General features: G+C 36.7%; 1 protein-coding gene, 2 long non-coding RNA genes and 1 pseudogene across 13 annotated transcripts; all 4 read left to right on the forward strand.

Moving 5' to 3' along the window:
* Window positions 1–11981: 11981 nt before the first annotated feature.
* LOC140956755 (uncharacterized) lies at window positions 11982–12973 on the forward strand. The gene is made up of 3 exons (XR_012171528.1): window positions 11982–12024; window positions 12137–12499; window positions 12728–12973. It is a non-coding gene; the product is annotated as an uncharacterized lncRNA (long non-coding RNA).
* Window positions 12974–17548: 4575 nt separating this feature from the next.
* LOC140956756 (uncharacterized) lies at window positions 17549–18538 on the forward strand. Its single transcript, XR_012171529.1, has 3 exons — window positions 17549–17591; window positions 17704–18066; window positions 18295–18538. It is a non-coding gene; the product is annotated as an uncharacterized lncRNA (long non-coding RNA).
* Window positions 18539–20896: 2358 nt separating this feature from the next.
* Window positions 20897–48431, forward strand: LOC140957973 (pumilio homolog 23-like; annotated as a pseudogene).
* On the forward strand, window positions 24350–27365 carry LOC140956729 (probable LRR receptor-like serine/threonine-protein kinase RFK1). Of its 11 annotated transcripts, XM_073413591.1 has the most exons (7): window positions 24353–24675; window positions 24777–24830; window positions 25767–25832; window positions 26043–26177; window positions 26312–26355; window positions 26816–26942; window positions 27208–27365. In XM_073413591.1, coding segments are annotated over exons 2-7 (378 nt in total). In that variant the 5' UTR covers window positions 24353–24675; window positions 24777–24828; the 3' UTR covers window positions 27212–27365. The 11 variants fall into 11 exon arrangements, 6 of the variants coding, with proteins under 6 accessions (XP_073269690.1, XP_073269692.1, XP_073269689.1 ...); XM_073413589.1 differs by lacking the exon at window positions 27208–27365 and having other exon boundaries at window positions 24350–24675; window positions 24787–24830; window positions 26816–27164; XM_073413588.1 differs by lacking the exon at window positions 27208–27365 and having other exon boundaries at window positions 26816–27164.
* Window positions 48432–72089: the final 23658 nt, after the last annotated feature.

Raw genomic sequence — 72089 nt, forward strand, 5'->3', positions numbered from 1 at the left:
CCAATTGCTCCATCCTTACTTATCAACTCCTTGATAACAAGAACGTCAGAACTCAAGTCTGATAGCACCCAACCAATCATGTTAAACGCCTAGCAGCATCGCTTACATGATTCCCTAGGTATCAAATGATAGTGCCTGCAAGAACCATTTTATTATGGTTAGCGTACAGTACGGTCCTTTCATCTCATATATCCCGATCGATTCGACAACCATTGGTATATCGAGAGTTTTCAATGAATCGATACTATGTGTCATGTCGTAGTTGCATCGATGGTGTAATCTATGAAACCCCTTTCATAATTACCACCATACTCTGATCAGAGATTTCATACTACATACACATAAGATATCCATACCCGAAGGTAAGCGGTGAATCCCCGACTACAATGCATCGACTCCTATATGTTTCGCCAAAACACCCAACCTTGCCACCTGATGACCCCTTGAGAGTCGGTAAACAAGTCAAAGTGCAATGCTAGCACATAGAGTCTCACTGTTGTCCCGGGTCGTAAGGACTAATGGTGTACAACCATAAACTAGGACATTTCCACTCGATAAGTGAGAACCACTTGGAAAGTCCTTTATGGAGGGTTGTTCAGTGCACTCTACCAGGATCATCTATCTGCATGCTCGGACATCACAATGTCCCCTACCAATGAAACATGGTACTCACATCGCAGATACTAGTCTCGAACTCGAGCGGCCTATATCCTTCTTAGCGGCGGCTGAATCGACTAGGAACTGTTTAGAATATACAGTATTCCAAATATGAGTTTCATGATACTCATCATATTGATTTCCTATCTCCGGTCCGGTCTCGCGTATATATCTAAAAAGCTAAAATTTGAAATACACGATTTAAAAATCCTTAAAAATTACGTAAATGATTTAAATTCAATTAAATCAACAATTTCTTAAAATAATAACCATTTAAAATTAAATAATAGAAATTATGCACATATCTACGCATATTGGTTTTTCGGGTACTACACAAAGTTTAGCCCAACTTTGTGGCTCACAATTTGAACTAATGTCCTTGCATGAGGCATGGATTCCAATATATTTATTAAGGTTTCGTGTAAACACCTCATGGGAAGGAGCATATGTATATTTCTTGAACACAAAAGACCGATGTTTTTGTTGTGTAGCCGATAACTTCATATTACCTGTAATGACAACAAAATTAACACATTTCAAATTAAAAACATTGGTTTATATAAAAATCAAAGAATAATACTATTTTAAATTTCAATTAAAATTAATTAGTTACCAACCTACTTCACAAAATTATGCACCAAGTGCCTCAAACAATAAGCACAGTGGCTACCTGAAAATAACAGTTTAACAACCTTCATAATACCAAGATGTCTATTAGAGAAAAACATGAAATTTTTTAACCCTGTGATATGATGTGAAAGTAGGACACCTAAACATAAGCAATCTCAATTACAACCATTCTCAGCATTCACTATAAAATATGAAATATAAAAAGATCATCATCGACATCTTTTCCCACAACAAGTATGATATTACCTTTGTACTTATTTTTTATGTGAATGCCATCCAGAAAAATCATCGGTCTACAAAACCAGTAGCAAAACAAACTGCACATACATTGATCGGTAACTGACGACCGGATGAAATAATAATCCCATGATAGTGAAATGGCCACAAGCAATATCGCGTAAATCTCAAAAATGAATATTTTATATTTTTATGCACGTAATATAATTAACTGGCATAATGAAATATCCTGTATTTTTTTACCACATGGCTTGGATCGTTCCCAGGCTCGCTGCGACCTAAATTTAACATGAAAAATATGCAAATGATTTTCTTGACAAAATTTTGTAATTGAATAAAAAACGAGACAATTACGCCCAACGACTTCGTATTTAATCATGACTCCGTGCCAACCCGAACCAACACCGAACCATTATTTAGTCATGATTAAAATACACTTAAAATGATGAAATAATGCTCCTAAAACGACAAGGGCCGAAATTTTGGTGAATGGAGGCCAAAACATGAAACGCTCTTTCGAGAGTCAATTTGGCACACCGCACCGTAATTTCTCGTACGACCTCTAAAATGATCCGAATCACAAACAGTCAAAAACATGACCTTCCTAACTTGATGATGCACTGTCCAGTCAAATGCCATAGGCTAGAAGCCAACCAAGAACACGAACGAGCCACTGAACCACAGCAGCAAGTTGCTGTCCACAAAATACAGCCGCTGTGCTTTGGTTTCCTTGCGTCGTTTGCGAGGCTAATGGCCATTGGAGCTTGAACCACTGACCAAAACCTCTTACCAACATCCTAAGGAATGATTTGAACCATAGCTAAGGGCCCTAGGCCAGCCACAATTCGCATCACACCCTAACTCAAACCCGAGAGCACCCTTGCATGCGTGTGGTGTTTTGCTACGTTTGCTATCATGGATCGTCCCAGTTGCTATTTGATTGACCATGGCACGATTTAGACTTCATGGGGCATGGTGTGAACCGTGGCTAATGGCTAAAGAGCCAACCAAGATCCACACTAACACCATACAACTCAACTACACTTGCTGGAAAATAAAAGGGACCGAGAAAGGGGAGGGGCTGTTCTAGTGTTTTGATTTTAAAACCGATGCAACCATGGACTAAACCTGGAAAGGCCAACTTGGTCACATCTTAGACATCACAAGGAGAGGTTCTAACCATGGCTATAGCCCTTAGGGCAGCCAAGATCAGATCCATTTCCCTTTTTGACAGCAACAAAAAAATTCGAAACTCAATGGCAAAAATGAAGAGCTGCTGTCATTTTCGGTTTCTAGCATGCATGGGGCTTGTTTGAATGGGCCAACATGGTCTTGACACACCCTAGTACGTGTCTAGATGCAGCCTAGTGAGCCTGGACACGAGCCATCCACCTGAAACACCAAAAACAAGTGAACCCGTGAAGCGTGAAATGGAAGAGTCGAAATCTGCATATTTTATTTTTGAAAGGTTCTTGATATATTTCGGTTATACCATGGAAATGAGGATCATAGAATATTTAAAAGTATTATTATGACTTGATTGAAGAGCAAGGAAGAAAATAAACATGCCTTGGTTTTTGTTTTGAAGAAAATAAAAGAAAACACGACGCGGCGTGGCGGAGACGGAGTTGTTTCTTTCTACAAATTTTCTCTCTTGTTTTTCTCTCAACCTCACACGATTTTCTCTCTTAAACCTACTGAATTTTGGTGGAATGGTGGGGAGAAAAATGGTTAGGGAGAAATGAGGGAAGGTGCTAGATAAAAGGGAGGAATGAATCTTGTTATCTTTTGAGTTTGGGAGATAAGGAAATGAGACGATATGATTTGATTTGAAGGAGATTTTAAATGGGGTGATGGCCGATTATTTGCTAGTTAATGAGTAGGAAAACTGCTTAAATGTTAATTATTGGTGAATAAAAGTTTAGGGGATTATCTAAAAAGAAAAGGATTAGGAAAGAATCAAAGGAATGGGTTGTCAAATATTTTTAAATCTTAAACAAGGGTGGCCTATTTCTCTACTAAATAAATGGGGTAGGAAAATTGCTTAATTATCAATTAATGAGGATTAAAAGTGTAGGAATTATCAAACAAAGAAATGATTAAGGAAATGATATCAATGGAGAGTTGCCAAAATAATCAAGGTTGGGTTGGATAATGAGGGGACCGAAATTTTGAATGCTAAATTAGGTAGAAATATTGCTTAATTCATCTATTTTAAATATTTAAAGTTTTATCTACTCATTAAGTATTTTAGTGAATTAATTAATTAGTTAAGGAATAACATTATCTCGCATGCATGGCTAAATCTTTAATTACTTAAATAATTCCTTAAACATTCTTTTATATTAAATTAACTTATTAATTATCTTAAATAAATTCTAGGAATGTTTTCTTGATATTAAATTTTATCTCAAAACTCCAACTTCAGTCCGGCCTCACTTATTTAACTTAAAAGATAACAATTAAACTACTGCATAAAATAATTAAATTTAAAGAAAAAAATTTAAATTCTCATGCAATAAAAATCATTTTAATTTAAAAACTAGGAATTATGCATGATTTATACGTAGTCTAATTAAGGGTTCTACAATCCTTATTCCCTTAAAAGAAATTTCGTCCTCGAAATTAAAACTCACCGAATAGTTCCGGATACCGACTCCTCATCTCTGGCTCAGACTCCCACGTAGCTTCCTCTTCTGAATGGTTAAGCCACTTGACTTTAACTCGCTTAACCAGCTTGTTCCGAAGCTTCTTTTCCTGTCTGTCTAGTATCTGCACTGGTCTCTCCTCATAAGACAGGTTCGGAGTAAGCTGCAACGGCTCAAAGTTCAGGACATGCGAAGGATTTGCCATATACTTTCTCAGCATAAAGACGTGGAACACATTGTGTACTCCGGCCAGATTCGACGGAAGAGCAACACGATAAGCTAGCGTCCCAACTCTGTCAAGGATCTCGAATGGTCCAATGAATCTCGGACTGAGCTTCTCTTTCTTCCCACATCGCATGACACCCTCCATAGGTGCCACTTTCACAAAGACATGGTCGCCCACGGCGAACTCTAAATCTCTCCTCCGCTGGTCCGCATAACTCGTCTGTCGACTCTGAGCAGTCCTCATCCTGTCACGGATCTGGGCTACTATATCGACAATCTGCTGAATAATCTCTGGACCCAACTGGGCTCTCTCTCCTACCTCATCCCAATGAACAGGAGATCTACACTTGCGACCATATAATGCTTCATACGGAGCCATTCCTATAGACGACTGAAAGCTATTTTTATAGGTGAACTCCACTAATGGCAAGTTCGACTCCCAACCCCCAGAGAAATAGATAACACAAGCACGGAGAAGATCCTCAAAAATCTGAATGACTCGCTCTGATTGCCCATCTGTCTGAGGGTGGAAAGCTGTGCTGAACAGCAACTTCGTACCCATCGTCGAATGCAAACTCTTCCAAAATGAGGAAGTGAATCTGGGGTCTCTGTCAGATACGATAGAAACTGGAATACCATGAAGTCGGACTCTCTCCCGGATATACAACTCAGCATACTGAACCATGGTGAAAGTCGTCTTGATAGGCAAAAAGTGGGCTGATTTGGTAAGACGATCGACAATCACCCAGATAGCATTAGATCCTCTGACTGACTTCGGTAAACCGGTCAAAAAGTCCATGGTAACATTCTCCCACTTCCACTCGGGAATAGGGAGAGGCTTGAGCAAACCCGCTGGTCTCTGATGCTCTGCCTTCACTAACTGACAAGTCAGACACTCGGATACAAAGCGTCTGATATCCTTCTTCATTCCTGGCCACCAGTACAATAACTGCAGGTCTTTGTACATCTTCGTGCTCCCTGGATAAATAGAGTATGGTGACATATGGGCCTCTGATAGGATATCTGCTCGGATAGAATCACTGCTGGGAACCCATATCTTGTCTCGGTATCTGACAATACCGTCACTAACTGAATACAGGACACTGCCCTTGGCCTCATCTCGCTGCTTGCACTTTGCCAACTGCTCATCTGCTGGCTGACTACTGCGAATACGGTCAATGAGAGAAGACTGGATAGTCAAGGTAGATAGACGGGGAACTCTACCTTGAGGATATGCTTCAAGATCAAACCTCTGCATCTCAGACTGAAGAGGTCTCTGGATCGTCAAATGGGCCATCACTGCAACTTTCCTGCTCAATGCATCCGCAACCACAATAGCCTTACCCGGGTGGTAGCTCATGTCACAATCATAATCTTTCACGAGCTCCAACCAACGCCTCTGGCGTATGTTCAGCTCCTTCTGCGTAAAAAAATACTTGAGGCTCTTGTGGTCGGTAAAGATCTGGCACTTCTCCCCGTATAAATAATGCCTCCAGATCTTCAAAGCAAAAACAACGGCTGCCAACTCTAGATCATGGGTAGGGTAATTCTTTTCATGAGTCTCCAACTGACGAGAAGCATATGCTATCACCTTCCCATGCTGCATCAATACTGCGCCAAAACCGAGCTTTGAAGCATCGGTATATAAAACAAACTCATCGGGCCCTGATGGCATGGCCAAAACTGATGCTGAGGTAAGAGCTTGCTTCAAAGTATCAAAACTCTTCTGACACTCCTCGCTCCACACAAATTTAGCATTCTTCTTGGTCAATGATGTGAGTGGAACGGCAATAGAGGAGAATCCCTTAATGAACTTCCGATAATATCCTGCAAGCCCAAGAAAAATGCGGATCTCTGATGCATTCTACGACACAACCCAATCTCTGACTGCGGCAACTTTCACTGTGTCTACCTCAATACCACTGCTAGAAACAATGTGGCCTAAGAACGCCACCTTCTCCAACCAGAATTCGTATTTACTTAACTTTGCGAATAATTTGTGCTTCTGCAAGGTCTGCAACATTGTGGTCAGATGTCTGCCGTGATCCTCCTGATTCTTCGAGTAGACGAGAATGTCATCTATGAATACTATCACAAACTAATCAAGGTACGGCTGAAATACGTGATTCATGAGGTCCATGAAGATCGCTGGCACATTCGTCAAACCGAACGGCATCACAAGGAACTCGTAGTGGCCATGACGAGTCCTGAAATCAGTCTTGGAAACATCAGCATCTCTCACCCTCAACTGGTGATAACCAGACCGCAGATCAATCTTGGAGAATACCGAAGCTCCCTGAAACTGATCGAATAGGCCTTCGATCCTCGGAAGTGGGTATTTATTCTTCACTGTAACCCTGTTCAACTCCCGGTAATCGATGCAAAGTCTCATAGAACCATCCTTCTTCTTCACAAACAAGACAGGCGCGCCCCATGGTGAAAAGCTCGGGCGAATGAACTCCTTGTCAAGAAGTTCCTGAATCTGCTTCTTAAGTTCTGCCATCTCTGTCGGCGCTAGTCGGTTCGGTGCTTTGGAGATTGGAGTCGTACCTGGCATAAGCTCGATATCAAACTCCACCTCTCTCTCGGGTGGCATACCAGAGACATCCTCAGGAAAAACGTCTAAGAAGTCTCTAACGATCGGAATATCTGCGGCTGACTGACTGGGTACCTCGGGGACAGATATAAAAGTTGCTAAAAATGCCCGACACCCTCTATGCATGAGCTTCCTAGCCTTGACATAAGGAATAATGCGTGGTAAGGGAAAGTACCTGTCCGGCTAAAATAAGAACTGTGTCATCCCAGGCGGTCGGACTAGAACAAATCTCCGCTGGAAGTCTATCAACACTCTGATCCGCAATAGCCAATCCATGCCTAATATGATGTCGAACTCTGGCATCGGCAAAACAATCAGATCCGCATAAACAAGGTTGCCATGGAGCTCAAGATCTATGTCTCGGATCACATTGGTAGCTGCCATCTCCTCACCAGAAGGCAATACTACTGATAGGCTACATCTAGCCCAATGGTCTGGACCATGAGGAAATTAGCAAAGACCTCCGAAATAAATGAGTGGGTGGCCCCTGAATCTATCAAGGACTTCGTAGCGGAACCAGATATAAAAATTCTCCCTGAAATATCGGAACTCTAAGTTGAACCCAATAGTTATAAGAACTAAACTTATAGACATGCAAAGGCCAGAGTTCTTCTATCCTAATTCCCGAAAATAATACTGAGTAGAGCATGCAATCCTATCGCAATTCTACGTTCAAAAATATTAAACTAGATTCCCAACACATCGAATTTCAAATATAACTCAAAGCGTTAAGATACCTGTCATCAGCATGGTTTCTGGGTTCGACAGATTCCTCTGAGGGCACTGTAGAAGTAAGTGGTCTGGACTACCACACTTATAACACTTCCCCGAACAAAACATACATGCTCCAGAATGGCGGCGTGAGCATTTAGGGCAAACTGGGTGCTCAACAGTCCTCGGGGCTGGGCGTCCCCGCTGCTGCTGCTGCTACTGGCCTCTGTTTCTAGGCGGCCCATGAAAAGCCTCTTGTTCTGCTGCTGATCCTGCTGAGGAAGAGGGTGGTGTGGTACCTGGGCTGGGCGCTTGCCCTGGCGGTCTCTCTCGATATCACGCTGATCCTACTCTGCGGCTAGAGCTTTGGAGACAGCGACCTCATAAGTAGCAGGGTCAGACACCCTAACATCACGGCGCAAGATCGGCCGTAAACCCACCAAGAAATGCATCAACTTGGCCTTGGCATCATTCGCGATCAGGGGTACAAAATGACAACCACTCTCAAACTTACGGATGAACTCCGTAACAGTCAGATCTCCCTGTCTCATGCTCATGAACTCCGTGGTCAACCTGGTGCGCACTTCCTCAGTAAAATATTTGGAGTAGAATACCTCCGTGAAGCGCGCCCAACTCAGCGTAGCCAAGTTCAGGGCTACTGATGCTCCTTCCCACCATAAGCGGGCATCTCCTCCAAATAAGTAGCTGGCACATTGGACTCTGTCTGCATCTCCAAGCTCCATGAACTCGAAGATAACCTCGAGGGACTTGATCCAGCCCTCGGCAATCATGGGGTCTGTCGTCCCTGAAAACTCCTTAGGACGCATCTTCATGAATCTCTCGTATACAGCCTCAGGCCCTGTCGGCCTGGTCGCCACAGCATTGTTCCCCGCAAACTGTGCGAAGAACTGAGTCATCCCAGCTAGCATCTGGGCATTCATATTTTGTGGAGGGGGTAGAGGTCCGTTCCCCTCCTGTCTCTGCTCCTCCATGTCCTCATGACGAGGCTCATCATCAACTCTCGGGCGTCCAACTTGGCGTCTAGGAGGCATACTGTTCCATATATAACCCATACGTAACCAACATGCATAATTCCATAATTTATTTAAATGTAAATAAATACAAAATAACAAGTTAAAGTATCCAACAACTGATAAAATTGTTTGAACATAAACATGGCAAGTGCTGTAAATGAGGTCCTCGGGCTCCACTACTGCCGACCCAAGCTAGCTCACTGGTCCCCGCCCTCGGTCCCGACCTCATAATCACCTACAACAATCAAGGCTCGTGAGTCTAAAAACTCAGCATGCATATATCGTAAATAACGAGTAAATAATATAATAAAGATGCATGGGAATAAAAATATCATGTCATGAGGCATAATGTGAAAATAACTTGTCATGTGCAATTATAATACGTGCATAACTGACTAAAAATCATAAATTTTCTGTTGAGATTATGGTCTACGCAAGTTGCCCCTGCACTGAACTGAACTGACCGGTAACTGGCGACCGGACAGGTAACTAGCGACCGGGTGAAGTAATGTACGTCTGTTCAGACTAATGCCACAGTATACTGGGTGGTGCAAACTGAACTGACCGGTAACTGGCGACCGGATGAAATAATAATCCCATGATAGTGAAATGGCCACAAGCAATATCGCATAAATCTCAAAAATGAATATTTTATATTTTTATGCACGTAATATAATTAACTGGCATATTGAAATATCCTGTATTATTTTACCACATGGATTGGATCGTTCCCAGGCACGCTGCGACCTAAATTTAACATGAAAAATATGCAAATGATTTTCTTGACAAAACTTTGTAATTGAATCCAAAAACGAGACAATTACGCCCAACGACTTCGTATTTAATCATGACTCCGTGCAAACCCAAACCAACACCAAACCATTATTTAGTCATGATTAAAATACACTTAAAATGATGAAATAATGATCCTAAAATGACAAGGGCCGAAATTTTGGTAAATGGAGGCCAAAACATGAAACGCTCTTTCGAGAGTCAATTCGGCACACCGCACCGTAATTTCTCGTACGACCTAAAAAATTATCCAAATCATAAACGGTCAAAAACATGACCTTCCTAACTTGATGAACCACTGTCCAGTCCAAGGACATAGGCTATAAGCCAACGAAGAACTCGAACGAGCCACTGAACCGCAGCAGCATGTTGCTGTCCACAAAATACAGCCGCTGTGCTTTGGTTTCCTTGCGTCGTTTGCGAGGCTAATGGCCATTGGAGCTTGAACCACCAACCAAAACCTCTTACCAACATCCTAAGGAATGATTTGAACCATAGCTAAGGGCCCTAGGCCAGCCACAATTCGCATCACACCCAAACTCAACCGAAAGTCACACCCGAGAGCACCCTTGCATGCGTGTGGTGTTTTGCTACGTTTGCTGTCATGGAGCGTCCCAGTGGCTATTTGATTGACCATGGCACGATTTCGACTTCATGGGGCATGGTGTGAACCGTGGCTAATGGCTAAAGAGCCAACCAAGATCCACACTAACACCATACAATTCAACTACACTTGCTGGAAAATAAAAGGGGCCGAGAAAGGGGATGGGCTGTTCTAGTGTTTTGATTTTAAAACCGATGCAACCATGGACCAAGCCTGGAATGGCCGACTTGGTCATGTCTTAGACATCACAAGGAGAGGTTCTAACCATGGCTATAGCCCTTAGGGAAGCCAAGATCAGATCCATTTCCCTTTTTGACAACAACACAAAAATTCGAAACTCAATGGCAAGAATGAAGAGCTGCTGTCATTTTCGGTTTCTAGCATGCATGGGGCTTGTTTGAATGGGCCAACATGGTCTTGACACACCCTAGTACGTGTCTAGATGCAGCCTAGTGAGCCTGGACACGAGCCATCCACCTGAAACACCAAAAACAAGTGAACCCGTGAAACGTGAAATGGAAGAGCCGAAATCTGCAGCTTTTATTTTTGAAAGGTTCTTGATATATTTCGGTTATACCATGGAAATGAAAATCATAGAATGTTTAAAAGTATTAATATGACTTGATAGAAGAGCAAGGAAGAATATAAACATGCCTTGGTTTTTGTTTTGAAGAAAATAAAAGAAAACACGACGCGGCGCGGCGGAGACGGAGTTGCTTCTTTCTAAAAATTTTCTCTCTTGTTTTTCTCTCAACCTCACACGATTTTCTCTCTGAAACCTACTGAATTTTGGTGGAATGGTGGGGAGAAAAATGGTTAGGGAGAAATGAGGGAAGGTGCTAGATAAAAGGGAGGAATGAATCTTGTTATCTTTTTAGTTTGGGAGATAAGGAAATGAGATGATATGATTTGACTTGAAGGAGATTTTAAATGGGGTGATGGCCGATTATTTGCTAGTTAATGAGTATGAAAATTGCTTAAATGTTAATTATTGGTGAATAAAAGTTTAGGGGATTATCTAAAAAGAAAAGGATTAGGAAAGAATCAAAGGAATGGGTTGTCAAATATTTTTAAATCTTAAACAAGGGTGGCCGATTTTTCTACTAAATAAATGGGGTAGGAAAATTGCTTAATTATCAATTAATGAGGATTAAAATTGTAGGAATTATCAAACCAAGAAATGATTAAGGAAATGATATCAATGGAGAGTTGCCAAAATAATCAAGATTGGGTTGGATAATGAGGGGGCCGAAATTTTGAATGCTAAATTAGGTAGAAATATTGCTTAATTCATGTATTTTAAATATTTAAAGTTTTATCTACCCATTAAGTATTTTAGAGAATTAATTAATTAGTTAAGGAATGACATTATCTTGCATGCATGGCTAAATCTTTAAATTACTTAAATAATTTCTTAAACATTCTTTTATATTAATTTAACTTATTAATTATCTTAAATAAATTCTAGGAATGTTTTCTTGATATTAAATTTTATCTCAAAACTCCAACTCCAGTCCTGCCTCTCTTATTTAACTGAAAAGATAACAATTAAACTACTGCAAAAAATAATTAAATTTAAAGAAAAGAATTTAAATTCTCATGCAATAAAAATCATTTTAATTTAAAAACTAGGAATTATGCATGACTTATACGTAGTCTAATTTACGGGTTCTACATGTGATCTGTCTGGATGTGGAACTGAGGGAAGCTTATTGGCTGGTGAAGTTATAGTTACTCAAGATACGGTCGGAAGGATGGAGAAAATGGGCAGAAAAGGAAAGAACATAAATTTTGGTTCTCATGGTGATTCAGCTAAAAATAAACCAGCTGGATTGCATAGTGCAACCTTCAAGACAAAACAGCCAATAGACCCCAGGCATCATTTATCAGGTTTTGAATGCAATTATATTCTGTGCTTAAGTTTTTAGTTTTTTGAAATGGATTGTTGTGCATGTTTCCTACGTGAATAATTTCTCATATATTGGAAATGCTTTTATTGTAGAAAGTTGGTTGACCCAGAGACTGCTAAATACTTTACCGAGATAGCAAATGTGATAGAAGGGACTGAGATTGACCTAGAGCAGTGGCCAGTTATTTGTGGTAATGCTTTGGAAGAAGCTAGAGGAAAAGAGCTGGAACTTGCAACTGATTATAGCATGAGCCATACCATGCAACTCTTCTGGAAGGCTGTTCTGTTGACCACCTTTGTTCTTTTCTTTAAAGCAGTGCAAAGAAATTCTCTCATATTGCCATGGATAGGTCTGGCTCACATGTCGCTGAAACAGCCCTGAAGTCTTTGGCCATGCACCTTCAGGATGACGACACTTATTCTCTGGTTGGGAAGACACTAACTGCATTATGCCAGGTATTTACATAGGTTATGATAATAATGAAACTATTTTTTGTTTGGAAATAATGTGAATTTGGATGAATGTTAGAATAAAATAGCTGGCTCTTTTACTTGATTTTTTTCGTCAGTCCATCAAAAAGTTATAGCTTACAGATGATAATTTGCCAACAATTGAGTGGAATATATGGTTTTGTGTGGTGAAAACATTGAATTTATTCTCCACTTCTCCTTCCTCTGTTCCAGGAAATTGTGGTGATATAATGTGCAATTCTTATGGATCTCATGTCCTCCGGAGACTGCTTTGTTTTTGTAAAGAAGTTTCTGTAGACGCCCTGGAGTTTCATGGCACAAGGCCGTCAGTTGTTCTGGCAGAATGTTTGAATCCGACATCCTCCAAGTTGGAGGGTAATGATTTACAACAGCACCTGTCATTTCCTGATCAGCTGATATTTCTCATATCAGAAATGTTGAATCCTTTGAGAGTGGACATTGATGTTGGATCTAGGTTTTCTACACGCCCAAACGCAGCGGAAGTTTTAAAATATTTTATTTTATTTTAACAATCAAAATATATTTGATTGGGTGTTCGTACGGTTTTCATAAACATACATAGAATGTTAGAATATTTATAGCTTTGGTGATTAAATCACGTGGCACCAACTGATCCGATATGACGGATCTAGCTCTTGATAAATCCCTAGGAACTTTCTTCAAGAGACTCATTTTCTTCAATCTCTTAATCCGGTCCACGACTGGATTTGTTTGTTCCTCTTCTAACTTGCACTAGAAAGTATAGAAATATTTTTCGTTGAGATTAATTAAACGAGAGGCGGCTCAACCTTGGAAAGAAAAATTGCAGCTGTTTGAAGCGCAAAATTGCAGCTGTTTGAAGCGCAAAGCCCCAAAAACGATGTAGGCAGTTCAGTGAATCCCATCATGGATCGAACCATGTCCATCAGGGTTCGATTTCGATGTTCAGAAACACCATTCAATTGTGATGTTGCTAGTGGAGTCCACTGTGAGAGAATCCCATTCTCTTTTAGATAACCCAAAAATTCAGCACTCAAGTATTTTCCACCTCGATCAGATCGAAGTGCTTTAATACTTCTTTGTAGCGGATTTTCTACTTCAGATCTGAATTCTTTGAACTTTTCAAATGCTTCAAATTTGTGTTTCATCAAATAAACGTACTCATACCTTGAATGGTCATCAATAAAGGTAATGAAGTAGTAATGCCCAAATTTTGTGCTAACACTTAGCGGGCCACAAACGTCCGTGTCGATCAAATCCAGTAGGCCATGTGAACGTTCCACGTTTCCACTGAATGGAGTTTTAGTCCATTTTCCTTTTAGACAGGACTCACAAGTTGGTAGAGAATTTATGTCTGACAGGTCAAACATGCCTTCTCCCACTAGCTTGTGCATCCTTCTTTGGGAAATGTTACCTAGTCTAGCGTGCCATATTTATGCGGGATTTGGATCTTCTATTTTTCTTATATTTGTTGTTTTCGTACGCGCTTAGATATTGCTCAACGTAATATCTTTTAATTTTAAGTTATAGAGATCGTTTGTTAATTCTCCAGTTCCAATCAAACATTATTCTTGTATAAATTTCAAACCCCTTTAGAGAAAACACAAGAATAACCATCCCTATCAAGCATAGAAATAGAAATAATGTTTTTAACCAATTCAGGAACAAATAAAACATCTCTAAAAAACAACTTAAAATTATTGTCCAAAATTAAAGTAACGTCTACAATGGCAGTGGCAGCAACTCTTGCTCCATTTTCCAGTCTTAGCAAGGTCTCACCATCTCTAAGCCTCTTGCTTCTTCCCATCACCTACAAATCATTGCATAGATGAGAACCACATCCGGTATTCACTACCCAAGAAGAGGAATTAATAGAAACATTAACTTCAATATAAAACATATCATGGCCAGAACGCTTCTGGGCTAGATACTCCTCGCAATTACGCCTCCAATGTCCATGCTTGTTCTGACTTGTTAGGCTTTGTGGGCTCCGGATTTGGTTTCTTCTATGGCTTCTTGTTGGGCTTGTTCTTCTTTGGAGGGGAAGAACACTTCTTGCCTTTATTTGGGGCTCTCTTTTTCGTACCATACGAAGAACCCACCAGAAGAACAGGCTTTTCCTTTTTAATTGTGGCCTCATAATTAGTGAGCATATTGACTAACTTTTCAAGGCTGGCCTCAAGCTTGTTCTTATTAAAATTAACCACAAATCCATCGAAAGAGGCAGGTAAAGACAGCAATAGAATATAAGTCGAGAGCTCACTAGGCATAACCAAGTCGAGTCCCACCAACTTCTCGATGAGCTCAATCATCCTAACACCATGCTCATGGACCGAAGCCCCCTCTCGCAAGCGTGTAGTCATGAGTTCTTTAACAAAAGCATGTCTCTCTGAACGAGTTTGTACAGCATACAATTCTTTCAGATGAAGGTGAATGTTAGCAGCATTCACCGCCTCCTCGAACCTCCTCTGAAGTTCATTCGACATAGAAGCCAACATGTAGCTCTTAGCATGAAGATCATGGTCCCACCATTTCTCAAGCTTAGCTAACTAAGTCCTACTGATATCAGGAGATGCCTCCTTGGTGGCTTCTTATCAAGAACATACACAATCCTCTCGGAGTTCAGAACAATCTTTAAATTTCGAAACCAGACATGATAGTTAGGGCCAGTCAGTTTGTTTTGATCGAGAATGATTGAAAGCGGGTTACGAGTAGACATCGTAAATATACTGAAAATGAAACCAGATAATAGCTACTGATAATTTTAAAATAATTCTAAGATATAAAATATGGATTTCGATTTTATAAATTTCTTTCCCACTGTTTAGACATTTCCACCACCCTCTGATGAAAAAGGGAAATCGTATTTCCTTAGTAGGCACGTAGAGTCCAATTAGCCAATCATAATCCCGAATAATATCAGTCAATTATAATTTCTAAAAGGTAGAATCCAATTGCATCCCTATGCAACCTCTGCGTGTTTTGCCTCACGTTTAATAAGGGCCCAATAATATGATGCCGTTTATTTTTACGTGTCAAACTAACCCATCAATATTGAATTCTAGTGGACGGTCGCCATGAGTTCCCCCAATAATATGAGCCGAAGTCATGGGAGTTCCACTCAATTCACATCATATGTCCAGTGGAAGTCACAGCTTTCCAGCGTCCAGGCCTCCCCAATAATCACTGTCAGCGGGTAGCGATCAACATGCAACCACGGTTGATGGAAGGCAAGAAAAAATTAAACTCTTTTAATTTTTACTTTTTCGGTTTGATATAAATTTTGAATCTTATTCTAAATGAGGGATTTTAATTTTAAAATTGTCTCATTATTTTAATTTAGAAATCGCGTGCCACGAGTTTGTATGTTTGTCGGATTCATGCAACTATATTATTTAATAATATACATACATGCATACTACTATATATCGCATATATCATAATATGACATTCAACAGTAAATAAGGATGATTGATCGCCAACACTATTAGATCCATGTGAGCCATACATGGATCTAGGTCCAAAACCTAGGTGAATGCAGGGATGCAATTGCAATTATTACAAGAGCTTCCAATATTTTACGTGTCTTCATCTTGTGCATCGGGTCCACCATCTTCCAGTCTTGATCTCCCACTATTTCTAATAATTACATTTAAATAGTCATGGCACAGAAGGGATACATCTCATGGGGGTGGGAACGAGCCATAAACCAGGCCCACTTTAATAATATCAAATATTAATAAAACGAATAATATTAGTAAAATATCCTAACATACACCTAACACATTGGTCAAGACTCTCGATCATCCTTTATGCATTTAATATCAAATATTAACATCAATTAATTAAACAAATTTAATTAACTGATAAATCATATATCTAATAATTTTATCACTAACCACCACAATTATTAAAGAATTTAATAAATTAAATAAACATCATTATTTAATTTCCAATTAAATCAACAATAATTGATTTCTTGTAAAAACTCATTTTTACCATAAATAATTAAAATCATATTCTAATTATTTATTTTTCAAGAAAATTATTAATTTTAAAAATTAAATTTCAAAATAAAAATTGAATCAATTTTAAAAAATATCAATTTTGCCCAAAAATTTAAAAAATCATAAAATTGCACCCTAGGCCCAAACAGTTCAAGCCATCATCCAGCACGCTTCCCGAGACAATCCCAGGAAGCCGCCTTCGTTGCCCGCCCGCTGCCCAAACGTTTCGGGCAGTGGCGGCACCCCTGTGCGCGCAGGGCGCGCAGCGTGCGGACGCCTCGTACGCTGCGCGGCGATGCGCGCTGAGCACGCTGCCTTGCGCGCGCTGGATGCTGTGTGCTGAGCGCGCTGCCCTGGGCGGACTGCCATGCGCGCGGGTCTGCCCGGAACAGTTCCGGGAAGATACGAAATTTTTTTTTTTCTGAAAAAAATAATTTTGATGGTGAAACGATTTTCTGAAAATTTTCTTGTGTGGTTAGAGACAAATTATTCAATATCAAACCATACGTTTTTAGAAAAACCTGGCTCTGATACCACAATATGAATGTACAAGTTTTACTGTTCGGAATAAGTTTGTTGATACGTTGAAGTAGACAAGATTTTGGACAGGTTTTGGTGAATTACTTCATAGTACTGTTTGATGGGAGTTGTGCAAATAATTTTGTAGTTGATATCAGGATATGTATGATAAGAAAAGGGTTGGAAATTATTGGCGTGGCTTTGCATTTACGGAAGTAATTTTTTTTGTTTTCAGTTTCTTGAAGTTTCAACCTCAGATAATCGCACTTTTAAAGTGGGGATATAGGAAACTCACATGGTTTCTGGTGGATCAAGAGCATCGGGTTCACGAAGGCATCTGTGATCTGTCCGGTTGCGGAACTGAAGGAAGCTTATTGGCTGGTGAAGTTATAGTTACTCAAGATACGATCGGAAGGATGGGGAAAAGGGCAGAAAATGAAAGAACAGAAATTTTGGTTCTCATGGTGATTCAGCTAAAAATAAACCAGCTGGCTTGCATAGTGCAACCTTCAAGACAAAACAGCGAATAGACCCCAGGCATCATTTATCAGGTTTTGAATGTAATTATATTTTGTGCTTAAGTTTTTAGTTTTCTGAAATGGATTGTTGTGCATGTTTCCTACGTGAATAATTTCTCATATATTGGAAATGCTTTTATTGTAGAAAGTTGGTTGACCCAGAGACTGCTAAATACTTTACCGAGATAGCAAATGTGATAGAAGGGACTAAGATTGACCTAGAGCAGCGGTCAGTTATTTGTGGTAATGCTTTGGAAGAAGCTAGAGGAAAAGAGCTGGAACTTGCAACTGATTATAGCATGAGCCATACCATGCAACTTTTCTGGAAGGCTGTTTTGTTGACCAGCTTTGTTCTTTTCTTTAAAGCAGTGCAAAGAAATTCTCACATATTGCCATGGATAGGTCTAGCTCACATGTCGCTGAAACAGCCCTGAAGTCTTTGGCCATGCACCTTCAGGATGACGACACTTATTCTCTGGTTGGGAAGACACTAACTGCATTATGCCAGGTATTTACATAGGTTATGATAATAATGAAACGATTTTTTGTTGGGAAATAATGTGAATTTGGATGAATGTTAGAAGAAAATAGCTGGCTCTTTTACTTGATTTTTTTCGTCAGTCCATCAAAAAGTTATAGCTTACAGATGATAATTTGCCAACAATTGAGTGGAATATATGGTTTTGTGTGGTGAAAACATTGAATTTATTCTCCACTTCTCCTTCCTCTGTTCCAGGAAATTGTGGTGATAAAATGTGCAATTCTTATGGATCTCATGTCCTTCGGAGACTGCTTTGTTTTTGTAAAGAAGTTTCTGTAGATGCCCTGGAGTTTCATGGCACAAGGCCGTCAGTTGTTCTGGCAGAATGTTTGAATCCGACATCCTCCAAGTTGGAGGGTAATGATTTACAACAGCACCTGTCATTTCCTGATCAGCTGATATTTCTCATATCAGAAATGTTGAATCCTTTGAGAGTGGACATTGCTGTATGATCTAGGTTTTCTACACGCCCAAGCGCAGCGGAAGTTTTAAAATTTTTTATTTTATTTTAACAATCAAAATATATTTGATTGGGTGTTCGTACGGTTTTCATAAACATACATAGGATGTTAGAATATTTATACCTTTGGTGATTAAATCACGTGGCACCAACTGATCCGGTATGACGGATCTAGCTCTTGATAAATCCCTACGAACTTTCTTCAAGAGACTCATTTTCTTCAATCTCCTAATCCGGTCCACGACTGGATTTGTTTGTTCCTCTTCTAACTTGCACTAGAAAGTATAGAAATATTTTTCGTTGAGATTAATTAAACGAGAGGCGGCTCAACCTTGGAAAGAAAAACATGGAGGCCAAAATTTTCTTTTCTTTGGAAGTGGGAGTCTCGAAACTTTTGTGGTGGTGGGGAAAGGGTTTTGACTTGAATACATTATTTATAATTAAGTCATAGCCTAATTACATAATTAACATTGATGGACTTGATTTAATTAATTGGGCTAGTCCAACTAGTTCAATTAATTTAATCAAAGTCCATTAAAACTTTAATTATATGGTATGTTGGACTTGTACTCCTACAAGCCCATTAAACATACTTACCACATATTTTAATTTAAATTTAATCAACTCAACTTTTGAGCTTAATTAATTAAATATATTATAAATTCAACATTTGAATTTATTATTTAAATTATAAATTCAACTCCTTGAATTTTTATCACCCCCAAAATTTAATATTTAATAAACCCAACATTTGAGTTTAATAAATTAAATTCTCAAATTTTATAAATTCAACTCCTCGAATTTATTCTCTCAAAAATTAATTATCATAAATTCAACTCTTTGAATTTACTATATTATAATATAAATTCAACAACTTGAATTTATTTTCTCAACGGGAACAAACAATCAAGTGCTTGTGTGACTCTCCATGGTTCAAGGATACAGCCAGCCGTGGGTTCACAACTCTTTGTGATTCAGAATAACATTTATTCTTATTCGGACTTACCCTAATTAGCCCCATTCTTTCATCAACACCTTGATCAAGAATGTCAGAACTCATTTCTGATTGCACTATCGGATCATGGTAAGAGCGTCTAGTAGCATCGCCCCATGATCCCTTAGGTATCACTGATAGTGCCTACAAGAACCAGTCGATTATGATTAAAGTACAGTATGGTCCCGTCACCATATATCACGATTGAATCTGCAACCATTGTGTAGAACCCGTAAATCAGATTACGTATAAGCCATGCATAATTCCAATATTTAAATATATAATGATTTTATTTCATGAGTATTTAAATTCTTTTCTTTAAATTATTTATTTCATGCAGTAGTTTAATTACTACCTTTTCAGTTAAATAAGTGAGGCCGGACTGGAGTTGGAGTATTGAGATAAAATTTGATATTAAGAAAACATTCTTAGAATTTATTTAAGATAAATAATAAGTCATTTTAAAATAAAAGAAGGTTTAGGGATTTATTTAATTAACTTGAGATAAGTAGTAAATAAATTCTTTATGTCCAATAATTTAATTAAAAGCCTAAAATAAAATATGTGACCAATTGAGATAAGTTAATCTAGACTTATTTTAATTAAGAAATTATAATTTAACATGATAGTAAATTTACCTTTAAGATTTAAATATTTAGCCATGCATACAAAATAATTACTAAACTAAACCAATTAATTAATTCACTAAAATACTTAATCGGTAGATAAAACTTTAAAATATTTAAAAATACAAGATTTAAGCAATTTTCCCTCCATTTAATAAAAAGAAAATCGGCCACCTCATTGAAGATTTGATATGGATTGATAACTCACCACCTTGATTCAATTCCTTAATCTTTTTCTTGATATGATAATCCCTTCTTTTAAGCACCAAATAAATAAATAAATAAGCAATATCCTTGCCTTGTTTTTGATTGAAAATCTCGGCCATCACTCCCCCTAAATCACCCCTCAATCCAATAATATCATACCCCATTCCATATCTCACTAGCACCTAGGATGGAATGAATTGCATTGCCATTCTACAACCCCATTTAATTAGTAAACTTCTCATTCATTTCCTAGACACCTTCTCCCTCACTATTCTCAAAATTTCAGAGCATTTTCAGACAAGAAAATTGTGTGAGGCTTGAGAGAAAACAAGAGAGAAAAACAAGAAGCAAAGCACTCCATCTCCTCCGCGCCGCGTCGTCGTAATCGTTTGTTTTCTTTCAAAACAAAAATCCAAGGCATGTCTATATTTCTTTCACTCTTCAATCAAACCATATGGATATTTTTAAACATAGAACATACATGAATTTATTGTAAGAAAACCGAAATACATGAAGGACATTTTCGAAAATGCATGTGCAGAATTTTCTGTTTTCCTTCATGATTCACGTTTCTGTTTGTTTGATGGTTTCAGGTGGTTGGCTCGACCATAGGATCCCAGGGCTGCATCAAGACATGTACTAGGATATATTAGGATCATATTGATCCATTCGTTCAAGCCCCATACCCGCTGGAAATTCAGAAATGACAGCAACTCCCCATTATGCCATTTGTGTGTCCCGATGTGCATGCTTCTTGTCCAAGGGTGATGTTTCTGATCTTGGCTGCCCTAGGGGCTGTAGCCATGGTTAGAACATCTCCTTGTTATGTCTAATTCATGATCAAGTCGGCCTTTCAAGGCATAGTCCATGGTTGCATCAGTTTTTAAAACAAAAACAAGAACAGCCCCTCGATCCCTTTATTTTCTGCATGAGTTGAGTTTCGGTTTTGAGGGTTTGGATGGGTTGTGGTTGGCTTCTAGACCTTAGCCATGACTCATACAACACCTTAGCATGTCTAGCACGGACCGTGGTTAACCTCATAGCCATTGGATCCGGCATGTGACAGCAAACAAGCGAGGTGCCCCTATGCATGCAGCTTGGCCCTCGGGTGGCAGCAGGGTAACGTTTATAGTGTTGCTTGGATTGTGGCTGGCCTAGGGCCCTTAGCCATGGTCCAAACAACACTTTGGGATGTTGGGAAGAGGCTCTGGTCGGTGGTTCAAGCCCCAATGGCCATTAGCCTCGCCAACGACGCAAGGAAACGCTAACACAGCTGCTGTATTTTTGTGACAGCAAGTTGTGCTGCGGTTCAGAGGTGTGTTTCGAGTTCTTGGTTGGCTTTTAGCCTATGGCCTTGGACTGGACAGTGCCTCACCAAGTTAGGAAGGTCATGTTTTTGGCCGTTTGTGATTCGGAGCATTTTAGAGGTCGTACGAGAATTTACGGTGCAGTGTGCCAAAGTGACTCTCGAAAGAGCGTTTCACGTTTTTGGCCTCCATTTACTAAATTTCGAGTACTGTAAATTTAGGAGAATTATTTCATCATTTTTAAGAGTATTTTAATCATGACTAAACGTTGGTTTGGTGTTGGTTCGGGTTGGCTCGGAGTCATGATTAAATACTAAGACAGTGGGCGTAATTGTCTCGTTTTTGGATTCAATTACAAAGTTTGGTCAAGAAAAATCAATTGCATATTTTTCATGTTAGATTTAAGTCGCAGCGAGCCTGGGAACGATCCAACCCATTTTGTAAAATTAGTACAGGACATTTAATTAAGTTATTTAATTATATTACGTGCATAAAAATAGAAATTTTCATTTTTGAGATTTATGTGATATTGCTTGTGGCCATTGTGCTATTGTGGGATTATTACTTCACTCGGTCGCAAGTTACCGGTCTGTTCAGTTTTGTACCACCCAATATACTGTGGCATTAGTCTGATCAGACGATTTGTATTTCACCCGGTCGTCAGTTACCGGTCAGTTCAATTCAGTTCAGTGCAGTTCATGGGACCACTTGCGTAGAACATAGTCTCAACAAAATTATCATCCAGACTATTTTATTACAGAGCTCTATTGGGCTAACAGTCCACTTATGATTTTCAGCTCAGTTATGCACGTATTTATAATTATCCATGATAAGATATTTACAGTTCAGTTATGCAAATACTATAATTCCTCATGACATGATATTTTCACTTCGCATGAAATTTTATTATTATATATTACTTGTTATTTACGATATATGCATGCTGAGTCTTTAGACTCACTAGACTTGATTGTTGTAGGTACCGATGATGTCGGGGCCGAGGGCGGAGATCAGTGAGCTAGCTTGGGTCGGCAGTAGTGGAACCCGAGGACCTCAATTTTAGTATTTACTATTTTGGCTCAAACATTTGCATCGTTGTTGAATTATTTTTTAATTATTATTCAGCAAACAAACAATTACTTCCGCTGTTATTTTAAATGATTAAACTTTTATCAGTTATTTATTTATGAATGAGGCATTGTAATCTATTAAGAAGAAAATTTTTGAATTTTCCACAAATTTTCAAGTACGTATTTAGAGGCCTCTACACATTGGTTCATCGAGGGTTGCATATTAATTCGATAACTATGTGACACATATAATAGTGGCATCGCGTGTACTATTGGAGAACTCCTTATCCAACGTACATCTCATACTCTGGCCAGAGATTCCATGCACTATTATTATATTAGATCACATAGGATATCCGCACCTGTAGGTGAGCGGTGAATCCCCGACTACAATGCACTAGCTCCTATATGTTTCTTAACTGTACCCAACCTCGCCACCTGATGACTCTCCTGGAGCCAGTTAACGAGTCAAAGCACAGCCCTAGCATATAGAGCCTTAGTGTTGTCCCGGGTCGTAAGGACTAATGGTGTACAATGATAACCACGGACTTATCCTCTCGATGAATGATAACCACTTAGAAAGTTCGATGGAGGGTTGTTCGGTATAATCATCATATGGGTACCCATCTGCATGTTTGGACATCTTTATGACCTTACCAAGAAACGCAGTACACAACATCACAGATGCTATTCTGGAGCTCAAGCGACCTTTATCCATGTTTTAGGCGGCTGAATCGACTAGGAACGAATTTAGATCATACAGTGTTTACAAACGAGTTTCAACATCGAATTACGATTCATTTGTATTAAAGTATAGACAATGTCTTTATCTATGTTTGATAACATGGGTATACAGATAAAGAAATAACAAACCATGAAATAATGAATTATATTAAAATAAAGATTGTTAATTACAACTGAGTCAATAAAATCCCTAGCCAACAGTTGGATTACAGGGCATCTACTCTAACAATTGCAACCATACAATTGAATCAGTACAGTAGTTTGGTCCTACAGGTATGTTTGAGCTAAAGTTATAACTTTTTCCACCTCTTCATACTGAAATTAAAGATTTTTGTTAATTTTTAATTTTAATACCCGCCTGTTCATTTCAATCTGCTCCATTGTTGGTGAAAATTATGGGGATGAGGGTTGATCTATCCTACACAAGGAGAATATTTTTGTCTAGCATACACTGTTGGATGCATTACTACATGTGGAAGTCCTACATAAAATACATATGAGACTCATACATTCATCGTACTATGGTACACAGGAAGATCTTTTCTTGTTGTTGCACAGGGTAAACTGGGGATGGGTATTTTATTTTTTTTATCTTTACTGTGTATGAGCATGAGATCTCGTAGTGTAACTAATAATACGTCCATCCATAAGATATTATATCTGAGAACTTCTTTGTACTACAAGAAAAAATGGTTATATTGACATTTTCTTAGTGACATTTTTAAAATAATGTCGTTATTACATACATATCATGACATTGGTTAAACTTAAAATTTTTAATAAAAAAAATATCAAATTAGATATGTTATAATGACGTTTTTAATGAATACAACTAAAAATTCTTATTTTTCCCACTCATTTCCAATTTTTTAATCTCTCCTTCCATCATCTCTCACTCTCACCCCCATACGTATCTAAAAAAATTTCTCTCTCCAACAATCTCATTATCTCACCCCAAATCGGCTTCCTTCCAATCCCTTACATCATTGCACAACACCACCTTCTGCCACCAGAGCCACCGTGAATCATGGCTCATGACATGTAGCATCGGTCTAAGCCATGAATCGAAGGATTTTAGCATCGATTCGGGCGATTCAAAGCCCTAGAGCGAGTCTTGTTTCTGCTATTTCTTGTGCCATCTTGTTCGAGATTTCCAGCCTAGTTCTTGGTGAGTTTTCTTCAGTTTTGACAGTATTTTCACCTGTTGTTGAGCATTAATCTAATTCATGATCGAGCTCAACTTTTCCCTGTTTTTTCTCACGGTTTCAGTGGTGAACAGTGACTTTCGGCAAGTTCAGCCGATGCTCCGCTTTCTACTCGAATGTATAGGCCTACGACCAACAATTTCATTATTTAAGGCTATTGATCGAATCGCAAGATCTTGTCCTCCCAACAAATTAACATAGCAGTTGCCAATGTCTTTTGCTGGATTAACTAACATAAAAGATTTTTAAATACATTGTATTATCACCTTTAATCTAATTTAATTTTTTGAAATTCTCTAGTTTATTGAATGGTATTGCTACTGCGTTGCATTAGGATAAATGATCTCAGCATAAGTGGGAGAATTCCTTCATTCACAACTGGAAAAAACAATAGAACTTTCTCTTTTTCAGAAGATTTGAATTTCTAGTATTTTTTCTTGGGACTTGCATTTTTTTCCTCCTTTATTTTACTCTCTTATTCAGCTACTTGGTGCAGATACACCATCTATCCACTGGTGACCATCAAACCTCAACCGATTGAGTTCGATGGATTTTCCTTAAATCAATATGATAAACTAAGTAAAACACATGTTCCTTAATGAAAATAAATGCTTCTTTCACAACAATTTGATTTGTAAATGTTTCTAATTCTATGAACTGTGTATGCTGAGTTGGATAAAATGAGGACCTTAACCTCTTGAGGAAAAATGACAATTGACAATGTTGGAATTTACTGGTGTTGTACATTGAATGCTTATTTGATGGAGATTGGAGGTATTATAACCTACATTGTTTTGGCTATTCAGTCCATTTTGATTCTTGAGCACTCCTTAGAACTATTAAAATTCGTCTCATTTTGTTACACTCTTGCTATTGTATCATTCAGATATTAAACTGACTGTTGTGATCATGTTACTATTTCAATTGTGTTTTCTCCTACCAGAGTGCACTCCTTTTTTTCTTGAAAAAATTAAAAACTATTTATCTGAAAATTAATGAAAAATGACATTCTAAATCTGTATCGACTATATTTTTCTTTCATTCTCATTGACAGGGATGTCAGTTTCAATAAATTCATGGGAGGGATTCAAAATAACATTTCCAGAAATCTGAAATTTGTGTGAGTGTTACTATAATGTTCTGCCATTTTTTTTAATGAAGTATCATCTGTAGAGAAAGAATCTATCCTGATGGAAGTATAATAATATGCAATAAATCAGGCTTTTCTCTTCTTACTTAACCTGGTTCACTTCGTTTCTGGTGCATTTTCTCAACCAATAATTTTATTCCCGGCCAACACGTTTCTAACAAAATGATCTTACGGTTGTAGTTTTTTGACTTGCAACATGCTGAGTGGAAATATACCTGGAACAATCCTGAAGGATGGAGGCTACATGTATGTTTTGTATTTTAATAATCATGAGAAAATGTTCTTGTTCAAAGGGTCATCAAAAGTGAATACACAGTAAGATGCATTTCGGCTACTTATTGTTTTTTGCCTCATTAACGGTCAATAATATGGACTAGTCTGAAATATAACAAGTTGGTAAACTTGAGTTCTCTCTGATGGTTACTCTTCCCATGCTTGACCTTTAACAGAGGCCGAATCCTTCCATGTACTAAGGATTTATTCTGTCCTAGATGTAAGTATGCTATCCTTTTCTTCCTTCGAAAAAGTAGTATGTTTTTTAAGTGAACAAAATGTGATTATATCATTTTCGTAATTTGGATTTTGATTATCCTTCATTATTTTTGGTTGGTTTCAGTGTATAGAGCCTCTCTTCTCAATAACTTTCTTTCGTTTGTAACCTGAGAATTATTAAAATTATGGTGGATTTCTCAGTGTGCTGTTTTTGGTTAAATAGTTTCTACCATGTCTTTTAGCATGATGTTGCGTGTCGTGTTATTGCAAGATTGAAGAAGGAAGGAGATGAGGCTAGGTCATTATTGGCACATACTGAAAGAAAGATTCTCTTGTATTTTGCTGCTCCAAATGTTGCTGCATTAAGCAATGGGAAAAGAGTTTTTTGACTCGTTCAGTTAGCTTCGTTCTTTTCTAAATTCTTACTCTAGATATCTAATTTTGCATGCTTTCCTTTGCAGCTGAGGATGATGAGATGAGACCAGATGGGAAAAGAATCCGTTCAGGAATCTCGAGTAGTATTATTTACGATCTTACAGACTGTAATGCTTTTCTTCGCAACAAAGGAAAAAGCCCCATGAATTTGAGGTTTTGGAAACATTGTTCATATATTATTGTCAATTGCCCTTTGTAACTTTGTTTTTTATGCCTGATGCGTGATTCAAGATATCACAATATTTCTTTCGAAAGTAGTTGATGTTAGATATGTTGCGCATACATATCTAAGAGTTGTGTGTGAGAACCTGTTTTTTTGTCGTTTGATATTATGTTTGATCTTTTGAAATGATTATTATTTACTTTATATTTTTATATTTTTATTTTATTTCTAAACATATATAAATTGTACTCACAGGTAACAAGAAGACCAAATTTTGTCTAAAATATGATGTTCCAAGATGTTGCTAAGCAAATTTAGTTGTTTTTTGTAATGTAGCAACTTTGTATTTATTGATCGACTTAAATATATCGCAATGAACAGTTTCAGCAATTATATATTATTACCTTGATTTATATTATTTTGATTCATTTTACGTTCTTTAAAAGTTTTAATATTATTTTATGTTAAAATATCATATGTATGAATTGATTGTGAAAAAAAGAATTAGAATATTGTTTAAAAATCTTGAAGTTGAGGTATTATAAAGTGTCCTTATAAACTGATATATGGACATTTTCAGTGTCTTTGTAAATAGATTAAGGAGGCATCTATCATTGTCATTATATATAGTAATAGAAGACGATCAATTGTGTCCATATTAATATAAAACAAAGGCACTTATAAATGTCCTCATTAACACAAAAGGAGGCATTTGTAAGTTTCTTTATTACATGTCTTTAGTGACACTTTGCAATATCTTCGTATCTTTAAATCGAGGCATTTATGATGTCGGTTTTAGTATTATATACTGACACTACAAAATGTCACTAACCTTTAGCCGACACGAGAATAGACAACATTGTTTTCGGGTGTCACTAGAAAATAAATGTCACTATATTCTTAATATAAGGACATTTTTGAATGCCACTAAAAGGCTATATTCTTGTTGTTGGATCTCGGTTTTCTACACGCCCAAACGCAGCGGAAGTTTTAAATTTTTTTTATTTTATTTTGACAATCAAAATATATTTGATTTGGACGCTCGTATGATTTTACGATTAAACATTCATAGGGTGTTAGAATATTATACCTTTGTGAATTAAATCACTTGGCTCCAACTAATCCGGTATAAACCGATTAGCTCTTGATGAATCCTCACGAACTTTCTTCAAAAGCTCCTTTGTTAATTCTTCTAATCAGGTGCACGACTAGATGATTTATTCCTCTTCCAATTTGCACTAGAAAATTGGAAGAAGTTTTGTGTTATCGAATAATGAGAGACGGCTCAAACTTTTCTTCAAAAAGAAGTGGCCGAAATTTTTGAGAGAAAAACTTGTGATTTTCGAAAATTGTGAAGGTGGAGGCTAGGGTTATGGCTTGATCACTCCTATTTATAATTAAGCCAAAACCTAATACACTTAATTAACATTAATAGGCTTGATTAATTAATTGAGCTAGTCCAACTAGTTTAATTAATTAATCAAAGTCCATTAAGAACTTTAATTATTTAGAATGTTGGACTTGTACTCCTACAAGCCCATTAAACATACTTTCCACTATATATTATTTAATATTTAATAAACTCAACATTTGAGTTTAATAAATTAAATTCTCAAATTTTATAAATTCAACTCCTTGAATTTACTATATCGTAATATAAATTCAGCTTCTTGAATTTATTCTCTCAACGGGAACAAACGATCCAGTACTTGTGTGACCCTCAATGGTTCAGGGATACAGCTAGCTGTGGGTTCACAACTCCTTGTGATTAAGAATAACATTTATTCTTATTCGGGCTTACCCTAGTTAGCCCCATTCTTTTCATCAACACCTAGATCAAGAATGTCAGAACTCATTTCTGATTGCACCCATCGGATCATGGTAAGAGCGTCTAGTAGCATAGCCCCATGATCCCCTAGGTATCACTGATTAACGTACAGTACGGTCCTTTCATCTCATATATCCCGATCGAATCTGCAACCATTGGTTCATCGAGGGCTGCATATTAATTCGATAACTATGTGATAACTATAATAGTGGCATCGCGTGTACTATTGGAGAACACTTTCTCTAACGTACATATCATACTCTGGCCAGAGATTCCATGCACTATTATTACATTAAATCACATAGGATAACCACACCCGCAGGTGAGCGGTGAATCCCCGACTACAATGCACTGGCTCCTATATGTGTCGCAACTGTACCCAACCTCGCCACCTGATGACTCTTCTGGAGCCGGTAAACGAGTCAAAGAACAGCCCTAGCATATAGAGCCTCAGTGTTGTCCCGGGTTGTAAGGACTAATGGTGTACAATCATAACCACGAACTTATCCTCTCGATGAATGATAACCACTTGGAAAGTCCGAGGGAGGGTTGTTCGATATAATCATCATATGACTACCCAACTGCATGTTTGGACATCTCTATGCCCTTACCAATAAACGCATTACACAACATCACAGATGCTAATCTCGAGCTCAAGCGACCTTTATCCGTGTTTTAGGCGGCTAAATCGACTAGGAACGAATTTAGAATATGCAGTGTTTACAAATGAGTTTCAACATCGAATTACGATTCATTTGTATTAAAGCATAATCAAGGACTTTATCTATGCTGCTTGCATGGGTATACAGATAAAGTATAACGAAACCATTAAAAAGTAAATAATATTAAAATAAAGATTGTTTATTACACTTGAGTCAATAAATTTCCCAGTCAACAGTTGGCTTACAGGGAATCTACTCTAACACTTGTAGTGATTTATTTTAATAACGTAAGCTTTGAATTCTATTGAGGTAAGATTGCTTTGAAATTATTAGCTGGAAACGAGCCAGAGTTGTTGCGAATGATTCCCATTCTCCTTGGCTGCAGTGTGGATAAAGACTTGGAAGCAAATTTAATAGAAGCAGGAAAAAAGTTCTATATTTAGTGGAAGAAAATGCTTACATCCAATTAATGGAGGTGGGAGCCTATAAAAATCATTTCTATTTTGGTTCTTGATATGATTTTGAATGCGATGTTTCATCATCGGTACAAGTTCTGATATTCAGATATTATGTTTTTTTTATTTGATACTGCAAATATCTGTAATATCCAAGCCTGGTGAACGGTACAGTTTAAGATTTCGTATGTTTATGGATTATTTGGTTAAGATTAAGTTTGATTTAGATGTTAAGAGTTGTGATTATGGGTCATAGTATTGTTGGTTATTATTGTTTTGTGGTATTGTTTATATTAGTTGATGGGTAGTTTTGTTGTATCAGCGTTGCGATTCGATTTTGTTGCATAGAGTTGTTTTGGCCGAGAGCAGATCGCACCCGCGGTGATTTGTGCAGCGCACCCGCGGTCTTTATTGCAGAATTTGTGGAATTGCCGAAGAGACACCGCACCCGCGGTGGGATAGGTACCGCACCTGCGGTCGTCGATTTCAAAAATTTGGTTTAGGTGCCGAAGGCACACCGCACCCGCGGTGAGGTAGGTAGCGCACCCGCGGTGCATGAATAGTAGAAACGTGTTTTCGAGATTTAAGTGATATAATGCAAGAGTTGGTTCATTTTTTCTCATTTCTTCTTCCATTTTCTCGGTTCTTTCTCTCAAGGAGAGGTTAGGGTTTCATTTCCTTTCTTTGATTCAAGCTACTTGTGGGAGTTTTGAAGTGTGAGCAAGGTTCTTATGGGTTCAAGGAGCTAAGGAAAGCTTGTGGTATAGTTTATTCTTGGTTTTGGTGTTGGGAGACATCTTGGGTTTGTTGTTGTGTTGGTTTAATGGATTTAATGTTATAGGTTGGTGATTATTGAGTTGTTAATGGTGCAATACTTGGTTTATTATTGTAGGAATCCAACCAAGGGTATAGATTCAAGTTTCCAAGTGTAGTAAGTGGAATTCATTTCCTTGTGCTCACATGATTATATATGTATTGTGTTTCAATGGTTTTAAAGTGTTATTCCCTTCCATTTGATTCAGGCTATGTATTAATACACCTTGTTGTATATTAGAGACATTCTTATGTCTCAATTATGTTAAAGGGAATACAAAAGAAAATAGAGTCTTCAAAGTGTTTGTTTTAATGGCAAAGAGAGAATTCAAATGTTTTATTGGATTGATAGATACATAGTCAGAGATTGCATGCAATTAGTTTATCAACGACCATGGGCTTATATCCCTCAGAGTTATCGATCTATATCGATGGGATATAGGTACAGAGACAGAGTTACTATATAGATATCAATCCAACAGAGAAAAGAGAAATACCATCGTTATTGTTATTCATTTTATGATATTCATGTTTCAGAGTTGATGGTATTTAATGTTTTCAAAGCCATGTTTTCAGAGTGTGATATGTACATTGCTATGTAAGAGTTCCACTTGCTGAGTTTTATACTCATTTCAGTTATTTCATATGATGCAGATAAGAGCGACGAGCCAGGACGTTGATTGAGGCCGGAGTCATATGCATATAGAGATGGAGGAAGGAAAGATTATTTTGATAGCATTTTGGACATGATCATAAAAATGATATTTTGTTTTTTTTGTTTTATCATTTGATTGATCATGTGTCTACTTTTGACTATATGGAAATGTATTTTAAACCTTCTTTTTTTCAAGAAAAATTTTAAATTCCGCTATTATTTTATGAAATCGGGTCAGAGGGTTACAATACCCATTTTCATAAAGGTGCAACTCAAAGTAATGCTAGCTGTCATTTTTGTCATAAAAAGTTTGTTTCGCTTTTTATTACTTAGCTTAATATCATATTGGTATCGGAATGGGGATTGAGTATAAAAGGTCACAATGTGATGCCTTGCCTCTACTGGAATCCCATAAACGGTGGTGACGGGTTCATCAGTTGTGAGTATTGTTGATATTATGGCTCTTAACTTATTCTTAAAACTTAGCACTTGAAAGTGGTGATTGAATATCGGGATTTCATGGTTTTTTCCAAAACTATCATTGTAACAGTTGAGATTAAAGCTTGTGAGAGTTAAAATGGAAATGAACTTCTCTTTGCCGGATGAGTGGTTGCGAAAAAATTATAAACACAGACGAAGCAAAACTCGTATCAAGATATAACGGTTATACCTAGTGTAACAAATAGTCATACATATTTTGGGGTAATGCATGAGATGCTGGTCTGGCGAGCAACGTTACTATTGAAGCCCTTGGAAATTTATCTCAAGAATTACTCGGTTTTTCTCCGGTTAGTGAGCGCTGTGTTAAAAGTGTTGGATCTCGGTTTTCTACGTGCCCAAACGCAGCGGAAGTTTTAAAATTTTTGATCTTGACATTCAAGATATATTTGAACACTCGTATGATTTTAATAAATAAACATACATATGAATAAAGAATATACCTTTAGTGAATTAATTCACTTGGCACCAACTACTCCGGTGTTAGCGAACGTAGATCTTGTTGTAAATCCCTACGATCCTTCATCAATCTACTTCTTTAAACTTCGAATCAGGTCCACGACCGGATTACTTGTTCCTCTTCTAATTTGCACTAGAAAATTAGAAGATGTTTTGCGTTTGAAATCAAAAACACAAAATGGTTCAAAAACTCATTTGAGAAGAGCCGAAAATTCTAAAATTTTCTTGTTAAGGCTCTCGGATGTGCTTCACATCAAATAAGGATCAAATCCTTATTATTATTTCTAATCATTACTTTACTTAATTAATCAAATTAATTAAGTAAATTAAAGATTCAAAAAATTATTTTGTGCTTCTTGGAGAGGGAATTTTCATGAGTTTCAAGAATGGAGAGTCTATGGATATATGCTAGGTTTTTAGGTCTCCCACTTAAAATAAAACCTTCATGGCCCAATTACCATAATATAATAATTGGGCTCATTTAATTAACATTAATGAGCTTGATTAATTAATTGGGCTAGTCCAACTAATTTAATTAATTAAACAAAGTCCATTAAAAACTTTAATTATTTAGTATGTTGGACTTGTACTCCTACAAGTCCATTAAACATACGTCCCACCAATTTTAATTTAATATTTAATAAACCCAAATTTTGAGTTTAATAAATTAAATTCATTATAAATTCAACATTTGAATTTATTATATAAATTGTAAATTCAACTCCTTGAATTTTATCACCTCCAAAATTTAATATTTAATAAACTCAACTTTTGAACTTAATAAATTAAATCTATCATAAATTCAACATTTGAATTTAACATTTAAATCATAAATTCAACTCCTTGAATTTATTATCTCCAAAATTTAATATTTAATAAACTCAACATTTGAGTTTAATAAATTAAATTCGCAAATTTTATAAATTCAACTCCTTGAATTTATTCTCTCCAAATTTCATAAATTCAACTTCTTCAATTTACTATCTCATAATTTAATTATCATAAATTCAACTCCTTGAATTTACTATATCATAATATAAATTCAACTCCTTGAATTTATTCTCTCAACGGGAACAAACGATCCAGTACTTGTGTGACCCTCAATGGTTCAGAGATACAGCTAGTCGTGGGTTCACAACTCCTTGTGATTCAGAATAACATTTATTCTTATTTGGGCTTACCCTAGTTAGCCCCATTCTTTTCATCAACACCTTGATCAAGAATGTCAGAACTCATTTCTGGTTGCACCCATCGGATCATGGTAAGAGCGTCTAGTAGCATGACCCCATGATCCCCTAGGTATCACTGATAGTGCCTACAAGAACCAGTCGATTATGATTAATGTACAGTACGGTCTTTTCATCTCATATATCCCGATCGAATCTACAACCATTGGTTTATCGAGGGTTGCATATTAATTCGATAATTATGTGACACATATAATAGTGGCATCGCGTGGAAAACTCCTTCTCCAACGTACATCTCATACTCTGGTCAGAGATTCCATGCACTATTATTACTTCAGATCACATAGGATATCCACACCCGTAGGTGAGCGGTGAATCCTCGACTACAATGCACTGGCTCTTATAAGTGTCGCAACTGTACCCAACCTCGCCACCTGATGACTTTCTTGGAGCAGGTAAACGAGTCAAAGCACATCCCTAGCATATAGAGCCTCAGTGTTGTCCCGGGTCGTAAGAACTAATGGTGTACAATCATAACCACGGACTTATCCTCTCGATGAATGATAACCACTGGGAAAGTTCGAGGGAGGGTTGTTCGGTATAATCATCATATGACTACCCATCTGCATGTTTGGACATCTCTATGCCCTTACCAAGAAACGCAGTACACAACATCACAGATGCTAGTCTCAAGTTCAAGCGACATTTATCTATGTTTTAGGCGGCTGAATCGATTAGGAACGAATTTAGAATATGCAGTGTTTACAAATGAGTTTCAACATCGAATTACGATTCATTTGTATTAAAGTATAATCAAGGACTTTATCTATGCTGCTTGCATGGGTATACAGATAAAGTAAAACGAAACCATTAAAAAGTAAATTATATTAAAATAAAGATTGTTTATTACACTTGAGTCAATAAATTCTACAGCCAACAGTTGGCTTACAGAGCATCTACTCTAACAAAAAGGAGGCAACATTTTAAGATTCTCGGGGGAGTGGGGGGGGGCACTCATCTTTCAAAGTTCTTTACCCTTCTCTATTCCAGTTATCCTCAGTTCACAATAAACCCATTTCTCATTTTGCTCAGTTGAGAAAATCCCTCCTTTAATTCGGTCGTTTCTTGGAATTTACGTTTTAGACGGGAATTGACGGACATGGAAGTGGATGGGTTTAGTCTTTTAGTAGAGTCCTTATAAAAGGTCAGATTGGTAGTAGGGGCGCCAGATTTTAGAGAATGGGTTGATGATTCTTTGATATCTTCACGGTTAAATTTTTCCGTGAGTCAATTTTTCTTAATAGGGACTTTCCTCGTTTCCATTCTTTCGTGTCATTTGGAAAATGCCTATCTCATCGAAGGTACAATTTTTCTTGTGGGTTGTAGTGCTAGGGAAGCTTCCAACCCGTGAGACATTGCAAAAGCGTTGGGCCACTTGTTCTCTCTGCCCAAGTTGTTGTGTGCTATATCAAGTGTAATGTGTTGGAAAAAGATCAAGAAGTTGCGGGTTTCTTTGTGGATTAAGAATCATAAAGAGTTTGCTATGTTATCGATTATAGACTTAGTTTGAGATTGAAGATTAATGTANTAATATGATCTCGTTTCTTTAAAAAAAACACGGACATAGTAGATCTAAATCAAAGATTACTTATAGTTGGAACTTGGAACCGAGAATGAAACACATGTAAAACAGAATAGAACTTAAAATGCATAAAAGACACATACAAAGTATTGGGGGAACTGGGAACATTACTTTTTTTCTCTGAAGTATTTTCTTCAAAATTTGAGACGTCACGTCCCCTTTTGCAGGTTATTTTGGCAGTATCTCCTGATGGCTTATATAATCAAATATTCACAAAAGTTTTCAAGGCTTCTTTGTTTAAGATGTCATCGCATCCCTATGCTAACTTTGTTGTGCAAGCATTGGTGTCCCACGCCAGAAGTCCAGAGCATGTACGTCCAACTTCTTAAATCTTCATTTCTTTATTTGATTTTTTGGGCTTTTGTACTTGGCTAATTTTTGGATGCGACATTTATCCATATTTCGATTTAAGTAAAAATCACTTTGACCTTTATTTGAGCTGCTATGGAATCTTGAATTCTTGGTTAGCTTGGCTTCTATCACGTATTGCCATGATTGAAATGTTAGCTGCAATTTTGATTTTAATCTAATTCTTTGTTATTATGCGCTTGCATTTTTCAGTTGATCTTTTTATCACCTGCAGGAATAAAGTTTCCAGAAAGATTTTACGAACCTGCAAATGATTTTAAATTGTCGCCCCTTCTTCGACAAATGGGAAAAATTTACGGGTTTGGCCAATGCTGTGGGCTGTGACTTTGGAAAACTCAATATTATTGTGTGTTCTGAACAGTAAATGCTACCTGTTTTGGTCTAAGAAAGCTATCTTGTGTTTTCAAAATTTATTATTTGGCTGTGAGGTGATTTGTCAATGTTAATGCAATGGACCTTGCTGTCTATTTGGTTTTTATGTTAACCTTTCTGAGTTTTTAATGTTAAAATTAATATTGTGGCACATTTTTCACCACATGATGTAAGATGATAATATTTGCTAATCTTTTATGGTTCCCACTTCCCTGATTATTATTTTTGGCAGATTTGTTCGGCAATTAACAATTCCTTAATCACTGTACTATCCAGGTAAAGGTGATTTGGGAGGAACTAGGTACTAAGTTTAAGATTCTTTTCGAATTGGGAAAGTCTGGAGTTATTGCGGCTCTTCTTGTTGCTAGTCAAAGACTTCAGATCCATGAGCACGAGGTTTCTAATTCCGTCAGTTTCTTTTCTACGTTTACTCGAGCTCGCATTTCTATATCCTGTAAATATTAAGATCGTCTATGAGAACTTTTATTTGACAAAATAATTAGTTATATGGACTTTTTATTCGGGTCAACTTTTGATCACCGCATCCCTTTTTTTAAAGTAGTTTTTTTGGTCATTATCATTTAATTTTTGACTATTTTTTCAACATCACCCTGGCAGTGTTGTCAAGCCCTTTCTGATGCAGTGCATAATGCGGACGAGCCTTCAGCATCCATCTTTCCACGGATATTGTTTCTTGACAGTTACTTCTGTTCTAATGATAAAGCCAACTGGAATTGGCCAAATGGCGTCAAAGTGCAAGTTCTAGATTCTTTGACTTTGCAGTCAATTTTCAAATTCCCAAGTGTATGTGACCTTTGCTTTTCCTTTTTACCCAATAATAGTGTAGCCTTGATATCCAGTAACTGTAACGATCCGAAAATCAGACTACGTATAAGCCATGCATAATTATTGTTATTTAAATTTAAAAAAATGAATTTTTATAAATATATGAAGTGTTTGGTTTATTTTAATAAATTTTAAGTCATGATTATTTATTTTAAAAGTAGATGTTTAGTTTTATCTTTTCAGGATAAATACGCGAGGCCGGACCGGAGTTTGGAGATTTAATATAAGATTAATAATAAGAAAATATTCCTAAATTTAATTTAAGTCAAGAAATAATTTAATTTAAAGAAAAAGAATGTTTTAGGATTTATTAAAATTAGTTGGAACCAAGTTATTAAATAAATTCTTTTAGGTTCAATATTTAATTAAAGCTAAAAGTTAAAATGTGTAAACAATTGGGGAGGAATTAATTTAGGCTTAATATATTTAAGAAATTAAACATAACATTTAAATACTTAAATTTTAAGTCAAGCATGCCATGCAATATTCTATTCTAAATTAATTTGTCATTCATTAAAAATATATATAATGAGTGTATTAAACCTTAAGAATTTAAAATGCAAGATTAAAACACTATTATACCATGCAAGAAGTAGTAATAATATTTGGTTAAGACAATTCAAAAATTGTAGTAAACCTCATTCAAATTTACCACTAAATGGTTTTCATAGTGTAATCATTTCTCACTTTTAACCTCCATAGTTATGGGTAATATATGCACCATAATTCTCCTTGAAGCTCCTCAGCCCATATTGCTAGCAAATAAACGTGAATAGACAGCAAGAAGGAGAAAATGTATCGGCTAGCAAGAGGAATGAGAATCATTTCAAATTGCATTCAAAGCCTACACTTGTAACTCCCACCTTAATGCATATAATGACACCTTTTAACACTCACCTTCATTGTCTAGCAAACCCACACTCTCACCCTTGAAAAATATCAGAAAATAGCAGCTTAGATTCGTGAGTTAGTAGCTGGAATAAAAGAATAATAGCAGCTACAGCAAGGTGAAGAAACAATTCAATTCCCATTCAAATTCTCACTTGTAACTCTCAACTAAATGCAATTCAAGACTTATTTAACACCTCTTATATCATTCACCTTCCCTACCTAGCCTTCCCCCACCCTTACATTCGAAATATCAGAAAGAACCAGCTGTTGAAATCGTGAAAACAGCACAGAAATAAGAAAGGAAATCCAACTCCGACTCCGCCGCTCGTCTTTGTCGTATTGATTTGTTTTGTGTCAAAACAAATTTCAGGCATGTATATATTGTTTCTTTGCTCTTCAATCAAGTCCTATAGATATTTTTAAACCATTATATAACCATGATTCAAGCAAAAATCACGAAATTGACAGCAAGTTCCCAAGTAAAAATCTGCACAGATTTTCTCAACTCATTTGATTTCCAACTTCACGGTTTGAGATGTTTTGTTGATTTCAGGAGTTGCTTCGATTCCAGGCTGCCAAGGCTGCTTCTAGGCATAATTTAGAACGTGTTAGGGTGTTTTCGGTTCAGTGTTTTAAGTCCATACACACACAAACAAAGAAATTACAGCAACTTTATTCTTTAGCAGCAAAAGTGAGTCTCGGTTTTGGCTACATGAGTGGTTTAAGGGGGTGTTCGAATCTTGGCTGTCCTAGGGACGGTAGCCATGGTTGGAACACTACCTTAACATGTCTAGGATGTGATCAAATCATTTTTTTAAAGCTGGGTTCACGGATCCATAAAAATTTTACCAAAACAATTCAAGTGCATTTCGGTTCTTCATATTTCTGTGTGAGTGAGTTTCGAGTTTCTAGTGTTTGTATGGATGATGGTTGGCTCCTAGCCCGTAGCCATGGTTCATACAACACTCCATCATGTCTAGATCGAGACATGGTCAATCAAATGGCCATTGGAACGACCCAAGACAGTAAAACAAGTCAATACATCACACTACACAGAAAGTTGTATTCTCGGTTTGAGCTGTGCATTGTCTTAGGTGATGGCTTGGTTTGTGGTTGGCTTTTAGCCTTTAGAAATGGTCCAAGCCATGCCTTAGGATGTTAGTAAGAGTCCTTGGGCGGTGGTTCAAGCCCATAGTCATTAATTTCAGAATTTTTACTACAAACACACAAGCTGCTACTGCTGCCTTTTTGACAGCAGCTTTGGGTCACGGTTTTGGTGGTGGTTTGAGTTCTTGGTTGGCTTTTAGCCCATAGCCTTGGACTGGACACTACCTTAATGAGTTAGGAAAGTCGTGTTTTTGTCCGTTTGTGATTTGGTCGAGTTTAGAGGTCGTACGAGAATTTACGGTGAAAGGTGCCAAAATGACTCTCGAAAGAGTGTTTTATGGTTTTGAGTTCCATTCACCTATTTTCATGTTTTACAGTCCTTGTGCATATTTTTCAGTATGTTTGGGGTATTTTTAATCATGGTTAAACGTCGGTTTAATGTTTGTTCGGGTTGGTACATGCTATGATTAAAAATCAAGTTGTTGGTCCGAATCGTCTCGTTTTTGGTCCAATTGTCAAGTTTTGTGCAAGTTAAGATTTATTGCATGTGTCACATATTAGTAGTAAGTCGCAGCAAGCCTGGGAACGATCCAACTCATCCGATAAAAATAAGGTTTTAATTATATTACGTGCATAAAAATATAAAATGTTTATTTTTGAGATATATGTGATATGTCTTGTGGCCACCTTACGCTTATGGGTTTGGAAGTCGGTAGGCGCAACCGAGGACCTCTCCACCCGGTGACTTACGACCGGTTTATGATTATGTATGGGTACGGACATCCAGTCCAAGGGCTGTGATTGATCTCTACCGCCCAGTATACTGTGGTTTAGTCTGATCAGGCGCTTACGTTATGTTATGGGCCACTTGCTTAGAAACATTATCTCTACCAGAAAATTATGATATGACATGACAGAGCTCTATTGAGCAAAGCTTTTACGTATGATTTTCAGATATGCACGTAGTTATAATTATTCATGATACGATTTTCACCATGCGCTTTACGATACTATATTTTTACGTTGCATGCGATTTTATGATATATTTACTTGTTATTCACGATATATACATGTTGAGTCTTTAGACTCACTAGACTTGATTGTTGTAGGTACTGATGAGGTCGAGACGGAGGGCGTAGACCAGTGAGCGATCTTGTGGCAGCAGTAGTAAACCCGAGGACCTCATGTTTTAATTTATGCACCTTTTATTATTCAAACTCAGTTTTAATACGTTGGATTATTTTTAAATTGTTGTTTGAAAACAATATTTGCTTCCGCTGTTATTTTAAAGTTAAAATTATTTACATGTTTATTTTATAAATTGGGCAAGTTATTTATTTATTTAGAAAATTTTTAATAATTCCGCAAAATTATGAATACGAAATACGGGCCTTTACAGTTGGTATCAGAGCCTATGATCTTGTAAAGGGTTGTACTACTACTGCTCTCGAGAAGCTCATGAAGTCACGTCTTCGGTCTGTAAGTTTTACATTTACGCATTTTATTTAAAGCATGAATTATTTTAACAGCATGTTTTCATGAAATGTTTTTACGTTCAGATTTTAATTGTTCAGTGTTTATTTTAAAAAAATAAATAAATTATGGAATTATGCATGTTGGGTACGTTTGGAATTGGACATGTCTAAGAATTCGAATATTGGGCTTTAGGAGAGGTTGAAAATGATTTGACTATATTAATTTTTAGGTCAGTAGTGTTGATGTCCTCCTTATGGGTTATAAGTTAATCTTGAAAATTATGAATGCTTTTGGGACTTGTAGAATTTCTAAGAAATTATTAATGGTTCTTGGTTGCTAGTCGAGTAAATTTTTGAGGATTTCATATAAGTAATAGCGATTCGAAGACTACGACAATCTTTAGGATTATAAATGTACAATTTGAGGATTTTAAGTATCTATGGAAATGTAAGATTAATTATGAGAATTTATTTAGGATACATGCTCTACCTAGTTAGATTTAAGGATGGAATTGCATGAATTGAGAATTTTAGGGACCTAATTGTAATAACTAATAATTTGAGGACCTAAGTGCAAAAAAAAATTCTAAGGGACTATTTTCGAATTTACCAAATTTTGGGATTAAATTTCGAGTTCGAGAATCTAAAAGTTTAATGAGGTAAAGATGGAAAATTTTATGGGGACAATGATGCAAATTTCGAAGAGTTGTAGGGCCAAAATGTAAATTGGGAGAACTATAAGGGTCAGGTTGCAATTTTCAAAATTTTAAGGATTAAATGCGAACTTTTGAGGAACACTTGGGATTTTAAGTATTTATAGAAATGTAAGACGTGTTATGGGAATTAATTTTGGGTATAATAAACTTAAGACTATTGAACCTTATGATACGGGAAATCTATAAAATGAAATTGGGAATACTGAGGACTCATGGGTAATTGTGGAATTTTCGAGATTTAGGGAAAAATTGGATGATATTCGAGGAAAGTAAGAATTAATTTTAAAATCTTAGGAAATTTGAGAACTTATCTAGTAGTAAGTGAGAATTGAACGGTTTAAATGGTAGGAATTTTCGGTTATTTAGGCTCGAAGGAAATATAGAATATTTAGATATTGGGATTATAATGTTATAATGAATGGTAACCAAGGACATTGTAGGATGAATCAATCTTAGGCATGAAAATTTAAGCGTTAGTGAAATCATGTTGTGGCAAATTAAGGATTTAAAGTGATGCCGATTTAAGGTAAATTTGATCGGTTAGTTAAGTTATAAGGATAAACATTGAGTTAGTAAATTTTGGGAACATAAGTTTGATGTGTCACAAGTTTTAGTCATGATCTTAACATTTAAGATTATACTTTGTGAGAATTTAAAATTTTTAGGAAAGTTGGGTACGATGATGGTTAGTATAATTGGTAGACGCACGTAAGAGGTAAGGTAGACACTTTGTCTTGAGAGATTTTGGAAGTCATTAACAAACTTGGGACTGAACGGATATGCGTATTGGAATTATTTTATTCAAAGCTATTTGGATTAGGTAAGTTTGAATTTCAAATTTATGGGATATTTGTTCATACGGAAATTTTGAGTGAAATAAAAACAAAAGGGAATTAGTTGTGTTCAATATAAGTTATCAATTGATGAATATTAAGATTTTTATCAAGTAAGGAATCTAAAAGCGTGATATGGGGATTCTAGAATTCTATGGGTTATAAGTGAAATTGATTTATTAGAGTTAGTCTAATGCTACCATGGGTTAACTTATTAAGTTTTATACGCTAGTATTAATTAAGCATTAAGGATACGTAAGGGTGCGACGTTCGCTTCAATAAGGAAAGTCCCAGGGTCTTAGGTCTCAACTTTATTCTAATTGAAAAGGAAATAGTTTAAGCATGTAATTTGTGCTAGAATAATTTTATTATTTAGGTGGAAGATCGGTATCGTATATTTTGGGTTTTATGGATTAAGACCACTCGAACTTAAGATTTGCAACAACGTTATATTGGGATGCACTTCTAAATAGTTAGGTTAAGTAAGTTTGGAGCGGTAAGATAAAGATTCGATTCAAGGATCTTAGTCTAATATTATTATGGGGTTGATATAAGGTTTAAACTTTTAAGTGTTTTACTAAGACCTCCTAAGTCGAACTGCATGAATGCCAATACTTGGACTTGAAGCTTTAACATATCTTGAATTCAATAAAGTTAAGAAGGGATGCTGTTAAGATTTCAATATTGAAATATAATAGGTCAATGAACATCTTGGGTATGTTATAAGAAAAGTAAGGCGCGTTAAATTTGGACATCCACCTCTAGTATGAGGAATTGCGGGATAAGTCAAAATTCGGGGCTATAGTTGAATAGAACTACGTTACCATAAGTTGTTTTAAGTTGCGATTCACAAACGAGGATTTTGGTAGAAAAATTTATTTAGGAAACGTAAGGACAGCCTATGACTTAATTTTTATCAGAGTAGCGCAGCGGTAGCGTGGATTGTTGGGATAATAGAATTAAGAATCTAAACTTTTGGATTATCGAGGATTAGCGAATTTCGGGGACGAAATTCAATTTAAGGGGGGAAGATTGTAACGACCCGAAAATCAGACTACGTATAAGACATGCATAATTATTACTATTTAAATTTAAAAATGATTAATATATAAGGGTCTAATTCATTTTGATATTTGACAAGTCATAACTATTTATTTTAAATGCAAAAGTTTAGTTTTATCTTTTCAGTTAAATACGCGAGGTCGGACCGGAGTTTGGAGATTAGAGATAAGATTAATAATAAGAAAAATATTCCTAAATTTAATCTAAGTCAAGGAATAATTTAATTTAAAGAAAAAGAATGTCTTAGGATTTATTAAATTAATTGGAGTCAAGTTAGTAAATAAATCATATTAGGTTCAATATTTAATTAAAGCTTAAATCAAAACAAGTGTGGATAAATTAATCTAGGTATAATATAGTCAAGAAATTAAACATAGCATTTAAATACTTAAATTTGAATCCATGCAAGACCATGCAAGAGTTTATAATAAATTAAATGGTTAATTTACTAAAATATATAATGGGGGTGTTTAAAACCTTAAACATTTAAAATACTAGATTTAAACAACATTGTACATGCAATATTAGTAACAATTTAGTCAACCCATAAAATATTTCAAAGGTTGATAACTCTCCAATTAAACCATTTCTAATTGGACTTCATGGTGTATTCATTTCCCCATTTTAAATCACTAATTAGTAGTAATTTCAAATACTATAATTCAAATAATTGTTCCTCAACCTATTAGTCTAGGGAATGAGCTGGAACGTGCAACAAGAATCTGGAAAAAAAAATACCCAACGGCAGCAAGGAATGAGTAGCCATTCAAATTCATTCAAAATTCCATTAACTTGTAACCTTCAACTAAATGCACATCAAGACCCATTAATCCCCACTTATAACATTCATCTTCATTACTTACATATCATACACCATAGGCTCAAAAATATCAGAAAGAATCGGCTGCTAAAATCCTGAACATGCTGCAGAAAAATAAGAAAATGAATCGGCCAACCTATGGGAGTAAGAAGCAATTCAAAACTCATTTAACTTATTGACTTGTAACCTCCCACCTTAATACATATTATGGCACCTTTAACACCTCTTGTAACCACCACCTCCATTACATAACATTTTCCCCATTCCTATGACCGAAATATCAAGAAGAAACCAGCTGCAGAAATCGTGAAAATCACAGCAGGAAACAAGAAAAGATATCCAACTCGGTTCCGTCGCGTCGTATTGTCGTTTTGATTTGTTTTCTTCAAAACAAATTCCAGGCATGTATATATTGTTTCTTTGCTCTTCAATCAAGTCCTATAAATATTTTTAAACCATTATATAACCATGATTCAAGCAAAAATCACGAAATTGACAGCAAGTTCCCAAGTAAAAATCTGCACAGATTTTCTCAACTCATTTGATTTCCAACTTCACGGTTTGAGATGTTTTGTTGATTTCAGGAGTTGCTTCGATTCCAGGCTGCCAAGGCTGCTTCTAGGCATAATTTAGAACGTGTTAGGGTGTTTTCGGTTCAGTGTTTTAAGTCCATACACACACAAACAAAGAAATTACAGCAACTTTATTCTTTAGCAGCAAAAGTGAGTCTCGGTTTTGGCTACATGAGTGGTTTAAGGGGGTGTTCGAATCTTGGCTGTCCTAGGGACGGTAGCCATGGTTGGAACACTACCTTAACATGTCTAGGATGTGATCAAATCATTTTTTTAAAGCTGGGTTCACGGATCCATAAAAATTTTACCAAAACAATTCAAGTGCATTTCGGTTCTTCATATTTCTGTGTGAGTGAGTTTCGAGTTTCTAGTGTTTGTATGGATGATGGTTGGCTCCTAGCCCGTAGCCATGGTTCATACAACACTCCATCATGTCTAGATCGAGACATGGTCAATCAAATGGCCATTGGAACGACCCAAGACAGTAAAACAAGTCAATACATCACACTACACAGAAAGTTGTATTCTCGGTTTGAGCTGTGCATTGTCTTAGGTGATGGCTTGGTTTGTGGTTGGCTTTTAGCCTTTAGAAATGGTCCAAGCCATGCCTTAGGATGTTAGTAAGAGTCCTTGGGCGGTGGTTCAAGCCCATAGTCATTAATTTCAGAATTTTTACTACAAACACACAAGCTGCTACTGCTGCCTTTTTGACAGCAGCTTTGGGTCACGGTTTTGGTGGTGGTTTGAGTTCTTGGTTGGCTTTTAGCCCATAGCCTTGGACTGGACACTACCTTAATGAGTTAGGAAAGTCGTGTTTTTGTCCGTTTGTGATTTGGTCGAGTTTAGAGGTCGTACGAGAATTTACGGTGAAAGGTGCCAAAATGACTCTCGAAAGAGTGTTTTATGGTTTTGAGTTCCATTCACCTATTTTCATGTTTTACAGTCCTTGTGCATATTTTTCAGTATGTTTGGGGTATTTTTAATCATGGTTAAACGTCGGTTTAATGTTTGTTCGGGTTGGTACATGCTATGATTAAAAATCAAGTTGTTGGTCCGAATCGTCTCGTTTTTGGTCCAATTGTCAAGTTTTGTGCAAGTTAAGATTTATTGCATGTGTCACATATTAGTAGTAAGTCGCAGCAAGCCTGGGAACGATCCAACTCATCCGATAAAAATAAGGTTTTAATTATATTACGTGCATAAAAATATAAAATGTTTATTTTTGAGATATATGTGATATGTCTTGTGGCCACCTTACGCTTATGGGTTTGGAAGTCGGTAGGCGCAACCGAGGACCTCTCCACCCGGTGACTTACGACCGGTTTATGATTATGTATGGGTACGGACATCCAGTCCAAGGGCTGTGATTGATCTCTACCGCCCAGTATACTGTGGTTTAGTCTGATCAGGCGCTTACGTTATGTTATGGGCCACTTGCTTAGAAACATTATCTCTACCAGAAAATTATGATATGATATGACAGAGCTCTATGGAGCAAAGCTTTTACGTATGATTTTCAGATATGCACGTAGATATAATTACTCATGATACGATTTTCACCATGCGCTTTACGATACTATATTTTTACGTTGCATGCGATTTTATGATATATTTACTTGTTATTCACAATATATACATGTTGAGTCTTTAGACTCACTAGACTTGATTGTTGTAGGTACTGATGAGGTCGAGACGGAGGGCGTAGACCAGTGAGCGATCTTTTGGCAGCAGTAGTATACCCGAGGACCTCATGTTTTAATTTATGCACCTTTTATTATTCAAACTCAGTTTTAATACGTTGGATTATTTTTAAATTGTTGTTTGAAAACAATATTTGCTTCCGCTGTTATTTTAAAGTTAAAATTATTTACATGTTTATTTTATAAATTAGGCAAGTTATTCATTTATTTAGAAAATTTTTAATAATTCCGCAAAATTATGAATACGAAATACGGGCCTTGTCAGTAACTTTTCAAAATGTCCACTCAACTTCTTATTCAATGGGACTTGACTTTTCAAGAGAAAAATCCACACATTGATGCAATATTTATGAGAAGAGTTTTTTGGATAGCGGCATAAATGTGCTAGATATTTTTTTATATTGTTTTCGATTTTGCATTATTTTTTTATTTGCTAGTAAGATACTTTATTTTTGACAAATTTGGTTCATTATTTTAATATTTTTTGCATGTGTGTATTTTCAGACACATTGTTTTCTGCATGTAGGAATACATAAAAGTTTTTATTGTTGGCATCATATCTTTAGAGGTTAACCATGTTGTTGAAGTATCAAAGGATCCCACTGGTAACCGGGTAATAGAGGCCTTTCTCAACTCAGATGCTTTATCTAAGCAGAAGCGCAAGCTAATCATAAAGTAAGATTTAAACCGTCTTAAGTTGCACCTTATTTTCAATTGCTTATCTCATGCATGCCGTTGTGCTATTAGATCCCATGCAGTGCCAGGAATAGCTATGTGAAGAGTGTGTTCAGCTTGATTAATAAGCCAAAACAGTTTGCAGAAATTAATCGATAGCTACCCGATAAAGTTACTTTTAAAACAAAAGCATAACGCTACGAGTAAATTGGATTATGAATCTATCATCAATTGTTAATTTTATTGTCTTTCATCCAGTGTTTAGAGGGTTCATGGTTAGAGGATAGCCGTGCCACCTTTGATGTTCGTTGTATGAATTTGACAGCACACTTGCTATTAATTTACAGCTCACAACATTAGACATTGCTATATAAGTTTCTTTACTTGTTAATCTTTTCAGACTTAAAATTCAAAAATTTCTACTAATGTTCTTTTAATGGACTGCACGAAAACTCGAAGGCTTCAAGGACATTTTGGAGAGCTTTCTGTTCATCCATCTGGTTCATATATAATTGATAAATGCTTCACTGCGAGCAATATATCTCTGAGAGAAACAATTGTATTAGAACTTCTACTGGTCCAAACAGAGCTATCCAAGACTAGACAGGGCCCTTACCTCTTGAAGAAACTTGATGTTGAGAGGTAAGTATACTTTCCATTTCTCATTGGAAATGTTGCTTTGCTCAACTTGAATATTCTCCAAGTTTTTTTAACGTGTCTCACGAACATAAATGTATATTAACAATTAGGTGGTGCAAGAAAAATGATTAAAAATAGACTTCTTGTTTTTCATCCCTTGAATGAGATTGTGTGAGGCATAAAACTTGTTTATTTAATCAGAGTCGAAAAACTTCATGAGGCCTCAACTAAGGAAGTATGCTTTGAATAAATTTTGTCATATAAAATTCATTATAAGATCCACTGTCACCACTTTCAGCATAAAATGTCTTTAATTGTATGTTCGAACTTTCCATAATCTGAATAGTTTTTTTAACCTTTTGTTCATTTTCACCTTGTGCATCAGGTTTCTGTTTTTAATTTAATTTTCGGATATTTAGGAGATTTTGTGTGGGTAAGGTGGCTGAGATGGTGGGAAATGATTTCAAGTTGCCAACATGGGGAGAAATTGTGTGCGATGATCATAGGTTTTTATACTGTACTGGTTAATTTTATTTCTTTTTTTGAATTGGCCCAAGTAACATCATAACTTACCGATTATATGTTTTTTTATATATCAATCTAAATTCCTTGGCAAGGTGTTTTTGGTAATTGATGAATTGCACTCCTGGAATTTTTCTCGTTTTCCAAAGGAATTCCATTACAAGTCCGTTAACTGATATATAATACCCTTTATTGCTCACTATTAGATTCGTGAGGCGCCCGGAACAATAGAGATCAAGTCAAGCTTCTAAAGTATCCACTTACAAGGATTTCCAGGCAGCATTTGGACCAAAGGGGAGACAGTCATCCCGAAGCTCTGACTTTCTGGCTGATACAAGTCACAAGTCACAAGTTACAACCCGAAACATTAAAGGGCATGAGAAACGAGATCGATAGTTTTTTCTCTTCAGGTTCCCCATTTTTGGCTCACCAGGGTTCCACTAAACACAAAAGGTCATTCAACAAGCGGGTGGCAGAAAGCAATGGGTTTCCCAAAGAGACGGCATCCATGATGATTCTTTCAGAAGAAAATCCAAAAAATTAAAAGTAGAAATGGTTAGTAGCTTTATTGAAAATGCAGTGTTGGAGAATTTCTTGGCACGGGGAAATCATCTACTGGTAAGAATGAGAAGAAATCACTCATGGGATGGATTTTGAAATTGTTGGGCAATAAGCTTTTGAGTACATCTATTGTGAGACGGTCTCACGAATCTTTATCTGAGAGACGGGTCAACCTTATCGATATTCACAATAAAAAGTAACCCTCTTAGCAGAAAAAGTAATACTTTTTCATGGATGACCCAAATAAGAGATCCATCTCACAAAATACAACTCGTGAGATCGTCTCACACAAGTTTTTGCTTAAGCTTTTTTGTTCATTTCCCTTTTGTCTGCTGTTATTTTTGCAATTCTTTAACTATTAACTTGGCCAACAAGAATCAGAGAGGTGACACAGTTTTCGGATATGATCAAATCTGTTGTATTCACGTGTCTAAGCTAGGAACTACAAATGTGATCACAGCAAAATTGGATACATCATAAGTTGCACAAAGCGATCCTATCCTACCAAAAGGTGTAAAATATGATATAAAAGGATGAAGTGGCGAACACTATATCAGTGAGAGACTAGTCCAGCGGGTAGTCTCCATTGCTACTTGATGTTTCCTTCAGTAATCTCACGGAGGATTGCACCTGGCACAAGAAACCGTGATATTGAGCAAAACTTCTTTGTAGGAAAAATGTCTGAAACTTTTGGGAATTCAAAATTACTTGTTCTGTGTTGGATTCGATCCGCTTGGAGGTATGATTCGGTAACTTGAATTTAGCACCTTATATGGATTCTTTTCGTTCACATGCAAATCTTCAAGATCCTGTGAAGATTGATCCGCACTTTCCGAAGAAGGTATTTGTGATTTTGCCAAGAGGAACCTAGTTGCTTGTGCCTGGTGTTCGCTGAATTGCAGAACCAGCACCAATGCCAGAGCCCAAATCACCAACATTCTTTGGCAAGGCTTCATAATTTGGTATAAAGAGCTGAACTTTAGACTTTTCCTTATTAGATTTGAATGTGATTAAGGTGTGGTAATGAGATTTATATAATCTTTGATCTTTGATTCTTGTTTATCCTTTCCTTGCAATCAACCCGGAGCAAGTGGCATCATGTGATTCCTTGTTTGACTGTAATATTATATTGCAACTCTTGACTTCCAGATTGGTTGTTACAGTTTCAGTGTGTGTGATCACGTTACTTGGCACATGATATTGATTATAATTATGTTGCGGCTCCAGGTGTTGATTTTCTTGTATCATTTGGCAGAGCGTATTTTGATTTTCTAAGATCCAAAAACTTGGTTTTCTTTTTGTTGTAATGTATGTTCTGCGTGGCCGTTTTTCTTTTTTGATAAAAAAAAATAATAATAATGGAAAGAGTGGATCTTGGCTTGTGGCATTGCTCTGTAAAATCTAAAATCTTTTGATCGATCAAGTTTTTTTTTTCCTCACACAATTTTACGTTTTTGTATTTTTTTAAATCAAATGAAAGATATTTTGTTTTTAGTGTGATGGTATTTTTGTAAAATTTAGTTGTTATCGCATAGTCAGATCGTCCGAGATGTCACGTGGTATATGGTATAGAAAACCAGTTTTGATCTTCTATTAAAAAAAAATTTCTTCCAAAAACAAGTTTTTATATTATTTTTATTTTTACGAGAACATATAACAAATAAAAACCATAAAACAAAATCAGATATGAAAAATTATTTCAAAAATAATGATATTTTATGTTATACAGAAAAAACGTTCGTATTTTAAAAGTTATAAGTTCAACCGTTTAAATTATATTTATATTTCTAACAGTATTAACTAAGAGACTTGTTTGAATTATTTTGGACATGTAAAATATGTAACAATTAAACTCCGAGAAAAATTTTAAATTAAACCTAAAAGTGTTGTTTATAAAAATAATTTAAATTACGTATTACGTAAAGTTACAGTCATTCTAATCACGTGGTTCTCAAGTAATACTCATATTTTCTTAACTTCTACAATGAATTTTTTCGTCCTCACAAGACCGTCTCATGAGTCGATTTTGTAAGATGCGTCTCCATTCCGACCCAGTTTATGAAAAGATATCATTTTTTTATCTTAAAAAATTATTTTCCATGATAATTATAAATCGGGTCAAACTATCTAACGAATAAAAATCCGTGAGATTATCTCACAAAAGACCTACTCTTTTTCATCTATATCTAATAGTAACTAACGCCTTTAAAAATCATATGGACCATTATATGTAATTTTACACAAAAAGTAGATATCCTCTTAATTTTCCCCCTTCCAATAAGTCCTCATCACCATCGAAACAAGCCACTAAGTTTAAAATGTTCAAATTAGAGATATGAGAAAAAAAGTATTTGGATAAACTTTAGAGTATGTATCTTGTGAGACGATCTCACGAATCTTTATCCATGAGACGGGTCAATCTTACCAATATTCACAGTAAAACGTAATAAATACTCTTAGCATAAAAAATAATATTTTTTAATGGATCACCCAAATAAGAGATCTGTCTAACAAAATACGACCCGTGAGACCTCCTCACACAAGTTTTTGTCTTAACTTTATATGCATTCGATGTAATTAATGTTGCCCCGTTTAGATACAGACACTCGAAAAATAAAAAAAGAAAGGATAACAGAAAGAATCTAATCTTGTTATATTATTACAACTAAATGAAAATCTACAAGCTTCCAAGCAGTGAGAGAAATTAAGGGTTGCTTTTTGGAACTCCAAGAAATAAGTGAGCCACCTAGGAACTAGCAAAACCTCGAAGAGGACTGTCGATCGTCTGGGTCGTTACCCCAGTCAACATCACAAAATCCAGTGAGCAGGGGCGTAGCCAAAATTTCAAAATACGAGGGGCTAAAAAATAAAAAAAATTAATCTAGAAATCAATACAACATTTTCCACATGACATAAAGATTAAGTGCAAACCACGATTTTCACAATATAATAATCAAATCTGGATAATTATTTTCTAAAAGTTCAAACATTAATCATATGATAGCGTACGCATAACAAAAAAATACAACTTACGCCAAAAGAGGGTAACTTAAATAAACACTACTTTAGTCGCAACCTTCGATTTTTCAAAAGATCAAATCTATCAATTATGTAATCTATATCAATGTCATGAGCAATCTCTCTCTCAATATACAAAACCATTGCATTGTTTAAATATTCTTGCTCCATTTTGTTGCGAAGTGGTGTCTTAAGAAGTTACATCCCTGAAAATGCTCGCTCAGTTGTAGTAGTGGAAACTGGAAGAGTCAACACCAAACGAATCAATCTATCAATTATGAAATAAATCCTCGACTTCTTTGTTTCAACTAGTAGTCGGCATAATTTAGGAAGAGAATCAATTTAAACCTTGGATCCTCAAATACATCAAGCTTGTAATGATCCAATTGAGTCTTCAAATGTTTCATGTCATCTTTAGAAAAAATCATTGGGATAAAATGTGACGAACCGTATCTTAAAATACTAATACTTTAACATTTGCGGAAAAATTTAAAATTTTCTTATTAAATGATTTATTAAAAATATAGCTCTTAAAATAACTTAACGGTCACCACTCATACCAAAATAAAAATAATATTAAAAGTCCATCATTTAAAATAAATCACCAACATCCAATTAATCCTAAAATCTAAAAATATACTAATTTAATTTAGAAATAGTCTAACAAAATTATAAATTTAATTTGCTTATTACCAATCCTACTAAATCAAAAGTCAGAGTAAATAATTTAAAAATGTGCGTAATAATATAATTTAAACTAAAAGGTCCTCGGGTTTGCATTGCCACTGGCCCGAGCCTGCTCACTGGTCACCGCCTCCTGTCTCCTCAACTACATCATCTACACCGATCAAGTCTAGTGAGTCTAATGACTCAGCATGCATAAACCGTGAATAACGAATAATACGTAATAAAAATCCATGCAATTTAAACTTAGCTTGTACATAAAATATTATAGGCATAAATATGTATAACGTGACTTCCCTGCATAAACAATTTCATAAAAATCATAAAATCATATTTTCATACTTGTTATGCATAATCATATACGTAAATAATTTTGCGTAGAGTTCTGTTCAATGCAAGTGGCCCATACACATAAATCGTTTGATCAAACTTAAACCAAAGTACTGGGCCGACAGGGATCACCACAGCCTTTCGACTAGATGTCCACTCCCACATACATAAATCCCCGGTCATAATTTACCGAGTGGAGAGGTCCCCGGTCATACTTTACCGCTTTCCAATCCCGTAACATAATTTGGCCACAAGACAAATCGCACAGCTCAAAAATAATTATTTTGCACGTGATACATATTTACAAACATCGTGAACTTCGTTGGAACACCCTGGCCATGCTGCCATAGCCTTAGAATTTAGATAACTAAACTTAGCACAAAAAACCCAAACGTACCCATGCGATTCCCGAATTAAATAAAATAGCCTACGACTTACCGAACAACTCGGGACTCAAACCATACTTATCCAACACTCTAACCTACTGTACAAAAGCCTAAAATATCCCAAAACAATGATCGAACCAACTTACAACAACTTACTATCCATAGAAAACAAAGCTGTCCCAAGGAAACGCGCTACGACTCATATGCGTTTCTAACGACTTCACGCTTAAAACGACTCGAATCGAACCCGAACCAAGCCCTAGACTCGACCCTTAGACATAACATAAGACCATGGTTAAGCCCCTTTTTACTCAGGACCAGCACCTAAGCCCCAAAAAAATCAGAAACATGACAGCCCCTCATGCGAGGCCAATTTCTGTGCACCTTTCGAGTTTCTGGTTCCAGCGCTCTACCCGACAATCCAGCCCATGAACCACCACCACAAGACTAATCCTAGGACCCTAAGACATGTCCCAAACCGTAGCCACAAGCCCTAGACAAGCCCCTGAATGAATCCATAAGGCCGAACACCTACAACTTTCCACGAGACCCACTTCTGTACAGCAACATGTTTCTGTTTCGAGCAACCTAGCTGCCACTCTAGGCCATGAACCATCCTAACAAGACTCATCCTAGGACCCTTAAGACTGCCTAAAGCATAGCCAAGAGCCTCCAACCCAGCCCATGACTTAAAACCATAAGCTCGAACCCTACGGCCTACACGCATGCAAGGAAGAAAATCGCACAGACTTCCAGCGACCGTGCTGTCCCTCCTGACCATCTATATGTTGGGATATCATATTCTCGCACCCAAGACGCAGCGGAAGTTAAAATTTTTTATTCTTGGGCGTCGTGTGTTCAAAAACATTCATAGGGCGTTTAGGTTTATACCTTTGCGTTCTTAACGCTGGACACCAAACTATTCCAGTTTTTAAGCGGAGATAGCCCTTCTCCTATCCCTACGAACGGCTCTCTTCTTTGATCATCTAATCAGGTCCACGATCGAAGACTATTTTCCTCACTTGGATTGCACTAGAAATCTCAAGCGATTTGTGCGTTGAGACTGAAAGCCTCCGAATTTCCAAAATCCAGAGACGAAACGGAGCAGCGACGGAAGAAGAGAATTGGCCGAAACCTTTTCCAATCAAATTGTAAAGTGGCCGTGAGTTTTTTCTTCCAACTCTCTCAACGTTGGCCGAGAGATTCCCTTTTTAAAATCTTAATTGATTCTCAATCAATTAATTAAGGAAACTAATGAAGTCAATAATCAAAAATTACAGGGCTTGATTTGCTTCCATGGCCGTGAGTTGGTTTTTCAATTTGGGAAGGAATTTTGTTAATTTTTATGGGAAAAATTCTCTTTTTGTTTATACCATCTTATGGTGTATTTATAGAGTGAGACTCCTAATATAATTAGGAGTCCCTCTCCCACAAGAACTTTATATTTTCATTATAATTAAATTCTCATATAATTAATATATAATGTATTTATTAACCTTTAATAATACATGATATAATAATATCATATACACATATTTTATATCACCATATAAAATATATATGTACATTAATTAAATTAAATAACCATTATTTAATTTATAAATTAACTCCTTGGTTAATTTAATTCTAGACTCCTCTAAAACATATATGAGAATTTATGCATGTTAGTAGTCACCACTACTAGCACAATCATTTAATTAGTAAATTCCAAATTCACAAAAAAAAATGATTCCGAACTCATTATAACCCCGATCGACGATCCGAAAGCGCCGATGTACCAAGGATATAAATATTGTTCATATAATGAAAATTGAAAATTTCGAAGATCAAAATTTTCACTTACCATATTGGGCAGCTGCCAGTTTTAGTGAACTCCTTCACAAAACAGGCAGTTCCACTCTTCTTCCTTATTTAGCAATCATGCTAACTTCCACTTCTTCCATCCTATGGAATCAGCTCATAAACTCCTTTATAAGCTTCATGTTTGATCTCCATTAAACTATAGTCGCCAAATTCCAACTCCTTGAAATTTGACTATCTCAACGGGAACACAGAATCCGATACTTGTGTGACCCTCAATGGTTCAGGGATACAGCTAGCCGTGGGTTCACATATCCATGTGATTCAGAATAACATTTGTTCTTATTCGGGCTTACCCTAGTTAGGCCCATTCTTTTCATCAATACCTTGATCAAGAATATCAGAACTCATTTCTGATTGCACCCATCGGATCATGGTAAGTGCGTCTAGTAGCATCGCCCCATGATCCCCTAGGTATCACTGATAGTGCCTGCAAGAACCTTTAGTCATGGTTAGCGTACAGTACAGTCCCTTCAACACATATATCACGGTCAAATCTGCAACCATTGATATATCGAGAGTTGCATATGAATTCGATAACGATGTGATTTATCTTTGAGTACTAATAGTGGCATGGTATGTACAACTAGGAAAACACCTTTCCCTAAAGCACATTTCTTGCTCTGGCCAGAGACTCCTTGCACTATTAACTCATCAGATGACATAGGATATCTTCACCCGAAGGCGAACGGTGAATCCCCGACTACAATGTATTTGCTCCTACGTATTTCGAAACTACACCCAACCTCGCCACCTGATGACCCTCAATGGAGTCGGTAAACGGATCAAAGTGCATGCTAGTACGTATAGCCCCTACATTGTCCCGAGTCAAAGGACTAATGGTGTACAACCATAACTGCGGATTATTCCACTCGATAAATGAGAACCACTCGGACAGTACGTGGGAGGGTTGTTCAGTGCATCATCACATGATCACCAATCTGTGTGAATGGACATCTCCATGCCCTTGCCAATGAACCATGGCGTTTATACCACAGATGCTAGTCTCAAGCTCGAGCGACCTTTATCCTTGTTTTAGGCGGCTGATTCGACTAGGAACCTGTTTAGAATATACGGTACACTTCCCAATTAGTTTCATGATCTAACGTTGCGACACAGACCTCATGGTACCTATTGTATATTCAAGGACTTTATCTATGCAGCTTGCATGGGTATACAGATAAAGTATAATGCCATAATCAAATGGAATCGTAAAATATTATTAAAATAAAGATTGTTTTACATTACAGTCAATAAAAGCCCTAGCCACAAGTTGGCTTGTCGGGCACCTACTCTAACAATCTCCCACTTGCCCTATAGACAACTACCCATATATCTTAGACCCATTGCTTCGCGATGCTTCTCAAACAATGGTCCTGGCAGGGCTTCGTCTGTGGATCAGCAACGTTCTCTGCGGAGGTGACTCTCTCAACCGAAATGTCTCCTCTTCCTACAATCTTCCGGATTATGTGGAACTTCGTAGTATATGTTTGGATCGCTGATGAGACCTCGGTTCCTTCGCTTGTGCTACGTCACCGGTGTTGTCACAGTAGACCGGGACTGGATCAACTATTTGAGGAATGACACCCAACTCTTGGATGAAATTCCTCATCCAAACGCCCTCCTTTGCTGCAGCCGATGCAGCTATGTATTCGGCCTCAGTGGTTGAATCCGCTGTGGTGTCTCGCTTGGAACTGTTCCAAGAGACAGCACCACCATTGAGCTTGAATACAAATCCAGAAGTCGATTTCGAATCATTCACATCTGATTGGAAGCTAGAATCAGTGTAGCCTTCCAATTTTAGTTCTCCACTCCCCTATACCAAGAACAGATTCTTAGTTCTTCTCAAGTACTTAAGAATGTCCTTCACTGTTTTCCAATGCAGTAGATCGGGATTCGACTTATATCGGCTTGCAACACTCAGTGCATATGCAATATCAGGTCGAATAGATATCATACCATACATAATACTACCTATGTCAGACGCATGTGGAATGCGGCTCATGGTTTCTATCTCTTCATTAGTCTTAGGGCACATAGACTTGGATAGATTCATACCATGAAACATTGGGAGATATCCTCTCATGGACTCCTCCATAGAGAATCTCCCCAGTATGGTATCTATATATGTGGATTGGGTGAGCCCTAACATCCTCTTTGATCTATCCCTATAGATCTGTATTCCTAATACATATGATGTTGCACCCATATCCTTCATGGAGAACTTACCGGCTAACCATACTTTAGTTGATTGCAACATCCCTACATCATTCCCAATGAGTAGTATGTCATCAACCTAAAGCACTGGGAATGTCATTACACTCCCACTAACCTTCTTGTATACACAAGGTTCCTCATGAAGTTTGGCAAAATCAAACTCTTTGATAGTATTGTCAAATCTGAGGTTCCAGCTCCTTGATGCCTGTTTGAGTCCATAAATGGATCTCTGAAGTCTGCATACTTTATGCTCACTTCCCACTGATAAGAATCCTTCAGGTTGAGATATGTAAATCTTTTCCTCAATATCCCCATTAATAAACGCTGTTTTCACATCCATCTGCCATATTTTATAGTCATATCATGCTGCTATGGCTAGCAGTATCCTAATGGACTTGAATATCGTGACTGGAGAAAAGATTTTCTCATAGTCAACACCTTGTCTTTGAGTATATTCTTTTGCTACCAGTCTAGCTTTGAAGGTCACCACCTTCCCTTTCACTCCAAGTTTCCTTTTTAAATCTATTTGCATCCTACGGGAACAATTCTCTCATGTGGATCCACTAAGGACCATACTTGGTTCGAATACATGGAGTCCATCTCGGATTGCATGGTTTCAAGCCATTTAGATGAATCGGCATCAGACAATGCTTCCTTGAAATTTCTTGGATCACATCCAGGACTGGGCTCATCTTGGCCCTCTTCAAGAAGCAGGCTCAACCTATTAGGCGGCCTCAAGATCCTTTCAGATCTTCTAAGAGCTTGTGTTTCTTTGATTGGCTGTTGGGGTGTGGGTTCTGCTACTTGTATAGTAGGTGGTTCTCGAATCTCATCGAGTTCCATCATCCCGCCTTTTCTATCCAATAGAAACTCCTTCTATAAGAAGGTGGCATTCCTTGAAACAAACACATTTGTTTCACTGGAATAATAGAAGTAATATCCAATAGAATTTTTCGGATATCTCACAAAGTAGCACAAATTGGCTCTACTACCCAATTTGTCTCCCACTGCCTGCTTCACGTAAGCAGGGCATCCCCTTATTCTTAAGAAAGAATATTTGGGCGGTTTTCCCATCCATATCTCTTATGGAGTTTTATTCACTGCCTTTATATGGACTTGATTCAACAACCTTGCCGCTGTTTCAAACGCATATCCCCAAAGGAATGGCGGCAACTCAGTGAATCCCATCATAGATCGAACCATGTCCATCTCGTCCGATTATAATGTTCTGACACACCATAAAACTGGTGTGTAGCAGGCGGAGTCCACTGTGAGAGAATCTCATTCTCTTTAAGGTAGTCTTGAAACTCAGTACTCAAGTACTCTCCACCTCGATCTAATCGTAGTATTTTAATACCTTTTCCTAACTGTTTCTCTACTTCTGCTCTGAATTCTTTAAACTTTTCAAAGCTTTCAGACATGTATTTCATTAAATACACATACCCAAACCTCGAATGGTCATCGGTAAAGGTGATGAAGTAGGAATGGCCATATCCTGTGCTGACACTTAGCGGGTCACACGCATCTGTATGGATCAAATCCAATAGATCATGTGCACGTTCCAATTTCCCTAGAAAATGGGCCTTGGTCATTTTTCCTTTCAGACAGGGTTCACATGTCTCTAGAGAGTTTATGTCTGACGAATCAAACATACCCTCTCCCACTAGCTTGTGCATATTTCTTTGAGAAATATGTCCTAGCCTAACGTGCCACAAATGTGTTTGGTTTAGACTATCTTGTTTTTCTTTTGGTTGTCGTTGAAATCGTGTTTACTTGGACATTCACTTATCATTGCCAAAACATTTCTGGCCCATATACTTTCTTATGTCCTGACTTCTTGCAGTGAATCAAACCTGTTCTAACTTTTCGGAATTTGTCAAATTTCAGGCCCACCACCTTCTCAATCGACCCAATCATACTAACACCATGCTCATGGGCAAGAGCCCTATCTTGCATCCGTATAGTAATGTGTTCTTGAAAGTGGTGTGCATCATTATGCGAGTTTCATGCACCATGCAACTCTTGCATGTGCATTCGAATGTCAACAACATTCAATATTTCCTCAAAACTGTCTCTACAGTTCATTTGACTTAGAAGTTAGCATATTACACTTTAGCTTGCATACTATGGTCCCACCATTTTGCACGCTTTGTCAATTCAGCAAGACTGACATTAGTATGTATGCTATCCAAACTTAGAACAATTTTCCTAGCCAATCTTGAAGATTAGTGTTCGGTTAGCTTGTTTTATTAACAGATATGAATTATGTAACGAAATCATAAATATAATGATATGGAAACAGAATAAACGTTACTGACTATTTTAAAATATTTTGTAAGACGTAAAATATGAACTTTTGTTTTTACGAAATGCCTCCCACTATTTTGACATTTTCACCACCCTCTGATGAAAAACAAGAAATCCAATTTCCTTAGTGAGTACGCAAGGCCCAATTGCGAAATTATGATCCCGAATAATATCAGCCAATCATAACTTCCAAAAGGTAGAGCCCAATTGCAACTCTTTGCAACCCTTACGTAATTTTGCCTCACGTTTGAGGAGGGTCCAATAATATGATCCCCTTTCTCTTCACGTGTCGAGCCCGTCCCATCAATGTTGCACCTTAATGGACGGTCGCCATGAGATCCCCCAATAATATGAGCCGAAGTCATGGGAGTTCCACGTAGTTCACATCAAATATGTCAGTGGAAGTCACAGCTTTCCGGCGTCCAGGCCTCCCCAATAATATGAGCCAGACACTGACCGCGGGAAGCGTTCATCATGCAACCACCGTTGATGAAGGCAAGGAATTATTAAACTTTCTTTTAATTATCAATTTAATGGGTTTGATTTAAATTTTGGATCTCATCCAAAATGAGGGATTTTAATTTAAACAATTTGTCTCATCATTAATTTTAAAACTCGTGCTTTGATTGTTTTTATGATTGCCGGATTCATGCAACTATTGTTATTATATTAATAATAACGCACATACTGATTATTTATAATATATCACATACATCATAAATAATAATAAAGGATGATCGATAACCGAGAGCTAATTGATCCGTACGAGCCACATACGGATCCATGTCCATAACCTAGGGAAATGCAGGGATGCAAATGCAATTATTACATAAGCTTCCAAAATTTACATGTCTACGATCTTCAAAACTCCTTTCGAAGATCTCGGGCCCACCCTCTTCAAATCTTGATCTCCCACTAATTCTAATATTTACATTAAATATCCATGGCACATTGGGATACAAATTTAGGGGGTGGGAACGGACCATAAACCAGGTCCACTTTTAATTATCAAATAATCAAAAATTACAACATGTAAAAACCTAACATACACCTAGCACATTGGTCATGGCTCTCGATCATCTTTTTAACATATAATATCATATATTATATAAATCCGATAATATCACATATTATCAATAAATTGTGTATCTCGTAAATTATCACTAACCGCCATAATTATTAAATTAAATAAACACTTTTATTTAATTTAAAATAATTAAATTTCTTGTAAAACAACTTTTACCAGAAATAATTAAAATCATATTTCAATTATTTATTTTGTAAGAAATTGATTTTATAAAATTATTGTAGGGGTAAAATCGTCCGTATTTTCGTAAAATATCAATTTAACCCAAAATTTTAAAAAATCAGAAAATCGCCCGAGGGCTCGAAGAATTCAAGCCCACGACCCAGCGCGGTGCCCGAGACGTTCCCGGGCACCCGCCTGCGCCGCCCGCCCACTGCCCGATCCGATCGAGCGCTGGAAGGCGCGCTGTGCGCTGGCCGCGCGTACAGGCGCGCAGGCACGTGCGCGCGCAGCGTGCCCGCCGTGCTGCGCCGTGCTCTCGCGGTGCGCGCCCGCCGTGCTGCGCCGTGCTCTCAACTGCGCTCGCGCCGCTGTGCGCACGCCGCGCGGCTGCTGCGCGTGCGTCTGCCCGGAACAGTTCCGGGCAGACCCAAAAAATATATTTTCAAAAACATATTTTTCAAAAATAAATTTTTTTTAGGGGCGTTTTTCATAAAAATTCTTACGCGGTTAGAAATAATAAACTCAATACAATTTAATTAAAACACACGATTGAGAATAACCTGGCTCTGATACCACTGTTGGGACATCGTATTCTCGCACCCAAGACGCAGCGAAAGTTAAAATTTTTTATTCTTGGGCGTCGTGTGTTTAAAAAACATTCATAGGGCGTTTAGGTTTATACCTTTGCGTTCTTAACGCTGGACACCAAACTATTCCGGTTTTTAAACGGAGATAGCCCTTCTTCTAGATCCCTACGAACGGCTCTCTTCTTTGATCATCTAATCAGGTCCACGATCGAAGACTATTTCTCTCGCTTGGATTGCACTTGAAATCTCAAACGATTTGTGCGTTGAGATTGAAAGTCTCCGAATTTCCAAAATCCGGAGACGAAACGGAGCGGCGACGGAAGAAGAGAATTGGCCGAAACCTTTTCCAATCAAATTGTAAAGTGGCCGTGAGTTTTTCTTCCAACTCTCTAAACATTGGCCGAGAGATTCCCTTTTTAAAATCTTAATTGATTCTCAATCAATTAATTAAGGAAACTAATGAAGTCAATAATCAAAAATTACAGGGCTTGATTTGCTTCCATGGCCGTGAGTTGGTTTTTCAATTTGGGAAGGAATTTTGTTAATTTTTATGGGAAAAATTCTCTTTTTGTTTATACCATCTTATGGTGTATTTATAGAGTGAGACTCCTAATATAATTAGAAGTCCCTCTCCCACAAGAACTTTATATTTTCATTATAATTAAATTCTCATATAATTAATATATAATGTATTTATTAACCTTTAATAATACATGATATAATAATATCATATGCACATATTTTATATCACCATATAAAATATATATGTACATTAATTAAATTAAATAACCATTATTTAATTTATAAATTAACTCCTTGGTTAATTTAATTCTGGACTCCTCTAGAACATATATGAGAATTTATGCATGTTAGTAGTCACCACTACTAGCACAATCATTTAATTAGTAAATTCCAAATTCACAAAAAAAAAATGATTTCGAACTCATTATAACCCCGATCGACGATCCGAAAGCGCCGATGTACCAAGGATATAAATCTTGTTCATATAATGAAAATTGAAAATTTCGAAGATCAAAATTTTCACTTACCATATTGGGCAGCTGCCAGTTTTAGTGAACTCCTTCACAAAACAGGCAGTTCCACTCTCCTTCCTTATTTAGCAATCATGCTAACTTCCACTTCTTCCATCCTATGGAATCAGCTCATAAACTCCTTTATAAGCTTCATGTTTGATCTCCATTAAACTATAGTCGCCAAATTCCAACTCCTTGAAATTTGACTATCTCAACGGGAACACAGAATCCGATACTTGTGTAACCCTCAATGGTTCAGGGATACAGCTAGCCGTGGGTTCACATCTCCATGTGATTCAGAATAACATTTGTTCTTATTCGGGCTTACCCTAGTTAGCCCCATTCTTTTCATCAACACCTTGATCAAGAATATCAGAACTCATTTCTGATTGCACCCATCGGATCATGGTAAGAGCGTCTAGTAGCATCGCCCCATGATCCCCTAGGTATCACTGATAGTGCCTGCAAGAACCTTTAGTCATGGTTAGCGTACGGTACAGTCCCTTCAACACATATATCCCGATCAAATCTGCAACCATTGGTATATCGAGAGTTGCATATGAATTCGATAACGATGTGATTTATCTTTGAGTACTAATAGTGGTATGGTATGTACAACTAGGAAAACACCTTTCCCTAAAGCACATTTCTTGCTCTGGCCAGAGACTCCTTGCACTATTAACTCATCAGATCACATAGGATATCTTCACCCGTAGGGGAACGGTGAATCCAAGACTACAATGTATTTGCTCCTACGTATTTCGAAACTACACCCAACCTCGCCACCTGATGACCCTCAATGGAGTCGGTAAACGGATCAAAGTGCATGCTAGTACGTATAGCCCCTACATTGTCCCGGGTCAAAGGACTAATGGTGTACAACCATAACTGCGAACTATTCCACTCGATAAATGAGAACCACTCGGACAGTACGAGGGAGGGTTGTTCAGTGCGTCATTACATGATCACCAATCTGTGTGAATGGACATCTCCATGCCCTTGCCAATGAACCATGGCGTTTACACCACAGATGCTAGTCTCAAGCTCGAGCGACCTTTATCCTTGTTTTAGGCGGCTGATTCGACTAGGAACCTGTTTAGAATATACGGTACACTTCCTAATGAGTTTCATGATCTTACGTTGCGACGCAGACCTCATGGTACCTATTGTATATTCAAGGACTTTATCTATGCGGCTTGCATGGGTATACAGATAAAGTATAATGCCATAATCAAATGAAATCGTAAAATATTATTAAAATAAAGATTGTTTTACATTAGAGTCAATAAAAGCCCTAGCCACAAGTTGGCTTGTCGGGCACCTACTCTAACACTATAACCATTACCAGATCACTTAAACATGTCTAAACACATCCCAAATCATACTCACATACAACAGCAATGTTCCAGAGGGATCCAACCGAAGGATTTATCAAGAAACCCAAGAAACGTACGAAACATGCCACAAAATTTTCAGAAAACAGTTTTGATTGTTTTAATCGCATGTTTGCATATAAAAATAAATTTTCATGCATAATTTGTATCAACATACATAATATGACAAGATCGATGCGTAAAAGAAGGATTAAAACTTGCCTTTGCATTTTTAAACGCTCGAACCGTCGAATATCGTCGCGGAGAAGAACGGAGGCGTTGTGCTACGCTTTTCTTGCCAGAAAGTGGCTAAACTAATCAAGTAATATTGTGGGAGTGATCGGTTGGAGGTTCTGATGGAAGAAGACAAAAACTTTTCCTCCTACCCTAAGGGAAATTCTCGGCCAACTATGGGTGTTTTATGTGTGTGAGTGTGTGTTCTTGGTGTATAAGATGTGGCCGAGAGTTGTATACCTTTTGAACAAGGTAGACTTAGGACTCTTTCTTCTAGATTTATTAGGTGTTTTAGGTAGATTAAAAATCTAATCAAATATTTAAACATGCACTAAAAATCTCTCCCTTTAATTTAAAAAGATTAGGTGCCAAATTTACAAATTTTAAATCCCCAATTCAAAAGGTTAATATCTCCCATATTTATTTGTTTATTTATTATTTATTATTTGAAAATTGTTAAATAAAATACTCAAAATCTTAATCCAATTTAAAATTGTTTTCTTGATTTAAAATAAAAATTTAATTTAAATTCTTTAATATCTTAATGGTCTCCGATCTCCTTCCCCCGGTTCGACATCAAATGTTCGTCTAAAGTCGAAGACTCGAGAAAACATTTTAAATTTACATAATAAAATAAACATGTATGAATTTAAAATAATTTAACACAAAGCATGCATTACTTAGATTATTAAGTAAATAAATTAATTCAATCATGCATGAGGTTTACGCATACTGGTTTTTTTTGGATACTACATAAAATTTATCAATTAAAGAATAAATAGCACTTTCAGAAAATGATTTGAAACCATTACTGTAAGGCCTGAGATTTATTCGTATTCATTGACATGATACTCGAAGATATGAGAATGCATGAATTGATGCAAATATTGACGACAGCAGAAACGATGTTTCGATTTGAATTGGATTGCAAACGATGGTGGTGAAACAGCCAAGACAGTGCACCTGCGGTCCAGGAGAGAGAGCACCTGCGCTGGTCTTGCCTTTGAAATGGTGAAAAATTACAGAAGCCAGACCGCACCCGCGCCCCAGTTTCCACCGCACCAGCGGTGCAAGGGCAGAAAGTAGAGTTTTGACTAAAAGAGAGACCGCACCCGCGGTAGATGGACAGTAGGTTGTGAAATTTGGGCCGAAGCATGAGCGCACCCGCGGTCCCTGAGCCACCGCACCCGCGGTTGTGCGTGTTACACAAAGAAATGGCCATGTGTTACTCAACATGCAAGATATATATATGTGTAACCTTCAGCTTGCACTTTCAGACCACCGAGAAAACCCCTTAGCATCTTCAAGTTTCTTTAAGGCTTTGACGTAAGATTTCTCAAGATCTAGTTATCCAAATTCTAATCCAAGTAGAGATTATTGATCCTTGCATCATTGGCTACAAGAAGATGTAAGTTTCTTTTCATTTCAGCATGGTTTGAAGTTAAGTGTTGGGGAAAATCGGATATGGTGGTTATTATGTATTCTTAATATGTTGAGCATCGTATAATTGCAATCGGATCGATTTTCGGATACTGCATGAGATGGGTTCGATGTTCCAGCATGTAGTATGGGGAAATTATACAGATTTCAGAGTATATATTTGTGTTTGATGGGATTATGAGTTGATTGTGATTGATTATGTTGAGTTGATGTTATCAGTATTGAGAACTACGCAGTTATGCTGTCGAATTATACCAAGAATGATTATTGACTTGTTCAAGACTTGATGTGAGTTATATATTGATAACCTACTTCTATATATTTTCATTTCAGATTTGATTGACAGATTTGATCTTCGACTTCAATATCTTGATCAATTCCTACGACACGAAAGGTATAATTCGTGTTGATTCGGGAAGACATAACTCGAATTAGATCTGATTTGAGTTTCCCAAAATCACATACTAGATTGTTATCTTTTATATGTTGATGCTTTGCTTATAGATTTATATTCAAGCATTTAAGATAGGAGAGTCATTGGCAGACTTGCTAAACTAGACGTTCGGTGATATCGACGCATCGGAGCAGATTTCCTCCGATTGTAGACACTCGATACAGACAGGACCGAAGTCTAGGAGTAAGACGTACCGCCACCACGATTGGGAGAGTAGGTGGGAGACTTGTTACGTCTTATTCACACCGGGATCCCTAGACCTAGATATGAGTCGAGTCAAAGAATAAGAGTCGAAGAGTTTTATCTGTATTCACTAATGTGTCATAATTACTGATTTATGTGTTATGATTTTGTATTTAATTGCATGACATGCATGTACACATGTTTTATACTGGGAGTTGTTCTCACCGGAGTTTCCGGCTGTTGTTGTGTCTGTATGTGTGCATAACAACAGGTGGGGCAGGATCAGGGTCACGCAGAGGATGAGAGATCGAGATAGCGTGGAGATCACGGGCGTAGAAGATCACTAGTTGTTGTTACTAGACATGTACTGAATTTCTAAACACTAGTATGTTAATTGTAGTTGAACATGAGAATGTTATTTGCAGCTAAATAAGATGACAATATTTTATATGATGTCTTGTGCTTGTTCATATACATTTGAATAAATGTTAAAATCAAAATTTTGACCCACTTTTTCTAGCAAAGATCCAATTAAGCCCAAAGATAATCGAGTTAGAGCCCGGGTCCCCACAATTACTAGGATTTAAGGTTTCACAGAGAGTGAGAAGCTCTATTGATTGCTCAGTAAATCGTGTATTCAAATCCATCAGCTGTTTGTCAATCACAACATTGAATACATGAAAATGATACTATTCTTCCACTGGAAAATGATTTTTCTGTTGACAAGAACGTTTAGTACCTTCAACATAACGAGCTGTCAAATCAGGCACGACAATGTCATGACTATCGCAAAAATTATTTACACTCCATAGAAAATCTTCTCATTCATCATCTCGCATTTTTTGGAAAAACAATTTTGTAGTCGTGACTAAACTCATTGCATTTAGAATGTCTTGATTTTTTCTTCGCAAAGCCTGACATAACATATCAGATGTTTCCAAAACTCTATGCATCAACAACAAGATAAATACAAAATCAAATATCATCATCTCTTTAAGCAAATCTGTAGCCTCCGCATTTATACTATAGACAGACTTTCCCCTCATGAAATCTTCTAGAAGTGTACAAACTGAACCAAACAATTCAATAACTCGACTAACAGAAGCGTAATGTGAACTCAATTGAGTAGATGCAGGTCATTGAAAAATACTAGCTTGATTAACTCCATTACCAGTCCCAAGTTCTCCAGATTCTATCAAATCAATGATTTCATCTTCTCGAATTGATTTCAATTGATAGTGTCTCTTTGAAGAAGAACCCAAAAAATTGACAATTGAACTCAATTTGGAAAAAAATAGCCATACATCTGATACGTCTTTAGCTGCTGCAACTAATGTTAGTTGCAGCCGGTGAGCAAAACAATGAATATAATATGAAAACAGACAATATTTGAGAAATAATGCTTGTAATCCATTCCATTCTCCCCGCATGTTGCTAGCACCATCGTATCCTTGACCTCACATATTTTCAACTAAAATTTTGTGTCGTGTCAAGATACTACATATATGTGTTTTCAAAGTCAAAGAATAAGTCTATTCAACACCAACAACTTCAAAAAATCTCTCCCTAGCAAACGCATCACAATCTACGTATCGCAAAACAATAGCCATTTGTGATCTATGAGATTCATCAATTGCTTCAACAAGAATACATAATTTAGAATCCCCTACTTCATCACGTATTTTACTTCACACAAGATCGGCAATAATTTTTAGAATCTCCTGTTGAATTGATGGTGATATATACTTGGCATTTTTAGATGCTTTATCTTTGATAATATCACCAATTTCTTTGTACAATTCTCCTTGAACAAGAAAATTTCCACGATTATGAGAATCTACAGACTCATCATTCCTCTAAATGACACCCTTGTAATGCTAGCCATCTTACAGCTCTAATCGATGTCCCTATAAGCAATCTGTTTTGCTTTACGATATTCTTAGATTGTTAATTCATCCTTCTATCGATATGTTGAGATATATTTTCAAACCCTCCCATTTTTGCATAGCAGTACCATGTAATGAATTGCAATATCCTTCATGTCTTTTCAATGGACATGTTTTGCAATTCACTCTTTTCCAATTCTTAAATCCTTCAACCGTAAATTTCTTCTGATATGATGAAGGAACATCAAAAAGATAACACTGAAAACAAAATGCACTTTCTTTTATTTTAGAAAACTCGAGCCATGGAAACTTTACGAACCAAGAAGACTAAAAACTACGTTTTTGATGCTTAAAATCAACAAGTGGATATTCATATATAGGTTGATATGGTCCCATACCAACATATTCTCTTCGAACATCATCTTGTTTATCACATGGATATTCTCATATTCTAATTCGTTTACCAGGATCACGCTCATAATATGGATTATTTCCTTCTAATGGAACGAGAACAACTTCATTGTCAGGTTTGAGATTTTGGGTTTTCAATGTAGATCTTGAACTTGACGGAAGAGGATCATTTGAAGTTTTTGATAACTGCTCATTGTTCTTTTGGATGAAATAATCAGTAATGCTTCTTTTTGAAATTTTGATTCACCTATAAATAAAAAACCTATAAACATCATTTTATTTCACCTAAAAGAATACTCTTCATTTAAATTAAAAGATGATTAAAAAAAAAAAATTTGTCCATCTTTTGAGTAACCAAACATCAAAGGTGCTAAATAGATAATTCATGGTGATAGGATTACATAAAATAATACAATTAATTTATTGCATGTTTTTAATCTTGAATCCAGAAAAGACCAAACCCAGATTCAAAAACATTAGAAACTACAAGAATCTTGGGGAAAATACAAACCAATCAACCACAAATAATATAAAAAACTCAGGTTCAATAAACTCAAAACGATATGAACAGCTGCCATGAACACAAATTCAGTCTAGCATAAATTCCTCCAATAGTCCAATAATAAATAAGTTGGAGCAATTTCGTGCTCCAACTGTTTGTTGCGATTGCTTATAATGTGTCAAAGAAAAAGTTGGAGTAATTTCGTGCTTAAGTGAATCAAGAAAGATTGCGCTTAAAAAAGATTAATTAAATAATTAGAGAGATATCGGACAAGTAACAGGAATTTGAAAGTGGAGAAGGAGAAAATTGGGAAAAAGAGAGAACAAGGGCAGAAGGGGGTGTGGCGCAAGGAGGGTTCGTTTTTTTACTTTCTCTCTTTTTTTCCCTTTTTATTTTATTTTTGTAATAGATGGGCTTAAAGGAAAAATTTGACCACACTATATTATATAAAAAAATTGATAATCTGGGTTGGGCTGGGCTGGAAGCCCATACTATTCGTATGCCCCAACCAGTGAGACTGAGCCGAGAGCTAGCAATAAGATACACATCAAAGTGGTAGTGCCATTCAAGCAGCGTAAAATTTTCTTGACAACTTTCCAATAAGAATCAAAAGGCGATGTTTTGATAATCGGACTGGTCTACCTTAATATAGGTTCGACTGGTCGGATTGATTCAATCGGATGGTCGGACCAAAATACTGTTATATCGTATAAAATAATAATATAATAAATAATATATTTTAAATTCTCAACATCTTAAATTTATATAAATAATGAAAAATATATATTTTCCAATTTTTAAAAAATCAAATAAACTCCAATACTATTAAAATAATATTTTTAACAAGTTCAAAATCTAAATAATATACAAAAAAAAATAAAATTCAAAAAAATTTAAAAAATATTGTGAACTGGTTCAATCGGTTTTTAACCGGTTCAATACCAGTTCGACCGGTTTTGACTTACAAAATAGTTTTTGGGCGATGTCTGGAACGGACCCGTGACAAGTTCCTGGTCGAACCGACCGACCCGGTTCTGAAAACACCGTCAAGAGGCATTTGGATAAATTGACATACTTTTTGACACAATACATTATATCGAGCCTAGTGATAGCGAGATATTGAAGAGTTTCCATTGTGTTTCTATAAATAGTGGCATCCAAAAATGGTTAACCATCCTATTCACATGCTAAAAAGAGGGAAATGTATGGAGAAAAAGAATGGCAGATAAACAATCTGATTGCACATAATGAAAATGAACTATGAACTCCCACTTTTTGTTCATTCACTATCGTCATTGGTAGCATTAATTTGAAACATAATTTGCCCCTTATGAAGTCCTAATAATTTTCCAGTTAATAACTAATGGAGAAGAGTATAAGAGGGAGACTTTCACTGACTTGTAGATCGAGTGATTGGCAATTCTTGAGAGTGAATCTATTTGAAGTGCATGTTACTAGAAATAACATAGCACACACACATATACGTTCACGCTCACGTTCATTGCAAAAATGTGATGTCTAAATTTCAAGGGGTGTGTAATAGCTTGAGTTGTGGCTTGAGTGAGGTGATGTATGTCAAAGATGTAATGCCCGAATTTTGAAAAAAAAAAAAAAATTTTGGCAGTAGTTATTATGGTTTATGGCTTTACGTTATGGTATGAATGGTAATGAATGTTATAGAATAGAATAGATAATGGAGGGGTAGAATCAAAGGTGGAATTTGAGCTAAATAGGTAATGGAAGGGCCGAAACGGTATGAAAAATGTGGCAGTAGTTGTGGTTTTTAGCATAATGTTTTTTATATTGATCCATTTGATGTGAGGCCATTTTCATTAGAAAGATAAGACATAAGGCTATAACTTTCAAGTTTTAAGTTTTGTTCAAATCATTAGGGAAGACGAGCCAAAAGCGCCCAAAAGTGTGTCGTGCGTATCGTTGTTCCTACAACGACACATGTTGGGAGATTGAATATAACTTTTTACTCAGACCTTCAAATGACATGGGGCTAATTGGAGATGCAAGCCAATACGTAGGGCTACAACTTTCTTGTATACCACTTTTCCTAATTTTGAAGGAAAGAGGCGTTTCGGAAGCAATCTTTGACATAGCTGTGCGCAGAGCGCGCCCGAGCTGAAAAAGATGTCCGCTCGGGCGGGCCTTGTTCGAAAATTTTGGATTTATGGCGAGAGTTCCGCTCCCTAGCGGAAAAATATGTCCGCCCGAGCGCCCAGCAAGTTAAGAAAACGTGTTTTGGTGTTTGGGAAGGCATAAAATCGAATGGGATCATCTTTTTACTCATTTTCTTTCTCCTTCTCTTGTCTCTATCGGTTTGGAAGCTAGGGTTCTTCATTTCTCCTTCAATCCAATTTCTTCCAAGACATTAATCTTTGATTGAAGCCTTAATCTTTGCTTGGAGATTTGAAGTTCTTCTCCTCAAGAGTTAGAAGCAAGGTAAGAAAACTTATTTCCTTGAGTTAGTAATTGAAGAGAAAACAATGTGTTGTTTGGTTTGAGTGTTGAGGTAAAGTTGTTAATATAATGATTGATGGTATTATTATTGTATGTATTGATATTTTGAAAAGAAATGGAATTGAAGACAAGGGCAAAGTAAAGGAGCTATCTCTTTAGAACGCATGTCATGTGTTTGATAAAATGATTCAATAAATGTTTTTATGGCATATTACGGTTAAGAAATTTACGGATCTTGATTCGAAGCAGTATTGGATTAATTATGAATTTTGAATAGAAACTACTCTGTTTTGATAGATGATCAAAGTTCTTGAGTTATAGTAGAATTCAGAGGTTCAAGACTTCTCACCTACGCATTTCAATCTTCTTTTGGAAATATTTGAAAGGTATGTCAATGTCGGTAACATACGAGGTAAAAGTACCATTTTTATTTTTAATTTGAAAATTCTATAGCTCGATGAATTATTTGTGACTTGATGATGATTGTTGTCTTGAGATGAGTATTATGATATCAAGATTATGATATTGAATTGCATCATTACATTGCATATTGAGCCACTTTCGATTTAGATTTGATGAGGCGGAGGTCGCCTTGAATTATTGATTTGTTGGACGTATGGGGCTATAGTTGAGTTGGCATAGTGTATGCGGAGGTCGCTGCTATGGCCTGAACACTCTCTATAGGCGCACCATAGTCCTGGGATTGTAGAACACAGCAACCCACCCCGAGCGGATGAGTCGATGGATGTTGCTGGGGGATTCTCTTCCCTTGGGTACCCTATGACCAGATGATTCACTTGATCTTGAGATTTATTGATAGCCCACAGCTTCTGATCATGCATTGCATTATATTGCATCTTTATGAATTTAATATGAAATATTTGTCACTTTAATTCTCATATGTTATTGATTGTATCATACTGGGGGCATTTCCGGTACCTCTTGTTTTCATGTGCTTGACGGTAGGTGAGGCGAGGCTTGGGATGCCAGAGTCTAGCTCAAGACGAGGAGATACGAGTTAGAGTGGGATTCTCGGGTCTTAGGAGCTATGTGATGATGTTGGATTTCTTTGGTTCACTGCTTTATTTTGGCATGTTAAAATTTATATTTCAAGTATTTGAGATCTTTAAATTATTTTCACGATATTTATGTCT

The sequence above is a fragment of the Primulina huaijiensis genome, chromosome 14 (genome assembly GCF_012295235.1).
Source record: "Primulina huaijiensis isolate GDHJ02 chromosome 14, ASM1229523v2, whole genome shotgun sequence".
Classification (NCBI taxonomy): Eukaryota; Viridiplantae; Streptophyta; class Magnoliopsida; order Lamiales; family Gesneriaceae; genus Primulina; species Primulina huaijiensis.

Coding starts and splice junctions, on each gene's coding strand:
- LOC140956729 (XM_073413589.1), top strand. Junction 25,833..26,042: donor TCCAGAAATCTGAAATTTGT/GTGAGTGTTACT, acceptor TTACGGTTGTAG/TTTTTTGACTTGCAACATGC. Junction 26,356..26,815: donor GGATTTATTCTGTCCTAGAT/GTAAGTATGCTA, acceptor TTTCCTTTGCAG/CTGAGGATGATGAGATGAGA.